This window comes from Haemorhous mexicanus, chromosome 19 (assembly GCF_027477595.1).
Source record: "Haemorhous mexicanus isolate bHaeMex1 chromosome 19, bHaeMex1.pri, whole genome shotgun sequence".
In the NCBI taxonomy this organism is placed as follows: domain Eukaryota; kingdom Metazoa; phylum Chordata; class Aves; order Passeriformes; family Fringillidae; genus Haemorhous; species Haemorhous mexicanus.
This window is the reverse complement of record NC_082359.1, coordinates 12,712,733-12,783,591: the sequence shown is the minus strand read 5'-3', so window position 1 is coordinate 12,783,591 and position 70,859 is coordinate 12,712,733. Positions and strand designations below refer to the sequence as shown.

General features: G+C 48.5%; 1 protein-coding gene across 2 annotated transcripts; it reads right to left on the bottom strand.

Annotated features, from left to right (window-relative positions):
* Window positions 1-22,224: 22,224 nt before the first annotated feature.
* TMEM132B (transmembrane protein 132B) lies at window positions 22,225-54,132 on the bottom strand. Of its 2 annotated transcripts, none has more exons than XM_059863597.1 (5): window positions 53,817-54,132; window positions 35,466-35,671; window positions 27,053-27,326; window positions 25,464-25,655; window positions 22,225-24,223 (listed from the first exon to the last, which is right to left on the bottom strand). In XM_059863597.1, exons 2-5 carry the CDS (start codon window positions 35,627-35,629, stop codon window positions 23,069-23,071), a joined length of 1,785 nt encoding a protein of 594 aa, XP_059719580.1. In that variant the 5' UTR covers window positions 35,630-35,671; window positions 53,817-54,132; the 3' UTR covers window positions 22,225-23,068. The 2 variants fall into 2 exon arrangements, with proteins under 2 accessions (XP_059719580.1, XP_059719579.1); XM_059863596.1 differs by lacking the exon at window positions 53,817-54,132 and adding an exon at window positions 39,452-39,580.
* Between the last annotated feature and the right edge of the window lie 16,727 nt (window positions 54,133-70,859).

Sequence of the window (70,859 nt, the reverse complement as noted above, 5' to 3'; positions counted from 1 at the left end):
TTGGATCCCTAAAAGTTACACCATGTCTGCTTTTTATATATTTATACAGGCAGCTCTTTCTGTCTGGCTCACCCAATATAAAACCTATTTTTTTTCTCTTCTTATTTAAAAATAATGATTTGATTTGGTTTAATTTATTTCCTGTAAAATCCTTCTGTCTTTGACACACTGAATGCACTCCCTGATTTAGACCCCTGTGACCCTGCAGGCATGGCTGGGGTTGGTTCATTTTTTCCAGCTACAGCTATTTCTGTTTTCCTGAAGATTTTGGGGCAGGTTTTTTGCACGTTGCTCACGATGTCTAATTGGAAATAATCTTCAAAGCAGCTCAGCATCTGGCATTCCTTGATGAGGAGCTGGTCCCTCATTGCAGCTCTGGGAAGATGAAGAGCCCTTTGAGGCTCCTGGCCCAGCTGAGGGTGCTGCTCACGTTCCAGGGTCGGGTTTGTTGTTTCCCAGGCTGCAGGCAGTGAGATAATTGGGATAATTACCTGTCCCTGATGCTAACAGGGAGGGAGAGGCTGCGTGGCCACCTGAGTGTCCCCTGGTGAGCTCGGTGTCACCTGGACCTGGCTGGCTTGGAGTGGCCAAGGAGTGCTGTGGCCAAAATGTTCATACCACAGCACAAAGGGGTTAATTGTAGGAATTAGAGCTCATGAATTTGTTAGGGAGAGGGGGAAAGGCAGGGCTTGTACCCAGACAGGCTGATGGACCAGCCAGGAGCTGTCACTGGAGGGCTCTGAAGCTGGATTTACCTTCATCCACCCACAATGATGGATTCCTTTGGATCTGGAATGATTTGGTTTTTGTGGAGGAATCTGCTCTCCCAGCACTGAGTGCAAAGGCAGCTGCCTTTGCTGATTTCTGGAGATCACCAGTCCAGGCTGATGTCCCAAAGGTGGCTCTCAGAGCTCCTCCAGGGTGACATGGAAAGCTGCAGAGGGATCTGCTGCCCATGGCTGTCCCCAGGATGTCACAGGAGGGGGCTGTGGTGACAGGCCGTGTTGGAGCTGTCTGTCTCTATCTAATATTCTGTTTCTATCTAATATTCTGTTTCTATCTAAGACTGATGTCTCCACTTTGGGAGATGCAGGGCAGAGCCCAGGCTGTCAGCAGAAACGTCCCCCTTGTCCATGTGCTGGATGTAAGGAGCTGTGTGCACCTGCCAGGGGAAATCCTCACTGCTGGAGGCCCACACCAACCAGACCTGCTGTGGGAATCCCACCCCTCTTCTGGGTTTGTGTTCTGGGCAAACCCCACCCCAGAGATGCTGTTGGAACCCAGGAGATCCCTCTGGCTGCCAGGACCCTGCCAGGGGGCTCAGAGACCCTGGCACAGAGCCCAAGACACTTTTGGTTTTGATTTTGAGCCATGGAACAAATTACCAACCTTGTATGAGGATCTGCAAGCCACGACAGTTAAAGCAGAGTGACAGTGAATTTATCACAGGGTGAAAAAATAGATTTTTGGGGTTTTTAGGATGGGGGTTCAGGGGGCAAGATGGAGAGATCTGGGCATGTCCAGCCTTTCTCCTTCTTCTTCTTGGCCTCCACCTTCTGCTGGGATGGTGGCACTTTTGGATAGGTTTAGGGTAGAAGCTCACTGTCTAACACAGGTGAAGGGCATTGGGAAGTTATTGTAAATACTGTACAGTAGTTTTAGTATAAAAGATAACCCAGGGCAGGCAGAGTGTCCTGGGCTGTCCTGCTGAGCAGACCTCGGCTGGGCAGCAGAAAGGATTTCATAGATGAGATACAATAACCTTGAGACAGAGAACTGAAGAGCTCTGACTCCTTCCTTGAGAGCTGGGAAAAGAGACTTTACCTCATCTGGGTCTCTCTGAGCAGCAGAGACCCCGAGAAGACCCCACAAAGTTTCTGCAGAGCCATCAGAACCAGCCTCGGTGCTGTGGCAGCGTGTGCTGAGGCCCGGGGGCTGAAGTTGGATTTTTTAAGAGGCAAACCCAACCTTCAGTGCTGCCTCCCTCCAGCTCAGCCCTGCTGAGCGCAGAAATCCCAGGAAAACCTGGGAGAAGAGAGGCAGGCCCTGGGCCAGGGGTGGGGAAGGCTGGGCTGGGAATTCCCAGAGAATTCCTGCCCACTCTGAGCTGCTGCTCCCTGCCTGGCAGCGTTTGCCTGCCCGCATTGCCAGGGCAAGGACTGCTCTGAGAATGTTTGCTGTGCCCCTCAGAACAGTCTGCCTCTCAGGTGGCTGCTGTGAATCGCGAATTGTGGATTGATGGTCACGCTGGGCCAGCTCACAAAGCCGGGCGGTGGGCACGGCAGGGATGGGGCTCGCAGGCTGTGTTTTACAGGGTGTAAATTGCTGTGTTTGTTTCACAGGGTGTAAATTGCTGTGTTTGTTTTACAGGGTGTAAATTGCCCTGCTGGCCTGGCAGGGCAGAGCTGGGGACTCCAGGGCAGGAACAGCACAGGGGAAGGCAGGAAAGGGGCTCTGTGTTTCTGTGGGCAGTTTTTGTGGATTCCAGGGCAGGAACAGCAGAGGGGAAGGCAGGAAAAGGGGGCTCTGTGTTTCTGTGGGCAGTTTTTGTGGATTCCAGGGCAGGAACAGCACAGGGGAAGGCAGGAAAAGAGGGCTCTGTGTTTCTGTGGGCAGTTTTTGTGCTCTGTGGACTCCAGGGCAGGAACAGCACAGGGGAAGGCAGGAAAAGGGGGCTCTGTGTTTCTGTGGGCAGTTTTTGTGGATTCCAGGGCAGGAACAGCACAGGGGAAGGCAGGAAAAGGGGGCTCTGTGTTTCTGTGGGCAGTTTTTGTGCTCTGTGGATTCCAGGGCAGGAACAGCACAGGGGAAGGCAGGAAAGGGGCTCTGTGTTTCTGTGGGCAGTTTTTGTGCTCTGTGGATTCCAGGGCAGGAACAGCACAGGGGAAGGCAGGAAAGGGGGCTCTGTGTTTCTGTGGGCAGTTTTTGTGCTCTGTGGATTCCAGGGCAGGAACAGCACAGGGGAAGGCAGGAAAGGGGCTCTGTGTTTCTGTGGGCAGTTTTTGTGCTCTGTGGCCCGAGGAGGGATGGAAGATGAGTCGATCCAGCATGCCAGGTGATTTTAACAGTGATGGAGGAGTGGGAGAGGGAAGGTGAGCCCTGAGGTGGGACCTGGAGGAGCCGCTGGCACAAACAGGGCAGGGCAGCTCAGGGGGCTCAGAAATTCCTCTGGCACAGTGGGAACCTCTGGGGGGAGAGACAAAATGCAGATTTGTGTCTGGGATACCCAAATAAGAGAAGAGAGAGGAGACACAGCACAGGGGAAAGGAAAGGAGAAACCTGCAGCTGCCTGAGCTCCGTGGGTACCTGCACCGGGATTCTGATTGGGATTTCCCACGGAATGAATGAAAACATCACAAAGAACCCCGCTGACCCCGAGCCCTGCCCCGGCCGGCGCTGGCAGCCAGCGGATGGCACTGTTGCTGCAAGGAAACTTGGGGAAAAAAAGGAAATAAAGGGAGGAAAAAAAAAAAAAAAAGCCATTTAACACTCCAGAACTGTTTGGATGGAAGTTTTCCATTGAAAACGGTTTTGCCGAAGTGGAAACGTTTCACGGCACATGTCTGTTCTCCATGAATTGTTAATGGAGGAAAATGCAAATTAATCGGTTTGACTCGGTGATTGCAGCATACCTTGGTTTTCCTTTTTGTACTGAAGTGCTTTATTAATTTATATGGCTACACAATTCCCATATAATTCTTCATTTTATAGGGTTAGTTTGTTTTTTTTTAATCCTAGGGATTCAAAAATCTCAAAAAAATAAAATGGAATAAAAACGTTTTGAAATTTTTCAAAAATAAGAATACCAACAACTTTAAACTGCTGTCCCAGACAAAAAAAAAAAAATCATATTTGACACTCAATGTGAGACAGAAATATATTTCTGAAGGGCTGAGTTTGGTATGGGCTGGGTGATCTGGGTTTGGATCTGCTCTGAATGGCTCTTCTTGCCAAAACCAAAGGGCTTGAGGAGCTGTTTGGGGGTGCAGGAGGAATCTCATCCTCCTCCTCCTCCCTCCGTGGTGCCAGGCCAGGTGCCACCACCCTTGGTGGCTCTGTCAGCTGCCCAGGGCCCCAAAGGGACAGCAACTGCAGGGAGCTGTTGGTTTTTGACAATAATTGTTGTTTTTTATCAGTAGCTGGTGAGGTGTGAGCAAGAGCAGCTCTGATGCTGTGCTGGAGGAGTGAGGGAGCTCAGCCAGAGGGGCTGGCAGGCAAAGGAAAGAGAACTGGTCAAGTTGGAGAGGGAAACCTTCCCTCAGCTGTCTTCCAGGAGTAAAACACAGCCACAATTTATTCCTGTGTGCCTTGTCTGGTGTGTTCTGCAGCCATGGGGCAGAACAGGCTGAGCCCTTTGCAGGGACCCTCAGCCTCGGAGGGAGCCCAGATCCCCCATCCTGCCTCCTGCCAAGGCTCCCAGAGCCCCTGAGAGCCCTCTGGGGATGGGATAGGGACGGGGATGGGATAGGGACGGGGATGGGACAGGGACAGGGATGGGACAGGGACAGGGATGGGACAGGGACAGGGATGGGGATGGAGATGGGACAGGGATGGGACAGGGACGGGGACAGGGATGGGACAGGGACAGGGATGGGGATGGGACAGGGATGGGGATGGGACAGGGACAGGGACAGGGATGGGACAGGGATGGGGATGGAGATGGGACAGGGACAGGGATGGGACAGGGATGGGGATGGGACAGGGACAGGGATGGGACTGCAGCAGCACCCAGAAATCCTCTCCTTTTCCCTCTCCCTTTCCCTCTGCTCTCCCTCTCCCTCTCTCCTTCTCCCTCTCCTTTTCCCTCTCCCTCTCCCCCTCTCCCTCTCCTTTTCCCTCTCCCTCTCCCTCAGGAGAGGTCTGGGATGGGGCTGGATCTGTCACCCCTGGATGTTTTTAGCACAGATTTCTCAGTTATCCCCTCGATCCTGCCTGGGATGGGGCTGGATCTGTCACCCTGGATGTTTTTAGCACAGATTTCTCAGTTATCCCCTCAGTCCTGCCTGGGATGGGGCTGGATCTGTCACCCTGGATGTTTTTAACACACATTTCTCAGAGTTATCCCATCAGTCCTGCCTGGGATGGGGCTGGATCTGTCACCCTGGATGTTTGTAACACAGATTTCTCAGAGTTATCCCATCAGTCCTGCCTGGGATGGGGCTGGATCTGTCACCCTGGATGTTTTTAACACAGATTTCTCAGTTATCCCCTCAGTCCTGCCTGGGATAGGGCTGGATCTGTCACCCTGGATGTTTTTAACACACATTTCTCAGTTATCCCCTCGATCCTGCCTGGGATGGGGCTGGATCTGTCACCCTGGATGTTTTTAACACACATTTCTCAGAGTTATCCCATCAGTCCTGCCTGGGATGGGGCTGGATCTGTCACCCTGGATGTTTTTAGCACACATTTCTCAGTTATCCCCTCAATCCTGCCTGGGATGGGGCTGGATCTGTCACCCTGGATGTTTGTAACACACATTTCTCAGTTATCCCATCAGTCCTGCCTGGGATGGGGCTGGATCTGTCACCCTGGATGTTTTTAGCACACATTTCTCAGTTATCCCCTCGGTCCTGCCCGGTCCTTGCTGCAGGGCTGCTCTCAGCTGGGCTTTGGCCATTGCTCTGCCCTTTCCCAGCTGCCTGTCAGCAATTAATGAGCCCCTCGGGGGATTTCCTGATTTTCAGATTGTTTTCTTAGCACTTAAAGAGGAGGAGCTGTGAGCTGGGAACGGAGTAGGGACAGCAGTGAAAAACTCCTGGGTTTCCCGAGCCACGAGGGGCTGTAAATGGGATTTTCACCTGGCTGCAGGGGGGAAGTGGAATTCCCTTTCCTTTGCAAGCATGGAATTTTCAGCCAAAAGCTGAAATCAGGTATTTTATCGCTCTTATTTGGATTTCAGTCGTGTTTTCCTGGAGAAATGTCTGTGTTTCATGGCCATCCTGTCTCAGTCTGCTCTGCCTGCCGGGCTTGCTCAGGGTCAGGCTGTGCCTCCCACGAGGATCCCTGCTCAGACCAGAGCCTGGGAAATAAATTGTGTTTGCCAAACGCCCTGGAAAGATTTGGGCTGGGAGAGCAAGAAAAAAGCAAATAAGCCAGAGTTCTCCAAGGCACGATTGCAGTGTTTCAGAATTAACATATCCTTCATTTTGGTGGCTCACTTTTTCAGTGAGAAAAGAGCATTTTCTGCAAAAATGTTGCTTGAAACTGAAATTTCCATTGGAAATCTGGCTCTGATGGAAAAATCTCCGATGGATCTGTGCTTGCTCCTAGCCTGTGTTTCTTACACAAGAACTGGAATTCTCACCAGTTTCAAGAACACAGAGCACTGCTGGCTGGCTCAGTCTGTAAATAGAAATAAGCAGCACAATTGCAATCCCAGTTCTGTTCTGGGGAAATAGAAACCCATTGGAATGGATGAAAATGAACAATCTGGGAAGGGTTAAGCTTTGAGCATGATCTGATGATTCCAAGAGGACATTAAACATCTTTTGCACTTGTACAGAAAGTCAAAAGAAAAGTTTTGAACATTTTTTTGATTGAAAGAATTCCAGCAGGCTCTAGTTAGGAGAAGTGGGTACTCATATTTATAGGAAACATCAGAATAAAAGACAGGATTGCTCCACACATTTTGGTAAAGATAATTTTGGGTTGCTCCAAGCCTGCTCACCCATCTGTGATCTCTTTAAATGCCATTAATTGAAAATGCTCTACCAGTAGTGAGAAAGAAAGAAAAAACAAACCAAAAACAAACAAAAAAAACCCACTAAAATTTTTTTTAAGGGAAAAAGCAGCAGTTGCTTGTCACAGTGATGCAGCAGAAGAAATGTGGCTCTCCAGGAGTGCAGGAGGTGACAGAGCTGAAGTTCAGAGGTCACCAGGCTGTTCCTGAGTGTCACCTGGCACAGCCCCCCTGCTCCTCCCACCTCTGGAGATCATTTCCACGAGGAACCAAATCCTTTGGAATATTCCAGCTGCAGAAATTCCAGCAGAGCCCTGGCTTCTCTCTGTGAGTGTGGGCAGCAAAGCTCAAGCCCCTGCTTTTCTGCCCAGGTTCATTTTTATCTCAGGTTTCAGTTTTCTGTAATGTTCACAGCCCCAGGAAAGGGAAAACCAGGTGAGCTTTTGTTCCATGGATTGGACCAGAAATTCCAGCCACTTTTCCCCTAAAACTCATCAAACCCAGCCTTTTGTTTCTGAAAATGCTTTTTGTAAGAAAACGCTCCACCAGCTTCACTCTGGTACTGGGGCATTAACTGCAAACAGTAATTATGAGGAGAGGATTTAAAAAACCTTCAGGTTCTGATTAGGATAAAGACCCAGATTAAACCTGCCTGAAACACTGGAGCACAGCAGTCCCATCCTCTGATGTGCTTTGTTATGGCTGTTTCCTGGCCATGAAAACCCTGGAAAAGCAGGGGATTAGCAGAAAATGCAAACCAGAGGGGGAAGTTGCTCTTTGGCAGAAATTTGAATTTCTTAGCCCAAATTTACCCTTGGTGAGAGCAGAGCTTTCTTTAACTCTCAGGTCTGGGGCAGGAGATGTTTTGCCTCAGTTTTCATCCCCAGCTTTTCAAAAGCCACAAGAAGGTGCAGGTCAGCAAGATGGAAAGCCAGGAGACTCCTGAGGAAAAACAGCCAGCAGAAAAGTTTAGGAAAATCAAAGAAGAATAATCCATGAACAAGTCCCAGAAAAATGCTTAGGAGGAGGAGGAGGAGAGTTCATTTTTTAAACTGATCTCTTCTCCCTGCAGAATCTTGCTCCCACCTTATCAATATTTTAGGGAAGAAAGAGAAACCTTGTGCAGCTGCAGAAGCAATTTGGAGGGATTAAAAATTTATCCTGTTTTGAGCAAAGCTTTCAGCAGGTGCTGGAATCACTCAATCACAGGTGGGTGACCTGCCCAGCTCCCCCTGCCATGGCTGGAACTGCACTGCAGGTCCTGGGAATTCTCCTCTCAGAATTCCAGCCACTGTGGGTCACACATTTTGCCTGGAAAAGCAAAAAAACCCCAAGTCTAGGATGGCAAAGTGACTTTTTTTTCTGCTGGTTTCTTTCACTTGGGGATGGAATAGAGTCGAGCAGGTTATAGCAGGCTTTGAATTTGGCTCAATGATTAAATTGGCTGATTAACATCAGCTGAAACCCAGAATTTGGGCTCTGCAGGAAATTTGGACAATTCCACATGGATTTTTGCTCTAGAGTAGAAGCCATGTGGATTAGAAATTTCCAAACCATCCCCCTCACCCAGAATTTTATTGAAGTGAAGAAAAAGGAAAATAGGAAACCTCCAGCTGACACACAGAAATCAACCCAAAACTTTAATTCCTAAAAGCCTTTCAAACATATGGGTTTGTTGTTTTTTTTTTTTTCCATTCCTAAAGGAAACCTAATTAAAACATTTCCTTTCCAGTGTTTTTCAGTGGAATTTCACTGTGATGATGATGTTGGATGGAACATTTTGCTGGAACAAACCAGGTGTGGAGACACCACCTGGGAGCTGGGGAGGCTTTTTCCTAAATTTCCCCAATTTCCTTGGTGTGTTTGGCACGGGGACAGCTGGGTGACAGATCCCAGTGCCAAGGATGGGGCTGGGGGATTCTCCCTGCTCTGAGCAGAACGAGCTGGGCTGGGCAGTGACCCCCTCCCTCTGTCTGCAGAGCTGCTCCTCGTTCCCCACCAGAATTAATTGCTTTTACCAACACAAATCACCAGAGCAGAGGACAATCAGATTTTCTGGGTGTGTGTGTGTGACAGAGCTGTGATGGGTTACACCAGGACAGGGAGCACAGACCCTGCTGGGACATGGAAAAGGGCCAAGGGGAATTTCCTGGTGGGAAGCAGCCTGGGAACCATTTGCTGTTCCCCTGGTGGTCCTTGGAGCCTCTGGGAGCTCGGGCTGGGCTTTGCAGGGGCTGGAGGAGCCTTTGGGGAGAGGCTCCCAGTGGAGAGTGGCCCAGCAGGGAGGGCTCAGTGTGGGGCAGAACATCTGGGCTGTCAGGGGAGCAGGGACAGCCCTGGCATGTGCCCATGCACCCAGGGGGTTTCCAAACCAGCTCTGTCCAGCAGCTTCGATTCTGCCCCAGTGCAAACCAGGATTGGTTGGAAACAATTCCAGCTCAGTCTGGGCTCAGGGGGAAGGAAATCCCCCCCTAAAGCCCTGCCTGGGAGGACAGAGGTTCTCCTGTGTGCTCTGGTGCTCCACACATCCAAACTGGGCAGAAATAACCCAGGAAGGGGGAAAATGCAAGAAATGTCTTTTCCAGTCAGAGGATTCCAGCTCTGGAGCTCAGTGCTGGGCAGGCTCCTGCAGCATTTGTCACAGGTAATGCTGGCAGTCTGCTCCTGGCTGAACTGTAAATAATTGCTGCCAGAATGCCATGGTGGTGCTGATGAATATTTCTCCAACAGAAGAGAAACAGCATGTTGATTCTTGAACCACAGAAAGCTATAATTGTCATTTAAAATCTGGCACGTTGGTTAAAATACTGAATTCTTTATCTTTCAGAATCTTTATAATTATACATCCAAACCATCACTCTGAATACATTTGCAAGTGTTGTTCCATTTTTAAGATCTTCCCCAATTTAAATATCAAGGCCTGAGAGAAAAATGAAATTAAAAAATCCTACCTGCACAGAAAGCAAAGCCCATTCTGTTTCAAAGCTATTCATTCCTGTTATAGGTACAGACAAAAAAAAAAGGAGTTATAAAATTATAACACTTATTTGAAATGTCTTTTCTCACACAATAGCAAATGTTCCTGCTCCTCCTCTCACTATAAAACCACCATATCAAATACCTTTTTTCCTGAAATTACAGAAGTGCTGGGGAAAAAAAAAAAAAACCCACAGAATATTAAAACTTCTCAGCTTCAGAGATGCCAAACTGTTATCAAGGACTGTGAGAGGGTATAAATTTTCAGAAATATTGAAAGGAGGGAGGGAAAACCCCCAGCTTTGAGATGAACAAGGTGACCCCAGCCACTGGTTCACAGCCCAGAATTTCAGCAGTGAGAGGATCAGGCTTCAGTGGCTCTGACATGGATCAGAGTCTGATCTCTGGCCTGGCTGCTCTTATGGGGAGTTGTGCACTGGGAGGGTTGGACAAAAATAATCACACCCCCAGGAGCAGGGGCTGTGTGAGACAGGAAAAGCCCAGGTCCCTGAACTGGCTCTGGGCTCCTGTGGGGTCTGGAGGGAAGCAGAGCTGCAGGAAATGCAGGGCTGCAGGAAATGCAGGGCTGCTGGAAATGCAGGGCTCTGAACACCCTGGGGGCTGGGGGGTCTCTGGGGCTGATCCCAACAGGGAATGCCCTGCCAGGAGGGAAGAAAGGAGCCAGACTTGGCTCTGCTCCACAAAGGGCTGGGGCTCCAGGTTTCAATGGGATGGAAGGTGGTGTCAGAACGTGAGGGGGAAATAATTGAAATAATTTCCCTGTGATTTCCACCAGTGGCAGCTGGGAGCCAGAGAGCAGAGGGGAGAAGAGCTGCAGGTGTTCTTTCAGGACTTTTTCCTGAGCTGATTCCTGGCTCCGTGGGTTATCTGTAACCCAGGGGTTCAGTGGTGACAGCCAAAACATGCTGGGTACCTCTTGTGGTTGTAAATAATTGAGATTGCATTTGGGGCTGAGGTTCCTTCAGCAGGGACACTGCAGGCCAGAGACAATCCAGCCATGGGACAGGGAGTGTCCCAGGGAATGTCCCCAAGGAGTATCCCAGGGAGTGTCCCAAGGAATACCCCAAGAAATATCCTAGGGAATACTCCAAGGAGTATCCCAAGGAATACCCCAAGAAATATCCTAGGGAATACTCCAAGGAACGTTCCAAGGAGTGTCCCAAGGAACATTTCCAAGGATTATCCCAAGAAATACCCCAAGGAACACCCCAAGGAATATCCCAAGGATTATCCCAAGGAACATCCCAAGGAATCTCCCAAGGAACACCCCAATGAATATCCCAAGGAGTGTCCCAAGGAATACCCCAAGGAACATCCCAAGGAATATCCCAGGGAATACCCCAAGGAATATTCCAGGGAATATCCCAAGGAGTATCCCAAGGAACATCCCAAGGAGTGTCCCAAGGAATACTCCAAGGAACACCACAAGGAATGTCCCAAGGAATCTCCCAAGGAATATTCCAGGGAATATCCCAAGGAATGTCCCAAGGAACAGCCCAAGGAACACCCCAAGGAATCTCCCAAGGAACAGCCCAAGGAATGTCCCAAGGAATGTCCCAAGGAATGTCCCAAGGAACAGCCCAAGGAACATCCCAAGGAACAGCCCAAGGAATGTCCCAAGGAATGTCCCAAGGAACACACCAAGGAGTGTCCCAAGGAATGTCCCAAGGAACAGCCCAAGGAACAGCCCAAGGAATCTCCCAAGGAACAGCCCAAGGAATGTCCCAAGGAACACCCCAAGGAATGTCCCAAGGAATCTCCCAAGGAACAGCCCAAGGAATGTCCCAAGGAACAGCCCAAGGAACGTCCCAAGGAATGTCCCAAGGAACAGCCCAAGGAACAGCCCAAGGAACAGCCCAAGGAACGTCCCAAGGAACGTCCCAAGGAATGTCCCAAGGAATGTCCCAAGGAACATCCCAAGGAATCTCCAGGTGCTCCTTGTGCCCTCCTGGTACCACCCGTGCCTTTTTGGCCCGCTGGAGGAAGAGAAGCTGGAGCAGCAGCTCCCTTTCTTCCAGAGCAGCTGTTTCCAAGAGCTGGGCACGGGAGCAGTTTGTGGGAAGGGGCTGAGCTGGAGCAGCCCTGCAGTGCCAGGCTGGACGGCCGGGGAGAGGAGATGTAATGATTCTGGACAGCAGCTGTCAGGGCTAAGAAAGTTATTTGTTCCTTTGGTTTATGGCCCAGACTAGTAGCATTTTATTGTCAAACAGAATTAGTTTTGTATCAAGAAGAGTGATTACTTGGGTTCACTGTGTTTGAGATTAAACTTGATGATTTCATGTCCATTATTGATTTAGGCTTTACATTCAGAGGAGTAGCAGTTTATATTTTACTTAAGGGGATTTGATCACAGCAGATGGAATCTTCAATGGTTTCTGCAAATAAATTAGTAAAGTTGCTGTGCCTTTTACAGTAGCTGCAGAAGGAAAGTGAAAGGGGGGTTAGCTCAAGTAAAAAAGTGCAAAAGAAGATGGCAGAACTGCTGCTGAGCTTGTGCAGGGTGCAGGGGACGTGGTGACACCTCAGCAAGGGGCACAGAAAAGCAGGAACCACTCGGGGGATGCTCAGCCAGGGCAGCTCCAGGGCCAGGACTGCCAGAGCCTCAGTGCACTTCACCTCCTCTAATCTACCCTGAAATCACACCCAAGGAGGGAGGGACATCCAAGGGACATTCCAGGGTCAGAGGAGGGCCAGATGTGGGTGGGACCTGCAGGAGGCAAATGTGCAAAGCCAGTAACACCTGTGAGTAACACCTGTGAGTAACACCTGTGAGCAATACCTGTCCCTAGAAATCCCTCCTACGCCCCCTAAGGCAGGCAGGGCTTGGGGCAGGGCCAGCAGCCAGGCTGTGGGTCCTGCCCTGCTGCTCAGGTGTGTGGCCAGGAGCAGAGAGGTGGTTTGGGAGCATCCCTGCAGCAGGGAGGGGTTCAGGGGCAGAGCCAGGCTGGCTCAGCATCCCCAGGGATGGACAGTGAGGGTTCCCCCTGAGCCCCTGGGCAGCACAGAGCTCTCCTGCCAGCCCTGTCAGCTGCACTGCAGCTCCTCTGGCCTCCCAAAGCTGGGCTTTGCTGGGCTCTGCTCAGAGCCACTGGCGGGGTGGATGCTGAAGCTCTCAGCCCGGGGTGGGGTCTGCGAGCCCTGAGCTGTCCTCACTCCTCCCCTGGCACCCCTTGGCTTGTGCACTGCCCTGGGACCTGGGCACTGCTCAAATGCCCCTTTTTAAAGGCATTTGGACTCCCCTGGCAGCCCTGATGGTGCCCTGATTGTCTCCTGCAGGGTCACAGGGCCCTGCCCTTGGCAGCTTCACCGCCCAGCCCGCAGCCAGGTCTGGCCCAAACTGGGCTGGGGCTCAGGGCTGTGCTCAGCCCCAGCTGCCAGGGGCTCTCCTGCCTCCATCCTGGCCCCACCATGGCCTGTTCCTGTCAGAGGGGGATTTAGGAACCAATCCTGTTTGTGTTCTGCTCCCTGCCCAGCAGGAGGGCACCAACAGCCCTGAGCAGAACCCCAGCTGCCAGGATGGATGGCAGAGGTGCTGCCAGGGCTCAGGTAATGATGTTTTCCCTTCTGTAGCTGGGGTCACTCCCAGCTCTGGCTCTCTGCAGTGTTTGGCTCATTAGGGACACAGCAGAGCCCAGTTCTGCCTCGTCTGCAGAGTCCCTGAGGTCAGCTCTTTACTGCCTCGTTTTTTCTCCCTTTCAATTAGTGCCCTTTGCCTCTTGTCCTTTTGCTGGACAACACGGAGGAGAGCCTGGCTCCATTGCCTTCTCTCCTTGCCCTGCAGTAGCCACAGACCCTGGGAAGGTTTCTGCTGGGGGCTCACAGAGCAGCTCCCTGCCCCAGCCAGGGCTGCAGCCCCTCCAGGCCAGGGAGGACCCTGGGGCAGCCAGCACTGGCAGCAGATCTCTGATCTCCAGGTGAGCTCTCTCCAGGGCTAAGCTGCTTTTCCAGCCTTTGGAGAGATGTCTCCAATCCAGGAGAGGAAACACGAGGAGGAAGCAGAGGCATGGCTTTGAAACCCAGCAGACATTCCCTGAGATGGGGGTTAAAAAGCTGCTGCCAAGAGCATTTTTTGGGTTTATTATTTCTGCTAATATGGGAGTTTGTTTGTCCTTTGAGTTTCCCTGTCCAGTGAGCTGGCTCACACTGGATGGCTCACTGAGTTGTGCCTGCAGTGGAAATGACAGAGCTTGTGCTTTCATTCAGGGGATGCACAAGTGCCCTTTTCTGCTGGAAAGAGAACAAAGCTGCTGAGGCACAGTGCCTGAGGTGACTGCTGCTCAGGATGGGGACACAGTGGGTGGCAGGTGTCTGTGCTGTGCTCTGGGCAGCTCCTCTTGCTGCAGTGCTGGACCCAGACCCTGCCAGTGGGACCAAGCTGTGCCACCTGATGGGCAGGACAGGCCACCAGACACTGGGGACGCTGAGGGGGACGTCACCCTGGGGTGTTCAGGGAGGTTTAGCCTGATCCCCACTCTCAGGATTTGTTAAAGGGGTTTGGGAGCTGTAGGAGGTGTCTCAGGATCCATCAAAGGGATTTGGGAGCTGTAGGAGGTGTCTCAGGGAGGTTTAACCTGCTCCCCACTCACAGGATTTGTTGAAGGGGTTTGGGAGCTGTAGATGTCTCAGGGAGGTTTAACCTGCTCCCCACTCTCAGGATCCCTTAAAGGGGTTTGGGAGCTGTAGGAGGTGTCTCAAGGAGGTTTAACCTGCTCCCCACTCACAGGATTTGTTTAAGGGGTTTGGGAGCTGTAGGAGGTGTCTCAGGATCCATTAAAGGGGTTGGGAGCTGTAGGAGGTGTCTCAGGGAGGTTTAACCTGCTCCCCACTCTCAGGATTTGTTGAAGGGGTTTGGGAGCTGTAGATGTCTCAGGGAGGTTTAACCTGCTCCCCACTCACAGGATTTGTTTAAGGGGTTTGGGAGCTGTAGGAGATATCTCAGGGAGGTTTAACCTGCTCCCCAATCTCAGGATCCCTTAAAAGGGTTTGGGAGCTGTAGGAGGTGTCTCAGGATCCATCAAAGGGGTTTGGGAGCTGTAGGAGGTGTCTCAGGGAGGTTTAACCTGCTCCCCACTCACAGGATTTGTTAAAGGGGTTTGGGAGCTGTAGGACCCTCCTGATTAAATAAAAATCCCTACAGATAATGCCATGGTATAAACTGTGTATTCTGCTCTGCCTAGCACAGGTTTGAATTGGAGGATTAAAAATATCCATTCTTCATTTCCACTAAATCCTAAGCTGCTTATTTGGGTTTTGTATCATCAGATCCCATTGTTTTTTAAATGGACTAACCCAGGATTGTCAGGAGGAGGGAGACAAGCCTTCATCTGCAGTGGGTCAGAAATCCTGATGCTGGTACATGTGTTTTAGGAGCATGATGCCCTCTGAGAGCTTCAGAACAGGTCTCAAACATCAGCAGTCCACTTCAATTTCTGAAGCCAGCTGCCTCTCAGTGAGCCACTCCATTCTGTTCCCCCAGAGACCAGCCCTGCAGAACCTGCCCAGGTGGGTCCTGGGGCAGGAACAGGAATGCAGGCTTGTGCTGCAAGGACAGCACGGGGAGGGGCAGGATTGCTGGTTTGCCCAGGGTTTTCCAGAGCCCAGGATTGCTGGTTTGCCCAGGATTTTCCAGAGCCCAGGATTGCTGGTTTGCCCAGGGTTTTCCAGAGCCCAGGATTGCTGGTTTGCCCAGGGTTTTCCAGAGCCCAGGATTGCTGGTTTGCCCAGGGTTTTCCAGAGCCCAGGATTGCTGGTTTGCCCAGGGTTTTCCAGAGCCCAGGATTGCTGGTTTGCCCAGGGTTTTCCAGAGCCCAGGATTGCTGGTTTGCCCAGGGTTTTCCAGAGCCCAGGATTGCTAGTTTGCCCAGGATTTTCCAGAGCCCAGGATTGCTGGTTTGCCCAGGGTTTTCCAGAGCCCAGGATTGCTGGTTTGCCCAGGGTTTTCCAGAGCCCAGGATTGCTGGTTTGCCCAGGATTTTCCAAAGCCCAGGATTGCTGGTTTGCCCAGGGTTTTCCAGAGCCCAGGATTGCTGATTTTCCCAGGGTTTTCCAGAGCCCAGGATTGCTCAGCCCCAGAGCCCTGCAGGGTGCAGGCACAGCAGCAGGGCTGGGGCTGTGTCACACAGGGCTTCTCCATCCTCCCAGAGCCACAGCCAGGGCTGGCTGCCTCTGCCCCTGTCCCAGCCCAGCTCCCAACAAGGCCAGTGGCAGCTTCAGCTGAGAGAGCCTTCAGGATCTGGCAGACCTGCAGAGAGGAGTTTGTCACAAATGAAACAGGCCAGATCCTCAGGGCTCCCTTTTTGGGAAGAAAAACCCAGTTGTGTTCCTTGGGCTGTTTCTTTCCCAGGTGAATTATTTCCAGTTCCACAGGTACTGCTGGTTAAAATCTACCCCTGGCCAGGTGTTTGGGGAAGTGTGTGTGTGCATGTGGATAAAACAGAACAAAAGACTGATTTTCTGTGGCAGGTTTTTGATCTCTGGGTGTGAGTAAAGGCACTCCAGCCCTCAGGTGCTGCTAAGGGATGGGTGTCCCAGTGATGGCCAAACTGGCAGGACACAAAAAGGGTCATTTATAAAAACCACTTCTTATTTCAGGGTTTAGAACACCAAGGGGAACCAAGTGGAATCTGTGCCCGAAGCACAGCACAGAGCTGGTTCTCTGAGGCACTTCCCAAATCACACTTCTCAATCCAATTGACTTCACACAAACCCAATTTCAATGCAGTAGAAATTCCAGCAGTGCTCATTAAATCATTGGGGTGCTGTTGAATTGCTGCCATTAGTGGGACAGCCAGGTCTCAGGTGTGAGCAGCTGGAGGCAGCTGCTGGGGCTGATTCCCAGTGCCTGGAGGAGCCCCAGTTCCTGAGCTAGCAGGGGGCTCTGGGTCTCTGCCTCTGCCAGAGTTTCCCACACCTGGAGCAAAAACCTGAGGCTCAAATTCCCTTTTTTAGCAAGATGCTTTCCTGCAGCTCTCATGAGGAGCTCAGGGGTCACTTAAGAATTTTGAGGCTCTTGGATTCTAATGGGAGCTTCAGAGAATTCCCAGGACTGAATCCCATTCCTGCCCCGTGCTGGTTCCCACTGGAGAGCTCCAGGACAGCTTTGGTTTGTGCCTTTTTCCTTTGAATCTGAAGGCTCTGCTGGTGTGGGATGTTGGCTCTTGGGGCAGGGGAGGAGGACAGGGCTGGAGCAGGGGAGCAAAGCCCTGGGCTGGGTGATGCAGGGCTTTGTGCTGCTCTGGGGAAGGGGACACAGGGGAAATCCTCACTGCTGCCTCCTGCTCACCTGGCAGGGCCACATCACCCTCAGCAGCTCACCCTGACCAGCACCAACACCAAATGGCTTTTTAAAAAAAAAAAAACAACCACATGAACATTATTTTTATTTCTCCAGCAAAATCTGTTTCTTTCAGTCTTTCATTTGCTTCTCTTCTGAAGACTCAAGTCTTTATTTCAGACATCTGCCTATAGAAAATAAGTATTTTTTTAAAGGGCACATTAAAAGATGAAAACTGAAGCTTGAATAACTTAATCAGCATACAAATTACACAGATATAAAAGTTCTGTTTCATTGTCTTAACTTACAGTTTATTTTGTACAGAATTCATTATGTTATACATCTAAGACTTATTATATTGTATAAATATCTGGGGTGTGATGTATATACATTGCCAGTGTTGTGACTCAGCAGGTAATGTATGCATTTCACAATACACTCCCGTGTATTTCAATGTAGTGCACATGATTTAAACCCAGAGAGAGCCCATCTGCCAGGAGAAATCTGCATTTCCTGGGCGGGGTTTCCACCCCCCTCACAGGACAAGGGTCTCTCCCTCTCTGAGGGACTCCTTGCACTTCTATGGCTGTAAGGTCTTCTTGTACATTCCCCAAAAGAGTTAAGGGCCAGCAGCTCCAAACGTGAACACGGGGGGCTTGGGCAGTGGGAGGGGAGAGGGGAAGGGTCCCTCAGGGTGGGGAAGGGGCACAGGCAGCTCCAAGAGCAGGACAAGGTCCCTAAGGGTGGGGAAGGGGCTCAGGGAGCCCTAAGAGCAGGACAGGGTCCATAAGGGGTCCCTAAGGTTAGGGAAGGGGCTCAGGGAGCCCCAAGAGCAGTACAAGGTCCCTAAGGGTGGGGAAGGGGCACAGGGACCCCAAGAGTGGGACAGGGTCTCTAAGGGGTCCCTAAGGGTGGGGAAAGGGCACAGGGAGCCCCAAGAGCAGGGCAGGGTCCCTAAGGGTGGGGAAGGGGCACAGGGACCCCAAGAGCTGTACAAGGTCCCTAAGGGGTCCCTGTGGGTGGGGAAGGGGCAGAGGGAGCCCCAAGAGCAGGACAGGGTCCCTAAGGGGTCCCTAAGGGTGGGGAAGGGGCACAGGGAGCCCCAAGAGTGGGACAGGGTCCCTGTGGGGTCCCTGTGGGTGGGGAAGGGGCAGAGGCAGCCCTGGCTGGGCACTGTGGGCTGAATGGAACTAAAGGTTCTGCCCATGGGAACCTGCAGCTCTCCCTTCCCTGCCCCCCCTGCCCCAGCTGCCCTGGCAGGGCTGGGGGCTGCCACCAGCCTTGTGGCTCAAGCTGGCAGCTCCCCGTGTGCCACGAGCCCCTCTCTGCCCCCAGCAGTCAGAGCTGGTGCTTGTTTGGTATTGATCACAGCTATTGCTGCCCGAGGCACCTCCTGGAGCAGCATCCCAGTACTCTGCTGCTGCTCTCAGACAGTTCTTCCCTCCTGCACACACACTTACATACACACACTTTGTGCCTTTGGATCACTTGGCTACCATTGCTTCGTTCTCTCAAAAGCAGAGAGTCTTTTAGCCACGTGTAAATGCTGCTCACTTAACAGCAAAGTGGAACATTATAAATTCCATGAGTAAAATATTGTATTTAACAGCAACACTGAAAAATAGTTAGGTGAATGGGAAAACTGGGGGGGAGGGGGTGTTTAAAATAATTTAAAATTGAATTTGCTTGTATTTATAGAGTATGCCATAATTTTGAAATTAAAATTTGAGCTACCTAATTTAAAAGGAACTGATTGACTCAGAGCGATTTTGTATCAGATATATTCATGTTGAATATATTTTCCTTTCATCTTAGGAGAAGTAGCAAAAAGGCTCAAACCAGGATAAAATAACTCCACTTTATTGGTGTTATCCCAGTTTGACTGAAAACAGAGAGTTCTCTCTTCCCACTTCTTTTCTCTTTTTTTGTATTGCTTTTTTCCCATGGTTGTATTGCCATTTTCCATGTAAGAGCTTCCACGTGGTGACATGTGATGGAAAAGAAAAAGAAAATTTATGAGCCTGCAGATCTTTCTTTTTTTCCCCCACTGCAAGATTTGAGGATTGGGTCTTTTTGTGGACAGCTGTCCCCAGTTCCACTGTTTAACTGGTTCCCAGTTCCCCTGTTTAACTGGTTCCCAGTTCCACTGTTTTAACTGGTTCCCAGTTCCACTGTTTAACTGGCTCCCAGTTCCACTGTTTAACTGGTTCCCAGTTCCACTGTTTAACTGGTTCCCAATTCCACTGTTAACTGGTTCCCAGTTCCCCTGTTTAACTGGTTCCCAGTTCCACTGTTTAACTGGTTCCCAGTTCCACTGTTTAACTGGTTCCCAGTTCCCCTGTTTAACTGGCTCCCAGTTCCCCTGTTTAACTGGTTTCCAGTTCCCCTGTTTAACTGGTTCCCAATTCCACTGTTTAACTGGTTCCCAGTTCCACTGTTTAACTGGTTCCCAGTTCCCCTGTTTAACTGGTTCCCAGTTCCACTGTTTAACTGGTTCCCAGTTCCCCTGTTTAACTGGTTCCCAGTTCCACTGTTTAACTGGTTCCCAGTTCCACTGTTTAACTGGTTCCCAGTTCCACTGTTTAACTGGTTCCCAGTTCCACTGTTTAACTGGTTCCCAGTTCCCCTGTTTAACTGGTTCCCAGTTCCACTGTTTAACTGGTTCCCAATTCCACTGTTTAACTGGTTCCCAGTTCCCCTGTTTAACTGGTTCCCAATTCCACTGTTTAACTGGTTCCCAGTTCCCCTGTTTAACTGGCTCCCAGTTCCCCTGTTTAACTGGTTCCCAGTTCCCCTGTTTAACTGGCTCCCAGGAGCAGCTGAGCTCCTTCCTGACGGGCAGGAATTGTCATTTACCTTGGGCACAGGAGGACACCTGTGTGGCTCTAAAACCAGCCCAGATTCAGCCACTGAGCCCCCAGACCCTCCCTGAGGACCTTCCCTGGCCACGCTGGGACCTGACCCTCAGTGTGGAACACAGCCCCAGGCACTGGGACCCCCTGCCCCAGTGGGTTTGGGATCAGCCAGACCCAGGAGCAGCAGGGAAGGGCTGGAAAGGCCAGAGGTGTCCCCTGGTGGCTCTGGCCCCTCCCTGAGTGCCCAGGCACTGGGCAGCAGGACAAGGGACACCCCAGTGTGGCAGCAGGGAGCCCCTGAACTTTGGGATCCTCCAAGGGACGCTCTCCAGCTGAGTGAAGTCACTGACCTCTGTTCTAGGGGAGCAGCCCAGGACACCTGCACGTCCCTGGGAGCTGTGGGGACACGAGCAGGGACACGAGCAGGGACACGAGCAGGGACACGAGCAGGGAGCCTGCAGCACGGCTGGAGCCTCAGCAGGGCTGGAAGGAAAGGTTCCCATGAGGAGATGGAACCCAAAGCAGGAGTGGAAGGAAAGGTTTCTGTGAGGAAATGGAACCTCAGCAGGGCTGGAAGGAAAGGTTTCTGTGAGGAGCCTCACAGAAGTGGAAGGAAACGTTCCCATGAGGAGATGGAACCTCAGTGGGAATGGAAGGAAAGGTTTCTGTGAGGAAATGGAACCCAAAACAGGGCTGGAAGGAAAGGTTTCCATAAGAAAATGGAACCTAAAGCAGGAGTGGAAGGAAAGGTTTCCACGAGGAGCCTCACAGAAGTGGAAGGAAAGGTTTCCATGAAAATATAAAGCTTCAGTGGGAATGGAAGGGAAGGTTTCCATGAGATGGAACCCACAGCAGGAGTGGAAGGAAATATTTCCATAAGAAAATGGAACCCAAAGCAGGGCTGGAAGGAGAGGTTTCCATGAGGAGATGGAACCCACAGCAGGAGTGGAAGGAGAGGTTTCCATGAGGAAATGGAACCCAAAACAGGGCTGGAAGGAAAGGTTTCCATGAGGAAATGGAACCCACAGCAGGGTGGAAGGAAAGGTTTCCATGAGGAGCCTCATTGGGAATGGAAGGAGAGGTTTCCATGAGGAACTGGAACCCACAGCAGGAGTGGAAGGAGAGGTTCCCATGAGGAAATGGAACCCAAAGCAGGAATGGAAGGAGAGGTTCCCATGAAGAAGCAGCTCTCTGTGAGGCCAGGGCCTCGCTGGCTCACTGTGGGTTTGCTCTCTGGGCTCTCTGCCCTCTGCCAGCAGAGCTTGGTTCCTCTGATTTCAACACTAAATGCATTTGTGGTCACTTTGGGTCAGTTTATTGTGCAAACAATCATAAATAGGGTTTTTTTTTCTTCTGCTCTCTGGTTGGGCCAAATACAAAACAACGCATTGGAAAGAGAATTAAATTCCATAAAGGATTTTTTATGTTGTTAGTGATAAGGATCATTGTAGGAATTCATCTTTCCTTATTTCCTGGATCATTGAAAGGGGAGAGAACATTTGCTAAACAACCCAAGACTTCATCTGACGCACAAGTGCTGCATCCCTTATGAAACAGAAGCATATCTGTGCTCTATTATTTTCTCTCCTCAAAATTAGATTTTAACAGATGCCATCTCCTCCCTGTGCAGCTCAGTGCCAGCAAAAGCAAGTCTCTAATCACTTATATAAGCCTGGTGCCCTCACTTCTAGTCTCAATGTTAAAATTCCTGTATTTTGCAGCAGTTACATTAAATGTGTTCCCAGTTGGGGATGAGGACCCACATGCAGGATTTCCCACATTTTCTGGTTTAAATTCAAATTTTGCTTTGATCTACCCAAAGGATGGGAACTCCAGTATGTAAGGCAGCTGTAATTTGGCTCTGGTGGTTATTGCACAGGATCCATCACAAGAACATGTGCTTTACTGGGGGGGGTTAAGGATTCTGTAGATTCAGGTTTTTCCCAACTGTAATTTTCAACTTATCTCAGCCATCCTTCAGTAAAAAAATAGATGTGATGCATATGAAATGGGAGCTCTGTTTTCCTTGATAAAATTGGATAGTCCCTTGTGTGGCTGCAGTCCCAATGTGTCTTTTCTTCCCTTTTTAATGAAAATGGGGTAAAGTTTTTCTCTGTAATGGCTTTAGACAAGGCTGTTGAGCATGAACTTCTCTGGCCTGCTGAACTCTACCACCAATGGATTCATTAGCACAGAGTAGCAGTGACTCCAAGCTTTGCTTATTTCCTAGGAAATTTCCCTTCCTACTTTTTTATGCATTCCAAAGCCACGTTTGGCTTTCCCACTCTGATAATACCATGTGTTGTCAGCCAAGCTACTGTTTCAGCAAAGCATTTCCCTTTGAAGAATGTGCTGGGCTTTTTTTACAGGTTATTTTTTCATATTAGCAATGACAAAAGTGAACCCAGGGCTACTCCTTGATTTTTATTTTCCAGGGTTTATTATTATATTTACAGTTCCCTGTAAGAAGACACAACCCTTTCCCAGTAAGAGTTCTAATTCCTTTCTATGGTTCAAATACTAACGACCCATATGGAAAGGAGGAAGATAGTCAGGGATGAAGGAGGTATCTCTGGGGGCTGAAGCAGATGAATAAAAAACTCAAATCATTATAAATATTACTGTACTACACTTTGGTACAACCAAAAAAAAACCAAACCCCTTCAAAGAAAATATTTAATGTTCCCTAAGTCAAATAAAATTCACAAACAATATAAGAAGAAATTAACCACATGGGGTTTTTTATATCTGTAAAAAATAATAAGACTACTTGGCTGCATTGCACATAGGCAATAAAATGAGATTCATTCCAATCCCTTTTTCCATGAGCCTCCTCTCAGGCTGTGAGCAAGAAATGTCCACTGTGCTTTACAAAGGACGACGACTAGAAAAAAATCAATGCAAACAAACATCCCTTTCCTTTCTGAGTGACCATTTCTCATGAGAGATGACCAACAAACGGAGTCTCCTCTGAGTCTGAGCGCAGCTGGATCAGCATTTGGCTAGAACCAGGCAGTACACAGCCACAGCCATCGTGTGGGACACCTCCAACACCTACAGGGAGCTGCTTTAGGGGCACATCCTGGTTTGTGGTGAAACAGGATTAACTCAGCCAGCCTCTTGGACCTGCTCTCTGCCATCAGGTTATCATCTCAGGACCTCCAGGGTTGGGCTGTCTTGTTCCTATTGCTGACTGGACTGACTGCTCCACCATCCATAAACAGAAGGCATAAAGGTGATTACAAACATAAGAAAGTAGTTTTACATATTGTCTTGCAGTCTTTCCATATAGTCCCTAAGTTCCTTGGAATCACCAAGATTCATATCTTGGCATACCCATTTAATATTATCATCACTGTCAAATAGAATTGAGTTGGTGTAGGGGCCTCCATCCTCTGGCAGTATTGTTGTATATGAAGTGAACTTTACTCGCTTCTGCTTTGGCCCAGAAGGATTTATAGGTTCACTTTTAACTTCTTTTTCACAAAGGTACTCAGAAGATCTGAGGATATGATTATGAAGAGTCTTCTGAGAACTCCCATTAAGGAGAAAGTTGCTTTCTTCAAACTGCATCCCTCTGTCAATCATGGTAGTGCACTCCTCTGATGGGAGCGAAATGTCCACTGGGTTTTCCAGGAGCTCCACCTCATTTCCAAGCCAGACCCAGTCATGGGAATGGGGGATGTTGCCTTGCTCACTCACAGCAAACCTTTTGTGCCTGTACTTCCAAGCAAACGCCACGCAGTTAATCAGAAACACCAAGATTGCCAAGCAGAAAACGCAGAGCAGCGCGTACATGCCGATCTCCAGGTCTGTCAATCCTCTGGAAGTCAATGAGAGATCACTGGGATTGCTTTCTCCCGGTACTTCTACTTGGGCAGGGAAACCTGTGAAGGCAGTTGGGTTGTTCTGAAGCTGGCCATCCTCCAGGGACTCCTGATCAAGGGGAGAGATGAAAGTTGTGCTTTTGTTCGCATTGTCCTCAGGACCGGACACATCCTCGTGGGTTTTGGACCAGTCTTGTGCTGTCCTCTCTTGTTCTGCAGCTTTCTCTATGGCGTTGCTGGCATGGCTTTTAAAATCTTTCTCCACATCGTCGATGTCGTTGGTGCTCCCCTTCTGGTCCGAATCCTTGTGGCCAAACTTCACTTTGACGTTTCCTTTCCCCACGGCCAGAACGCTCTTGCGCTTGGTCTTCTGGCAGGGCTCGCTGATCACCATCTCAATTTTGATCAGGGGCCCCTGCCCGTCCCCTTCTGCCACCACCACGGGCCAGAGGGACTGAAGGCTCTGGTGTGAGGACACCACCATCTCGTCCAGGGAGGTGATGGCCATGGAGAAGTCCTTGGAGTCGTAGATGTCCAAGGGCGTCACCGCCCCGTCGCTGAACAGAACCCAAGCACTCACCACAGCCTCCTGGTGGGGAGAGGATGAGGGGGAAAACAGGCGTGAGAGAGGGAGCACAAATCAGACACTTGGTTGTTAAAGTCTGAAAAGAATACAGAGTTGAACTTTGGGGATTCTTTTTGGTTTGTTTTTTTAAAGAAAATGGAAATGTCTACTCTGCTTCTCATTTTCTTGCAGGCTTGTGTTCTCTAGACCACTGAGGCATTTACCTCACCTTCAGGAACTATCAAAGAAACACTCATGTAAATTTAATAAAAGTGCTGGAAAAAACAATTGACGATTCTTTTTTCTCAGGCTGAAGTGAGAAGCCTCTTTTGAATGCCAGAGCCTTATGATGAAAATAACCATATTTCCAGCATCACGGTCAATTAGGTTTGTACAGGACCCATCATGGGGAGTTTCTCTGATGCTGCAGTTCCAGGGCCTCGTGGAAGGCAATGAGCAGGGCTGGAAGGTGTCGGGCCAGCGAGCCCATCCAGCCCATGGAACAAACTGGGAGGAGAACACATCTCAGCACAGTGCTTGATATTTGCTGTCATGCTTTCAAATATGCAGGACTTGCAATATGCAAAAGGGATTGCGGCCTTTCCTGGGAACTATAGAAACTCATAAAAAACACCATTTTATGTTTTGACCAAACCAATTTGTCTTCTTGCTGCAAATTGCTAGTGCAAAAAATATAGTTACACTTTCTGCACTGATGTAGAACCTCAGCTCTGTGTAATCTATTAAAAAACCACATACAGAATTTGTTCTGTGGTCTCATTAAAAGCTATTTAATTCCTCAGATGATATGGTTCAAAGTAAGCACAAACTCATCAGTTTTCAGCAATACAGGTCATGAAAACTTCTGCACCTGCAGCCAGAGGTGGTTTTGGCTGAGCTGACTCTGTGAGACAATTAAGGACTGCCATTCCCAGCCCTGCTTGCACAGCTGGGCTGCATCCCCCACAGAAAAGGAGATTTCTGTGGCACATCCCTGTTTGTTTGACACTGTGCACCCCCAGACTTGTCCATCCCTTTCCCTGTGCTCTGGAAATTCCCCTTCCCCTCTCAGGTCCCCAGAGCAGCTCTGGAGAGTGCAGGGGTGGCTGTGCAGGGCTCAGGAGGATGAACAGCCTTTACTGTGAGAAGTGACTGCTTTTCACAGCCATAGATTCATTACATCTGCTGCCTAAAATTTACAGCAAATTCCTGTGCCAGAGCAGAGGGAAGAGGAAATGGATTTGCTGCATTCCTTGGGGCATACCTGTTTGGGAGTGCGCAGGATGTCGTGGGCAGAGGTGGTGGCAAGGATGGCTCTCTTGTTTCCTTTGCTGCTCTGAAAGGACACAGACAGGCCTGACACCAGCTGCACGCCCAGGTCAGCAATGGTCACCCTGTCATCCAGAACTATCACTGTCTTCTCTGCCAGGATGGAATCCGAGAGAGGGGACAGCACCTGGCAGGAGGAAGGAAACACCCTGCATGAAACAGCAGTGAAGGGTTTTAAAGCAAGGCTGGCCTCTAACCAGCACACCAGAATAATCCTGGGTTTGTCACGTCCATGTCTAAGCCACAGCTGATGTTTCCCCCAAGATATTACACTCATTTGCTGCTAAATTACTTTATCTAAAAAATAATTTAATAAAACAACAAATCACTTCAAAACTGCAGCTTGATCTTGACGAAACATATATAATACAGAACAAATTAAATGGATCTGTTGGGTTTTTTTGAAAGTCATTTTTGTGGGGTCTATAAAACTCCCTGTTAATGCAGGGCAGTACAGGACAGAGTGTAAGGCACTGATTAACACTCAAACTCAGTGAGGGGATAAATAAGTGCTCAAAGCCTGGCTGATAGGAACTTGGCCTGTTGCCTTTCTAGGGACACAGGACTTGAATGAAATGAAAGTGAGACTTGCAAAAGAACTTTGGAAATCCCACTGGGTGCCTGCCTGCATTTTTCAATGCCAAAACACTCCTGCCAGTTGCTCCAAGACCTTGTTTCCAGAGACTCATCTTTATCCTGGTGGCAGAAACAGCTGCTTTGAGCCCAAAATAGTTGAGGTGTGATTTGTCTAAACCAACAGGAGAAACCTGCAGCACAGCTCCCTGCACAGGAGCTTCCTGCTCTTTTAGGGTCACTGAAGGGAAAGAGACATTTTAAGGGCAGAAATCCCTTGACCTCTCTATCCCATTTATTTCAGGTTGAAGGGAGCTGAGCCCTAAAATCCCTGTGTTGACTCCAGAGTGTGAAACATTGCAGGTGTTTGCAGCCCCTGGGAAGAGCCCCAGTGCTTCTATTCCTTTATTTGGATTAAGAAAGGTGCATGAATTTGGACAGAGGTTAGGGGGGAACATGAACACTCCAAAATGCATCTGAAGATTATTTTTGTGTCTATGTGATTGGTTTTGTGAACATAAAAGAACTAATTTTTCAAATATGTTCAAGCATGTAAAGGTGCATGGAGGTATTTGGTACCATCTCCCAGATGAGTTATGAGTTAACTCCACTATGAGTTATGCTCATATGGCCCCACTGAAGTGAAAAGGAGCTGGCTGTGTGCCTCATGTCACCTCTTTCACCAGCCAGGGAAATCCCCCTGTGTTCCAGTCACACTAAGATGGACTGGAATCCCTACAGAAGCTTCACCTAAGGGCATTCTGTGGAAGTGACAAATAGCCACAAAGAAATCCCGCTCAAACTTCCTTTTCTGTTTAGCACGCCCATTTTTTCAGCTTTTTTGTTGTTTTTTTTTTCCCCTGTGATCAGTGACTTTCCCACACCAACCCTGAGCCCTGCTAGCCAGGGTGTGAGTGAGCCTGAGCCCCCGTGGGGCTGCAGGGGCTGTACCTGCACCGTGGTGATGCCTTGCTCCCGCCCGGCCAGCACCCGGCCCTCCTGCAGCTTGGCCACCTTGGGCTCCTCCACCTTCATGAAATCAGCCACCAGGTCAGTGATGTCAAACTGCCACTCCGAGCCCAGCAGGTAGGTCAGGTGGCCTCCGAGCTCCGAGGACTCGGCCACGAACTGCGTCAGGACCCTCACCAGGGCGTGCTGGTACTGCAGGGTGCAGCCTTTGCCCTTCTTCTCGTCATCCTCCTCATCCTCGCTGTCCCGCGTGGGCCTGTGAACACAGCCAGCTTGGTTAGATCCCCCCAGCCCTGCAGAGCTCCAGCTGCACCTCCTCTGGGGGAAATGGGAAAGCTAAGGTGATTTCCACAAAGCTGGGAAAGCTTAGAAACAGAAAAAGCAGAGAAACGCAGAACTAGCTGCAGCTGCAAGGTCCGAGGGTGGAAAAAGTTACAATGGTACAACAAGCAAGGACATAAAACAACAGCTTGAATTTTAGGCTAAGACAGACCTTAAGACTGCAGAAAAATATGCTTAACAGGATAGTAGAAGGTTTTAGGCTTAATAATGAAGTATTGTGTATTGTTACCAGAAAGCAGACAAGCCAGCATTGTGTGCAGCAGGTGGAGGTGTGCTTTTACTGACTGGCTAGAACAGCTGTCTGTAAGCTTTAGCAATATGCTGTTAGCTAAAATGTTTTCCAAATGCTCTGTAACAAAAAAATCTTTAGCTGCTGTTAATAAAATGTGAGCTGCCACCATCTTCCCATTGTCTCAACCATATAATGGTTGCTCTGCAATAAAAGAACCTCTCCCAACACTCCCATCCTGTTCATGGAAAGAAAAAACCCACGGCAACACACTCACTGTCATCAGTGTTGGTGTCATCACCTGCTGCTGGGTGAGCCAGGAGATGGGGTTTGGATGGGCAGGTTAGTAAATCCTGGGGGGAGGTTTGTGCAGCTTTCTGCTGCTGGGCATTTTAAAAGTACAGTCACTTCTTCCAGTAAATCTTGGTTTGTGTGGGACCTCCCAGCAACCTGAAAATGTGTCTGGCATTGCTGGGATCCCAGTGGAGCCACTGCCCATTCTGCAGGCAGCAGAGGGCTCAGGAAAGCAGAGGGAAATGTTGAGGAGAGGGCAGCTGTAGCAGCTCATCAGGTGGGAGAAGGTGTTTTACCATCTTTTACATTTGTATTTCTGAGCTCTTCCCTTCTCCTGTAGCACCTCTGGCCCTTCCTGCTGAGGCAGAGGCACCCAGCTGATCCTAACCCTGCTGTGCTCCATCCATCCCTCCCTCCCTCCCTCCATCCATCCATCCATCCATCCATCCATCCATCCATCCATCCATCCATCCATCTATCCATCATCCATCCATCCATCCATCCATCCATCCATCCATCATCCATCCATCCATCCATCCATCCATCCATCCATCCATCCACCATCCATCCATCCATCCATCCATCCACCATCCATCCATCATCCATCCCTCCATCCCTCCATCCATCCATTATCCATCCATCCATTTATCCATCCATCCATCCACCCACCCACCCATCCATCCATCCATCCATCCATCCATTTATCCATCCATCCATCCATCCATCATCCATCCATCCATCATCCATCCCTCCATCCATCATCCATCCATCCATCCCTCCATCCATCATCCATCCATCCATCCCTCCATCCATCCATCATCCATCCATCCATCCATCCATCCATCATCCATCCATCCACCCACCCATCCCTCCATCCATCCATCCATCCATCATCCATCCATCCATCCATCATCCATCCATCCATCCATCCATCCATCCACCCACCCACCCATCCCTCCATCCCTCCATCCAAACCCCAAATCAGGCATTTGGGCTCCCCCTCAGGGCAGGGTTACTCAGATTTCACCGTGCAGAACACCTGCAGCATTAGACACACTTCCTGCAGCATTTTCTATCAGTCCCCCTTTGAAAACAGAACCTGTGCAATAAACCAGCTTTCCCTGGAGCTCAGAGAAGGCATCACAGTGATTTGTACATGATAGCACTGCTGTCACACCTCACAGACTTTTTTGTCTGCCTAAAGACCCAGTTTACCACCAATATTTAATATTTTATATTTTTTTCTCGTGTTCATTGCCTGGCACAAACACATGGATCCTCTTATCTCTTCCGAGTCAGGTACTAAGCAGTGGGTGGTCACACTTTTACTCACTGTGCCCCCATGCTGTGGATTCATTGCTCAGGAATAATTTCCCTCCCTGCTGTATTTATTGAGCCTGAAGCCACCTCTCTATCAAGGGTGGGAAATACAGGATAAGTCTCTCATTTTTCAAAGTATTGCAGGAGGTAGTTTTGTGGTTACTGTGTCCCTTTATCTCCTCCTTTGAAATAGCAGCTATGAAAAACTATTATAAACCAGAATTGCTTTTGTTAGAAATTGTTTTATGACAAAGCTGGCAGCCAGTAAGCTGAAAACATATCTAAGAAAAACCCTTGTGCTCTTCAAAATGACTGAAAGTCCCAGTGTTACAGAACCTAATCCACTGGAAATACATTTTCAATGCATCACTTGTTAGCTGAATATTTATATTCAGCCTCAAGTCAATGGTCTGCGGTGCCTCTTGGTTTTGTGTGTGTAAGACAAGTGTCCATCATGACTTGCTGAGTGAAACATCATTGAATAACAGGAATTGTTAGGGGGAAGGCTACTAAAACAGGATTTATATTTCCCAAAGAAATTAGTTCTTACAGAGTTTGACTAGCTGGGTATTTCAGGGGAAACTTTCAGTTGTTCTCTCCTTCCCAGCACTGGTGTCAGTCTGAAGTCAGCTCACAGTTGGCAAAACAGCCACAAAGAAAGTTCTAGAAGGAGAATGTTCATTGAGCTTCTGTGGTCCATATCCATCCATGCTGTAAATGAATTCATGAACTCCTTAATGCTCTACTTTCAATTTATTCCTGTGTTCTGACCCTCTCCAGCTCAGCTCAGCCACAACCCAGCTCTGAACAATCTCAGACTTTGGCAGGACCAAGCTCAGCTCTGAGATTTTGGGCTTTGACCCTCTCTAAATAATACAGAGAGTAACCTTAGTGCCTGTGCAGAACTGCAGGAAAATGTGCAAAAGCTCTTCAGGTAAGGAGCACTTGTGGGATCTGGGGCAAAAGAGCACAGAACTGATGGGAACCAGCCTTGTTATGGGAAAGGAGACCCAGAGCCAGCCTGGTGAGGTTGGCAGGAGATGTTCACATATTCAACACCCACCCCATCATTCACACAACTCCCTGCTCCTGTTTGTCCCTGCCAGGGCAGGGGCTGGAACAAGATAATCTGAAAGGTCTCTTTCAGCCCAAACCACTCTGTGAGTCGATGTTTTATTCAGATCCAATGGGTTGCTGTTATCTTTATTTATGTGCTTGTTTATTTCTACTTTCACTCTTTAAAACTTTGCACTGCTGGATTGTCCAAGAGGAAATCTATTCAAAACAACAGGAGGGAATTCTTTTTCAGCCCCAGCTGATAAATATGAGCTGTGGAATGACCAGAGGGGAGGACTGTTGCTCAGGGGCACAGAGGGAGCACTCCTGTCCTCATTTCCAGGACTGGCACCATGTGGGCAGCCAGTATTTACCACAACAAAACGATGATTCAAGTCCAGCCCATTCCTTGGGGTATCTGAAATGCAGAGGCTCCATTTCAGCACAAAAACATTTAGAGATGTTGATATACTTCTCCTCAGAAACATGTTTTCTGTGGCAGACAGATGTGGAGCAGCAGAAAAGCCTCTCCAGAGCCCAGGATGAGCAAGGCACGTTCTCTGTCAGTGCAGAGGAGAGGGAGGTGTCTGAATTTTCAGTACAAGCTTTGCAAGTCTGCTTTGCCAGCTCTCAACTTAAGTTCTTTCTGGTTTTATTTTATTTTTTTTTACAAAGGCTATAATTTTTCCACTTTAAAACCACAAAATCAAGATTTAGGCAGTAAGTCAGTGTTTGAGATCCAGTGAATTGCAGAGTTCCCTTTAAAATCCTCATTAAAGTGTTTTCAGTAAGCTTAAAATCCTTCATTAAGCAGGGAGCTCATTTTCTGCTCAAGACAAGTCCTGGTGAATATAAGCTATTGCTGCATATTGTGCTTTCTTCCCCTTGGTCATCTCTGAAAACCTCTCAGAGTCCTCCTCACCCTATTTCTTGCTGCTTGGCAAACTCATTTGGAAGGTTTTTTGCTTTTCTGGAGCGAGCCAAGGTTGCCAGAATTACATTTCATTTACATTTCACAGAGAGAAAGGCTGTGCCAGGGAGCTGAGTTAAAGCAGCAGCCTGTTCCAAGGGTGCCTGCAAGCACTGATCTAATCAGTGATCTGTCAGCTCCACATTACAGACCTTGTCTCTGAGCACTTGAAGTGTGTCTCTTTCAATCTGCACCCCTCTCCAACCAGGCATCACATTCTTGGGCCTGATGCTAATTTTCTGTTTAAGAAAACCCAACCCTAAAGAAATCAGTTTTGCTGGGTTTGGATTTGAAACACTCATTACAAAGAGTCGTATATTTAAAAAACACTTGCAACACCCCTAATTGAAAAAGAAATCTCTCTCAGATACAAATTACAAACCACTAGAAGCTGATTTAGTGGAAGCCACAGAAATAAGCTGCACATAACTCCACTCACAGCTCACAGTTCAAGAAGAAATGTAATTTGGTACTTTCACAGATCTTGAAAATACAGCCTACCTATTAACAAAAATCTCCAAGGCCTTATCTCCAAAGGACATTAAAGTCAATTAACCAAAGGAGCAAATTTACAGTGTGTTCCAGCTTGGTGCAGATGCTGTTACCCACCAATGCAATGGTTTCCAGTGTCACTTCATTTCCCAGCTTTACTTCTGAGGGTTTAACTGAAGCAGTTTCTTCTCTCCTGCTTTTAACCCAGGCCAGCTTCCCTGCTTTTGTCTCCAGAACTGGACAGGACCAAAGCAGAGCTCAATGAACTCTGCCTGAAGTGAAGCCCGAGCTGGTGGTGTTGGGAGCCTCCTGAAAACAATGTCCTATCCCAGCTGCAAATATTTACTGAAATTAAACTTCCAGCTTGTTCTGTGGGACTTTAGCCATGCAATTCCTATTAATGCAAGCTGAAGCCACTCGTGCCATGTAAATATGTGTGCACAGAGCTGCTGCAGGAGCCTCGAGAAGAAGGTAATTATTTTGTAGATGCATGAGGAATAGAAATAAATGTTCTTGTTAGACTAGCAGAGTCTGGCTGGACCTCTTCTACACTCTAATATTTGACTTTAATTTAAATATACACCTACTGTTTGCTGAGGCTGGGGGGTTGTGCAGCCTGTGCTGGCTCTGGCACCACTTTCCCTGCACTGCTCAGGAGCTGATGGTGGAGCTGAATTTCACCTGCCCAGGGAGGCTCCTCCTGTCTGCAGCAGCACTCCCCAGAGATCCAGCTCTCCTCCTGATAATATTAAAGATTTGCCATATATTTGCAGGCTGATCTGGTAAATTTTATTGCTGCTCTTACACAGGGGAGAGGAACAGGGGTTTTTTCCAGTTTCTGGCATAAAAGCAGCCTGTCCTTTCCTTTCTGTTCTCTGACAAGTTCCTGCTCCTGCAGCAGTTCAGACCAGCTAAAAACCAACAGTTCAAACTGTGCAGGGGGCATTTTAAAAGTTTTGTAAAGACCCTGCCTTCTTCATGGCTTTGTGGAAATGATTCCAGAAGTCAGAGAGGCAAACATGTCTGTAATCACATGTATTTTACAATTTCACAAACATGACAGGGTTATAGGGAGCAGCAAGGCATTTTATTGGCTCGAGAGCCACCACTGGGAAGAACAGATGTGATCTGGGGCACATAAACCCTCTCAGGTCTGAAGGAGAGCAGCTATAGCAGAAGAAGAACAGCTATGCTGATGCACAAACGTTTCTTTTGCTAACAGCACCAATAAACACGTTGAAAAGATTATTGTAAACCCAGCTCTCTTTTGCCATCTGGCTCAGCCAGCCACGCTGTGGGAGTGGGAATGAGGCCCTGGGGCAGCCAGAGAGATGAAAGAAACTCTGGAGGTTGCTGAGGTGTCCCTGCACAATCCCTAAAAAATATTCCATCATTTTACCTGCTGTAGGTTGATGAATAACTTTAGAGTAATGCTCAGTTCCTGCTGAGAACACAAGCAGTGGTGTGAGGACACCAACCCTGCAGGACAGGAGCAAAGTGGAAAATTGTTTTGTTTGTGGTGAGGTGAGCTATGAAGAAGCCATGCTGCAATCCTGCCATGACCAGAACAGTGACACAGTTTTAGTTGATTTTTGGACTAAGTTTATGGCTGCCTAAGCCTGTTGTCAGGGACTTTGGAAAGAATCCTTGAGTTTCCTTCAAGGACAGATATCAAAAACCTCGTGCAAATTGCCAATATTGGCTCTCACATGAAGGGGAAGTTGGAACAACACAATGCTGTGGCTTCACCTGCTGGGAAATGCTTGGATTTGGGGTTTTTGCAAAGATAAAAGCACTCTGCTCACTCTCAAACCTACAGCTCCTGACTGTAGTCCAAATGTCTTGAGTGCTTCAGCTTATCACCTAAAAACTCATAAAAACTCCCCCATGCTTAGGATTTTGGGAAACACATAGGAGGTGGAGGTATAAGCAGATTAAAAAGTAAAGAGAAAAGTCATAATAATAAAAAAGAGCCAAAATGAAAAGCCACTAAATCTCAGGTAAAAACCATCCAAATCTAAAAATAAAGGAAATGTAAAAACCTTATGTGCAAAGTAAATGTCAGCGTGAGCACAACTAATGCTGGCTCTGAACTACTGATTCAGAATAGCCCTGCAAAGTTAAAACATCCCCATGAATGGTCAATAAAAGGAGAGATCATTTGTTTCCTCTTGAAACCTTTGCTGCTCACGTGGGCATGGACCTTCCAGGGGGATGGCACAGTGTCCACACTTTGGAAAATGCCTGCAGGACGTGGGCCAGCAGCTCCAGTGCAATCCAAGCAGCAGCAAATGCTTTGCACCAAAACTCTGCAAAGCCTGCCAGCTTGCAAGCAGAGCAGACTCTCAGACCATTCTCTTTATTTCAGCTGGCCAAATAAATCAGGAGGAGACACCAGGGGGGAAATTTCCAGCGCTGCCTGTAATGGGTTTAACTGGAGAATGCCCACGACTGCTAAGCAGGGCTGAATGTCTGCTCCTGCAATAAACACAGCCTAATCCTGCAGCTGTGTGCTCAGCAAAATCCCACTGCTTTCAGCAGGGTCTGTGCCTCAGGGCTGGGACAGCACAGGCAGGAGAGGGAAGTTCAGTGAGGATTTAAGCAGTCAGCTTAAATCCACTCATCCCTCAGCCAGCACAGCTCTTCCTGCCTTTGTCACTGAAGCAAACACTGCAACTTCTCTTGTGCCAGATTCTCATCACCTCTTCTGTCATAGCCAGAAAAATACCCACACGATCAAGAGGTCAGTCACTGCCCTTCTCTGGAGCTCATGATCTGACTACCCTGCAAATTGTGTGCTATTCCCTTGGTTTTGTGCCCTATGAACTGTTGGGTAGTTCTCCACTGCTGTCTGGGCTCTTCAGGCTCTTCAGTAGCTGAGATGTTCTCCTGGGCACTGCAGAGCTCTAGCTGGAGCTGCCACAGTGTTTAGCACTCCCCTTGCTGCTGCCAGCAGGGCTTTTTCACTGGGTTATAAATCTGAGCTGGTGTCATGCCTTTTCCCCACTAATATTTTTCAATTTCACCTGAAATCCACCAACACAGGAGCGATCCTGGAAGTTCTTCCTCCTGCAAATGATGGTTGTTACAGAATGGGCACTTCCAGCAGGGAATGATCCAGCAGGGATCAGAGCTCAAAATCCCCACTGCCTCTGCCCTCCTTTTTCCCTGCCCACTTTTTCCTGGGTGAACATGGTCTGCAGTAGGAATTGTTCCTTACTTAATTCAGAGCTGCTGAGTAGTGCAGCAGCCAGGTCTGCACGGACTGAACAACCACCCAAAGTCATGGAATCACACAGGGTTTGGGTTGGAAGGCACCTGGGTCACCTGCTCCAAGGCAGTGACACCTGACCCCTTCCTTGGCCCTGCTATTTGTCCCAGCAGAAGGAACTGAGGTCTGGCAGTGCTGAACGTCTCACACACACACACAGGGTTGTGTTACACCCACAGCAGAGGTCCAGGTGCTTTTCCTCAGGAAGGTGTGATCCACTGTCCTGAGATTGTGTGGGATTGATTCATGCTGCAGGCAAAGCTCTGCCTTTTAAACTGCTCAGACCAGGATAAAGGCAGCGATGAGGGCTGGGGCAGACTGCAGAGCTGATGGCAAGTTTTAAAAGTTCATTTTCAAATGGCTGTGCTGCGAAAGCAGAGCCCTGGGCACGTGTGAGGAGCGGGCAGTGCTGAGGACATACCTCTTGTTGGAGGTGACAGGGATCCTCCAGCCCTTGATCTGGCTGAGCTCGGTGTCAGAGATCTCGATCTGCAGCGGCAGCCGCGGCACCCAGACCGTCACCTCCAGCTGCGTGGTGAAATGTTGGTAGGTGAAATTCACAATCGTGTCCACTTTGCTCTTCATCTCCTTGCCGTTAACAAAGATGGAGTCACAGCTCTCAGAAACCTTAAAGAAAAAAAGATAAAAAATTAGGAAATGAATAAAAGTTCCTGGGGAAGAACGAGGATGATACATGAGTGCTAAGACAACACTGCAAATGTAAGTCATGCATATTGCATTTCCAGTTCTCTAATTAGAAGCAAACAGTGATAAATGGACCCCAGGGAAAGAGTTGTGCTTTCCTCAAAGGATACTACTCAAACAAAAATAATTTAATGATGTTATATAACCTGTGTGAATCTTTTATATTAGGCAAATTAAACCCTTCGTGAATCAAACTCCATGTGCATCAACGTTTATGTTTACAACTTGCTTAAAGAACCAGGAAAAAATGGGGCCATATGTTAGTAAGAAAAAGACTGACTCAGAACCATAAACCAGAATCTTTTCCCTTTTCCTTCAGCACTGTAATGCTGAAAGACAAAGATCCCCTTATGGCTCATGAGCAGAAGTGCAGCAGAAGCATTATTTTTTAGAACTTCTCAGTAATTGTTTTAACAAAATGTATTCCTAGTTGTTTCATGGCATTCCATGAAATCACTGCTAAAACGAGCGTGTGGGCTGTGTACTACAACTCATCTGCCCTCTTGGCTCCAGGGATCTTCTGGCACAAAATCAAGGTCCTGAGCACAGACCTCATTTATCTGAAACCATGATGTAGCAGCTAATTCAATCTGCATCCTGGAAGACAGGAGTCCTTTGTCAGGAAGGGGTTTCTAATACATTTATAAATATGTGTGTGTGTGGTTTTAGCTATACAAACAGTATAGTTTTAGATACACAAACACCCAGCCATGTATAACACTCATGTATATTATTCAGGTACAATATTCATGTTTATTTACATCTATAACCTGAGTTATATACCTGCACACCTGCACGTGTACATGTATTTTATCTCTATCTGGTTTGCATTCTGCCTTGAAGAGAGAGAGGAGATGGTTTCCCACAGAGTCCATGGTTTCAGTGTGGTTTTAATCTTTTAAGCCCACAGCTGATGAGATGTGGCTGTGTCCCTGGAATGCACTTTGTTCTCCTGTCAGGGCTGCTCTGTGTCACCTGTCCACGGCTCTGGCACAGAGGGAGCCTGGCTGAGCCCGTGTTTCAATTCTGCTTTCCTGGAATTACTGAGATAACTCATGTAGGCTTCAGGGGGGAATGGGCTGAGACACAGGCTGGGCTCTCTCTGCAAACTTACCTCAAACCTTTTCAGATATTAACAGCGATTAGGGGTTACTGAGCCAAGAAAAATTAGAGAAAATCTCTGGCAGATGTTTTGTTTTGCTCAAAAAAGACACAGTTTTCAGATATGAAGTAAAAGATCTGTCCTTCCACATTTGCCACATTCAAGTCAGCTTCTCAGATCCTTCTCAATGTACTGAAACTACAATTGTTCATTTACAGAGGGGCTAAGCCAGGTGATGAGGGATGGGGCAAAGGAAACGAAGTCACTCTTATGGAGAGAATACTCCTCCACATAAATGCTTAATGAACACAAGAATATAAAAATAATAAATCTAGATAATCTGATAAAGAGCTTGAAATGGACTTCAGGCTCAGGAGTACCACAAATGAGATGGAGCATACTTGGAATCTTTTTTTCCCTCCCTCATAATGTGTCACGAGTGTCTCTGGAAAGTTTAAGCACATTAAGCAAGCCCATTAATTGAATGAGCAGTTGAGATTCTAAACCATAAAGCTTACATCTAGGGAGTTATGTGAGAATTAATACAAGACAGAAATAATTAAGAAAACTCAAAGAGGGAGGGATAAACATCAAGGCCAGAGCAGGGGAATAACTAGTATCTGACAAGACGGCAGCTAATTTTTCAGATTCTCGTCTTGCTGCATCAAATGTTCTTGTCAGCAGGCAAGAAAGGTGCTAAATTAGGGAACTGAAAATGGACATTAATTGTAGCTATAAAAATATCAATCTAGGTGTTGGAATGCTGGATGCTGAGAATTTGAAACTTTCTGTGCTGAAAGGCACAGACCCACAAGAAAACACCACACTTGACCTGAGGCCATGGAGAAGGCTTCAAAAATTGGTTAATTGAACTGGGATTGTGGGTGTGCAGTTTGATTAGAAGTGTGTGATATCACAGGGTGAAAACTTAGAGTTTAAGGTTTTAGAATATAGCAATATTCTAAGATATTAGCAATATTCTAATATTCTACAGAATAGAGCAAGATGGAGGTTTTGGGGCAGAGGCTGGGCCTTCTTCTTCACCTTCTTCTTCCTCCTTCTCCATGGGTTTGGGTGGTGGTGTGTAATTGGACAGAAAAGTCCGCAGTGCGGGACACAAGGGATTAGTTATTGGGTTAAAAGTAAAAATAATTTAGGTGTCATCTCTTAATTGGATAGTTTAGCCTTAAAAGACCTTGTAGAGAAAGATAGTTGGCCATTTTGCAGCTTGTTAGTAGAATGCAGTGGAACTCAGGACTTGTAATCTAGATAAGCAATAATAAACATCTGAGTCTGAGCACGGAACACCGTCTGGAGAGCCTCAACCCCGACCTTGGCAGGGCCGAGGAGAAGCCAAGAGCCAGCAGTGAGTGGTGCCCCGGGCTGGGGACACTGCTGAGGCTGGGACCCCTCTGAAGACACAGAGGGAACTGCAGCTGTGAGCTGGAAAGGGAAAATCCCCAGGGAAAAGAAAGAAGAGAAGGAAGAAAGAAGAACTTGGGCGTCCCTGGACGCTGGTGGAACGGTTTGGAGCAGAACGTGGATCTGAGACCCACGGACGGCGAGAAGGCAGGTACGATTTATGTTCTTCAGGGTTAATCACAGAGAGAGAATGGGAAATGTAATGTCCAGATCACAAAGAGACACCTTAGCTCTCCTGCACTCACTGGGCAGTGAACATCCCACGGCTGTCCCAGCTCAAAGGTGTTTTACACTGGGTGCAGGAGCAGTTTCCAAACGCAGATCCAGGGGCGCTTTTTGATCCCTTTCTCTGGGATTCTGTGAATCTAACACCACACAACATTGCTAGCCTTAACAACACAGCAGCAGCAAAACTTCCAGCACGCAGGGTGGTCTGTGAGGCTCCAGCCTGCAGAAGCCATGCACAGAAGCTGCACAGGAGCCTAATGAGATAATTAGTGCCCCACAGAGAGCCCAGTGCGGCCCAGAGCGGCGGGACGGGGCAGCCCCCCTTCTCCCGCTCCAGCAGCGCCGCCAGAGCCTGGGAGATCACTCCCCGCGGCTCCCCCAGGGGCAGGGGACATCCCAGCCCTGCGGATGCGCTCCCCACAGCCGGGGGACCGCCGAAATACCGGGAGCAGCCCGGGAGCGGGCGGGCCCGGCCCCGGTGCGCGGCCACCTGGAACGGCGGAAAGCGCGCAGGGTACGCAACCTGCGCAGCCAGCGACCGCACGGACTGCCCCGGGTACGCAAAGCGCGCAGGCACCGCAAACAGCGCAAAAGCGGCTCCCTTCGGCCCGGGGGAGCGGAGCGGGGCCCGCGGCTGTTTTTAAAAGTAACAAACACGGCTTTGGCTGCAGGCAGGGACGGGCCAGGGGCACACGGAGGTGGCGGGAGGACAGGGGTCCCTCGGGACGGACGAAGGGGAAGGCGGATGGAGTCTCTGACCGGGAGTGGCAACACAGACCTAGAGATCACAAGCAGCGCTTCTTTACTGCCCATAACTGCGGCGCTGGGTGTCCCTTCCCCGCCCGCTTTCTCCCAAACCCAAGCTCGGCACCAATTCTCCCGAGCCCGCGCCTCCCGCAGCCATTTCGGCACCGCCCGTGGCCCCGCCTCCCGGTCTGTCAATCACTCACCATAGCCGTTCCGCGGGAGTCCCCAGACACTCATTAGTGCAGCTCAGAGGCTGCGCACCAAATATGCCCTTCCCACAAAATGGCGGCGCCCTGCACGCCTATTCCGTACAGAAAAATGGCGGCGCCCTGTGAACTTCCGTAATTTATGCTACGTACTTCCGCTGACGCCATTTTGTGAACAACAAGACGTTAAACCTCCTGCTGCAGCGCCACCTCTGGCCAAGTCTGCTATTGCACCCACCAATTCTAATAAAATACAATAAATGCCCCCAGCAATTCCTCATACAGAGGGGTGTTATGGATACATGTTATAATAGTGCCTTTTCGCAAATATTAGATGGATTTTATATGTGTGGTGTTGAAATCACACATATAAAATCCATTTTAGTATGGATTTTAACTTTGTTATAAAGATATAGTTTGCATTTCTACTGTTAATTAAGCTTAGACATAGTAGTGAAATAGTATATATACTATATACTATAGCATATATACTATAATATAATATGTACTATATATAATATATAGTATATATTATATATAATATATACTATATTATATAATAATATTATACATATAATAATATATAATAGTATATATAATAGATAATATTATATTATATATAAAATAGTGTATATAATAGATAATATATATAAATATATACTATTACTATTATAGTATACTATATATAACACATAAGTATGTGTTATAAATACATATTGTGATATTGGTTTTTCACAAATATTAAAATGGATTTTATATGTGTGATGTTCAAGTAACTTTGTCATAAATATATGGGGTTTATTTCTATTGTTAATTAAGCTTAGACATAGAAAGAGCTGTTTGTGTTTAATGCCTGCTTGGATGGGAAAACATGCAATGCACACAGGATGAGGACACCTGTACAGATCTGCCAACTGAATAAAGTGTGGACCGAGGTCCAAACTGGAGGTGATAAGGAGAAGGAGCCAAAACCACAGCCAAGAAACACACACGCTCTAAAAATGCAGATCTGAGGAGGGGCCACGTCAAATAGTACCTGGAAAATGTAAACTAGGTTATGTATATGTATAAGGGTCTATGAATATACAACAGGCTGATGTAAGGAAAAGGTATTTAAGGGGTACCCCCAAAGAAAACTGGGTTCTCTTGGCTGAGTGCTGGCCATAATAACTTCTGCTCCATGGTCTCTTATTGTCCTTTAATTAACTTTTTTAATTTTCACAGGAGAGTGAACGCATTTTTCACAAGGGGAAGGACTGAATACAGCCTTGAAACTTGAAGGCAGAACATCTTTGCAGCACACCAACCCGCAAAATACAAACAGGGAGTTTGTCTCATTTCCTTGGATTCCAGAAGCCATCTCAAATAATAATACAAAAGATCCTTCAAGAGACATGGCAAATTCTACCAAGTGGGCAGAGATTAGAAGAAAAGCATTAAAGGAAGGAGACTTTGACATGGCATCAATACATTTGATGACAACAAAACAAGGCAGAAAAAATGTATCTGCCAAGTGGAGACCACTGACATACGACGTAATTAAAGACTTGAAACAGGCAGTAAAAGAGGATGGTTTAGGCTCTGTCTACTTCCAGAAATTATTAAAAATCACCTTTTATTTTTACGACCTGCTACCTCATGACTGCAGATGTCTTGTCTCGGTAATTGTTCCAGAGTTACAGTTCCAGGAGTGGGATATGGAATGGCGGAGGGCTCTCGCTCACCTGAGGAAAAGGTATGCAGGAGGGCCACACGCAGCTCTCACACTGGCTCAGCTGGCAGGAGATGAACCCCATGACAGACCTGAAGATCAGGCAGCACAGTTGCCTCAAGATGTGATTGCAGACATCAAGGAGGCAGCACGGAAGGCAATTCTGCAAATTGAACCAGCTGGAATTCCAGAAGGCTTTTTTGCAGAAGTAAAGCAAGGTCCTTCTGAGCCCTTCACTTCATTCGTCCATCGTCTCACGCAAGCAGTGAACAGACAAGTGAGTAATGAAGACTTGAAGCCACATCTGGTTCAAGCTTTCGCTTTTGGAAACGCCAATGCAGAGTGCAAACGCGTCATTAACATCGAGCATGGCCTACCAACCGTGGCTGAAATGATGGAGGCATGCAGCAAGGTGGGCACTCCTCAGCACATCGCAGAAATCCTGGCAGGCGTTTGTGTAGAACAGGTCAGCAAACTCCTTCAAGAGCAGAACAAAGAATTTTCAAGAATGCTCGCAGAGCTTCACCCAACTTTTCAACAAGGCAACTCCACAGACACGATCTCAACAGAATTCACCGGGGAACCGAGCTTCCAACACGGAAAACATGGACACAGAAAAAAGAACTGTCCGGAACCTACAAAGAACACGGAAGCGCCAGGCCTCTGTCAAAGATGCGGGAAAGGAAAACACCCCGCGAATGAATGTTACTCCAAAAGGCATGTGGATGGAAGAGCTCTGCCTCTTCCAAGAAAATCCAAGAAGAGCGCGAGACGCCATCGCGCCACGACACAAGGGATGGCGATGGCTCAGCCCGGGACCCCGCAGGGAACACAACCATCAGGGAACGTCAGTGAGACTCCCTCAGCAGGACCAGCTGCCGGCTCCCCAGAGCCAGAATTGCTGCCCCGGGTGCACAGTGGGAATTGGTAGCTTCCAAGTTGGTACTTGGAATGAATGAAAGTCATGCAGTGATACCCAGGGGGGTCACTGGAACACCACGGGAGAGACAAGACTTTTTAATCATAGGTTGTTGGGGAAGATGAAAGAGGAAAGCCTTACAAATATGATTGCCTTGCAAAAGATTTTGAGAATATAGAAACTATAAGCGAGATTGAAATGAAAGCAAGCTTTGACATCCCTTAGTTACTGAACAATGGGAAAACAATGGTGTGGCTGGCTGAAGGTAATCCCCTTTTGATGAAACAATACCCTCTGCAAGCAGGCAGGTCCAAGGGTCAGAGCAGACCCTGCCAGCTTGGCAGAAGGGGTCTGAAGAGTAGTTTTTAGAGTTTAAAATGTAGCACAATATGGTAATGTAGTGATTCTTATAGGCTGTATGTAAATGCTATAGGATTTGTATGCTGTACTAGATTGGTTAGTGAGAATCAGAATATTCAACACAGAAGATGATTTATTGTATTGTAACGGGAACTTCACTCTCTTGCTTTTGCTCTTGTTCTCTTGCTCTTGCTTTTACTCTTGAGCTCTTACTCTCACTTTTCTATGCTCTTAGCTCTTGCCTTTTACGTTCTTACCCTCTCATCCTTTCTCTTCTCTCGGGCCTGCTCCGAGCTGCAGCTGGCAGCTCCCAGCAGGGCCCTGCACCCACGCCCTTTGCAATAAACCACAAGTTCCACGACCTGGCTTCAGAGATCTCTCGTCTCCGTCCGTCCCGACCGTGCTACCCCCAGTCTGGCCTACAGTAGGTAAGGACAGATGCAGCATTTCAAGGCTCATTGTTTATCCACCAATTGTTTCAGCAGATCACAATGAAGAGGTGACAGTTTTGGCTCGACCTATTTGCCCTCCATTGATCATTCCAGAGAAGACTCCAATAGCCAAGGCCACTGCTTTGCCATCTCATGCAAGCGAGCAGTTCATGCCAGTGAGAGATCAGCAGATTTCACCTGGCAATGAAGACATGGACATTCATGCCTCGTGGGTGAAGCAAACAGGCCGTTCTCAACCTGTGATCGTCTGCAACTTGACAGGCAGCAAAAAAACAATTTCAATCAGGGGCATGTTGGACACTGATGTGGATGTCACAGTCATTTCCTGCCTCTTTTGGCCCAGAGATTGGAACTTGAAGGCACCTCTGAACTCCCTCTCAGCTATCAGAGGAAGTACGTTGTGCCTGCAGAGTGAGAACTCAGTTATTGTTTCAGGGCAAGGAGGAAAGACAGCAATCATTGATCCCCTCGTTGTGCAGAAGCCCATCACAGTGTGGGGAAGAGACATGTCATCACAATGGGGAACAAAAACAAAAGTGGATCTTTAACAGGGGTCACTGCAGCACTCACCACCCTGAATCTGACTTGGAAGACAGACAACCCTGTCTGGCTGGACCAGTGGCCCCTGGAACAAAGAAACTAAGTGCCCTCAAGAAATTAGTTGGAGAGCACTTGCAGAAAGGCCACATCAAGCCAACAAATAGTTCCTGGAACTCTCCAGTGTTCATGATCCACAAGAAAACCTCTGATTCTCCATGACCTCAGGAAAATTAATGAGGTCATTGAGGAGATGGGACCACTTCAGCTTGGGCTTCCATCTCTCCCAGTGATTCTGAGAGATTGGCCACTTGTGATCATCGATCTCAAAGATTGTTTCTTCAGCATCACACTTCACCTGAGAGATCTCCTTCTTGTTCTTCATCTACTCAATTTTCTGCAGTTTTGGTAGCACAGAGTGATTGGTTAGAAAGAGCCACAATGAGATGTTCATCAGAAAAATAATTACTTGTTGGTAGAAAGGTAGAAATAAAATACGTTCTAAGAGTTACTTGGACAAAATAGTTTTAAAAGACCTTGAACCTGTGTGGCTTGTCACTTTTTTGGTGCCTTTCTCTTTGTAGGCTAAGTTTGGTATGTAGACAGCGTGCTGAACTGTTGATGAGAGAAAAATAAACAGCCTGAAGACCAAAAAAACCAAAAGTCCTGTTCATCTCTCATTTCTGTCACAGCCTTTTTTGGGGTCTCCCCATCAGGGGAACCTTGGGGTGGGATTTCACATCTAGGCTTACAAATGTCACAGATTTTATGTCTAGACAGACATTCAGTCATTTATAAGCTGACCAAAAAGTAAGTACAAAGCAGGAAATGTAACTATGCTATAGTTCACCCAGTGCAGCATTCAGAGCTCAGGATTCACTCAAGTGTGTCTCCCAGAAAACAACCCAGCCCAGATATGAAAGCTTGAAGAGAGCCACTGTTGTTTCAGCTCTCTATCTGGAGTTTGAGTTTACCCTATTAAGTATAAGCACACCAGATAATTCAAAGGAAAATCCAGCTGAATCCCAGGGCAAAGCAGGATAGACTGAAACTCGTGAGGAAGCCTCTGCTTCACTCACACATATTTCATTACTGCCAAGTTTCTTTCACTCACCTCACTACAGCTGGTGCTAGAAAGTAGGCTTGGCTCATCTGAGGACCTTGAGCATGGATAGAAAATATCCAGCACTCCTTTTTCCCTTGTGACCCACTGCAGAGCCAGGACAAAGAGCTGATTCCATCTTGGAGCTGTGATTCCACGGCAGCAGCACCGTGCCACTGCTCTGAGAGGGAGTGGAGCACCCCTTGAGCCCTGGGGACTGCACCTCTGGCCAGGGCCCTGCAGCAATGTCCCCCTGCTCTTTCTCTCCTTTCCAGTCCCCCCCAAACCCTCCAGGCACCCTCTGGCTGTCGGAGGTGGTGGGGATGCTGCTGGGAACTGGTCCCAGTGCTGCCTGCTCCCATCAGAGCTGCCGGGCTTTGCCAAGGGGCAGGGCTGCCTGAGCAGGTGACTGCCACACAGAATTCCTTTCAGCTGCTGCTTCTGAGGGAACAAAGAGGGAAAAGGCTCTTAAATCTCTCCTGCAAACACTAACACAGTGAGAAGAATCAGCAGCAGTTTAGAATGCCATCCTCTCATGTAAAATACACGAGCAAGGCTGTTTAAAGCAGTCTGTCACCATCCACTGTCAGCTGCCTGGCAGCCCCAGAAAGTGCTGCTTGAGACAGTTTGCAGGGGAGCAGGCCAGCCACCGTGTGTTCCACGTGCAGGTCAGGAGAAAGAGAGCTGCAATTAACCTCTCAGGGCTTTGAAGCAGGTGGTTGGCTCCAATCCCCCCAAGTAATTGTAAAAAAGCTCAATTTGCCCTGAACAGTCTGTGACAGCCTCCTCACTTTAGGCTAATCCAGACCAGAGGAAGATAGCAGTTCAGGAGGAGTAATTGGGAAACCATTTGATGTTCAGGTCACAAAGGTTTCTGCACCCTTTGGGGGAGCAGGTAAAACAGAGGGAACGTGAACTGACAGGAAAACAACAGATGCCTGCTCGTGGCTCATCTCTGCATGCAAGCTCTGCTCCCAAGCTCCTTCCTCACCCTCAGCTTGCAGGGCATCCTGCAAGGAGCCCTCACAGGAGACAAGACAGCCACAGTCCTCGTGGCTGTTTGTTATTCAGGAGGTTTTTGAAACCCTGCTGGGCACAACCATTTTCCTCCACACTCTAGCGTGGGAGGGCAGAGCAAAATCTGCCTCAGCAGAGACCCGGCCACAGGGACATCCATCTCCTGTCTGCAGCACCTCAGGGGGCCCAGCCCACTCCTCATCCCCAAGGTCATCCTTTTCCACCTTCAGGCAAACACTTCTCACTGATATTTACACACAGCTGTGTATGGACACGGATAATGAATTATAAAGGAGAAACTCCTACCCAAAGGAATGAATTCTAGTTAATGCAAAGTAACACTGCCTAAGAGAAAGCAAGTGTGAAACCAAGCACGGTGCAAAGCTGTCCTGTGGCACTTCTCCACCTGCAAGTTTTTGACCCAAACCCCAAAGGGATGGTGCTGATTTTACAACACATTTAAAGAAAACTGAGGTGGACACCATGTGGATCAGAATTTGGACTAACACAGAGTCTTTGCAGCTGAAAAACTCAGCCATTTGGTTATCCAGTCAGGTCCCCAGATAATTTAAACTTGAAGTTCAAATTCACCCTTGAGAAGAGGTGCTTGCTGCCAAAAGAGCCTTCACCAGTGCTTCAGAAATGCTGGATTTACAAGAGGAGGTTTTTGCTTGGAGTCAAGATCTGCTTGTCTTAAAAAATACCCGAGTTCAATGGGATGGGCGTGCAGACTGCAGGGCTGTAACCCTGATTTTTCTCATTCATTTCCCATTCCCTGCCTGTCTGCCCTAAACAGCAAGGGGCAGAAAGATGTGCCTCATGTCTTGAGACAAAACAAAATATATTCCCAAACCCTTCTCAGATAAGAAATGCTAGGTTTATTTAAATTCAGAATTATGCCTGACAGTAGTCAGTCTAATAAATGTCAGGCTTCTTGTTTTGGCTGCAGCTGTGTGTTATGTCATGGCATGACAATTATCCAAGTGCACAGGACTCGCCCACATCCGTGTGTCGAGTGATAAAATCAAAACTTTTCATTAGATTTTGTTACCCTTTTAAAATTAAAACTAATTGACCACGATTGAATGACAGCTCTGCCCAAAGGTGACAAATACACTGTCCTGTTTGAATTCCAGTTCTGCCCAAAGGTGACAAACACCCTGTCCTGTTTGGGTGACAAACACCCTGTCCTGTTTGGATAACAAACACCCTGTCCTGGTTTTGAGTGACAAACATCCTGTCCTGTTTGGGTGACAAACACCCTGTCCTGGTTTTGGGTGACAAACACCCTGTCCTGGTTTTGGGTGACAAACACCCTGTTCTGTTTTTGGGTGACAAACACCCTGTTCTGTTTTTGGATGACAAACACCCTGTCCTGTCTGGGTGACAAACACCCTGTTCTGTTTTTGGATGACAAACACCCAGTCCTGTTTGGATAACAAACATCCTGTCCTGTTTTTTGGTGACAAACATCCTGTTCTGTTTTTGGGTGACAAACACCCTGTCCTGTTTGGTTGACAAACACCCTGTCCTGTTTTTGGATGACAAACACCCTGTCCTGTTTGGGTGACAAACACCCTGTCCTGGTTTTGGATGACAAACATCCTGTCCTGTTTGGGTGACAAACACCCTGTCCTGTCTGGGTGACAAACACCCTGTCCTGTTGGGGTGACAAACACCCTGTCCTGTTTTTGGGTGACAAACACCCTGTCCTGTCTGGGTGACAAACACCCTGTCCTGTTTTTGGATAACAAACACCCTGTCCTGTTTGGGTGACAAACACCCAGTCCTGTTTGGGTGACAAACACCCTGTCCTGTTTGGGTGACAAACACCCAGTCCTGTTTTTGGATAACAAACACCCTGTCCTGTTTTTGGATAACAAACACCCTGTCTTGTCTGGGTGACAAACACCCTGTCCTGTTGGGGTGACAAACACCCTGTCCTGTTTTTGGGTGAAAAACACCCTGTCCTGTCTGGGTGACAAACACCCTGTCCTGTTTTTGGATGACAAACACCCAGTCCTGTTTTTGGGTGACAAACACCCTGTCCTGTTTGGATGACAAACACCCTGTCCTGTTTTTGGGTGACAAACATCCTGTCCTGTTTGGGTGACAAACACCCTGTCCTGTTTTTGGGTGACAAACATCCTGTCCTGTTTTTGGGTGACAAACACCCTGTCATGCTCCAGGTGTGTGTGCCAGTGCCAGTGCCCTGTGCCACCCCGTGCTGTTGTCACCTGCTGGGGCTCCTTGGGCTGATCCTGAGGTTCCAGTTCCACCTGTACAGGTGGCACTGAGCACGTGGGGCTCCCAGAGCCCACCAGGACCCAGCCAGGTGAGGGGCACCGTGTGCTGAGGGTGCCCTTGCCCTGGCACCTCTGTGCCCCTCCCAGACCATGCTGGGTCCGAGCCCTGTCAAAGGTGCCAGGCCTCACAAAGATCTCCTTCTCTCCCACCAGCAGGGATTTTTCCATGCAGATAATTCTCACAATAGCTCTGCCTCCCCCTGCCCCAGCTCATCTTGTGCACTGGGGTCTGCAGATATTGCCTGCAAGCAATTTGAGGCAAATGGTAGATTAAGAATATACAGAGTAAAGGATGGCAAATGACATGATGCTGGAATTTAAACTAATAAAACAAGAGGTTTTATTCCCTTTTAATCTTCCACATGTGCAGAATCATCTTGGAAGTGTCATTTTTGAAACATTCTTTTCCTGTTAATTTGTTTTTATTGGCAAATCAGGTCTCCAAGTACTGTTCTCTGAAATAGCTGCTGTAGTTTCAGATACAAGTGTTGTTTTTAGGAATCCCCTGAGATATATTCTGAGCTTTCTCTCCTACTTAGAAACGATAGCCAGAGTTTAAGTCGAGCATTCCCCATCCCATGTGCTCCATACGTGTTTGTTTTTCATCAATAATAATGTTTCAATAATAATGTTTCAATAATAATGTTTCAATAATAATGACCAGGACACAACCTGCCCGACTCACAGCAGTCCAACAGCTACACTTAAAATCAGGATTAGAAGGGTTCCCCCTCCCTACCACCAGCTTTCACTGGAGAAAAGGTAAAAAATGAGACATGTCAAGGTGAGCCTGAAGCAGTTCCAATGCTCTTCATCCTAAGGAGTCTTTAACTGCAGCATCCACCCAGAATTAAACCCCACACTTCACCCTGAGACAAGAGGTGTCCCTGCCCTTGCTGTTTGGGGGAGCTGGGATGGAGGCAGGGAGGTTTGTCCAGCCCCCTCAGCACCGTGGTGTCCTGTACAGACAGGATGGTCACTCCCCCTGCCAGCAGGAGCAGGGCTGTGTTTGGGTTGGTGATGTGCAGATACATCTGCTCTGGTTTTAATTACCCAAAGGATTGATCTTAAAACTGCTGAAGTCAACCCAAAGGAATCGTGGAGGAGGATGATGCAGCACCAGAGTTTCACTGGTTAGCAGCCATTTCCAAAACTACACAACCAAACCCATTGGGAAGTCCAGGCTATTTTGAAATTACCGTTTGGTAAGAGTCTTTCTTCCCAGTCTATTATTCTAAAGGAGCAAGCAGGAGATCCAGAACTCATATCTGGACTTGGAGTGTCTCTAATGAGAGACAGAAGCACAGCCTGGCAACTGCTTGGAGTTGGAGGAGCACACAGCCTGCCACAGACCCAGTTTAAAGCCCCCAGAATAATCCCCATGGCTGCAGTGAGCTGCAAGAACATCAGAGACACAGACAGAGCACCATCCCTGTGTGTGCCAGGCAGGGCTGTCCTAAGAGCACTTCTGGCAGGGTAAAAGTGCAACCTGTGATTTACACCCAGGCCTGACTGTAACAACCAGGAGGTCAGAGCAAGGATGAGAGGAAGATCCTTCATCCAGGAAAGCACAGGCCTGGAAAAGCAGATAATTGACTGGAGTGCTGTGTGTTCAAGAGACCAGAAAACCTGGCTGGTGTGAGGAAGGGGTTTGTGGAGGGGGAGCAGCAGTTCCACAGAGCTGGTGGGGACACCAAGGCAGCAGCAGTGGGAGCACAGAGCTGCTGCACTGAAGGAGCCTCTGCTGCTTTTCTCTGAGGATCAGTGTTTAACACTGCTGAGGAAGAGAAGCAGGAAATTGAGGGAGGGGGGAGATGAGCCCAGGTATGGCCCGTGATGATGAGAATGGGCGTTTGAAGTTTTAAGAGTGGTTTTAGCATTTAACCCCCATTGAAACGCACTGAACTAGAGGGAAGGACAGCATGGCAGACATTAACATTTGGGTTTAACAATGCAGACAATTGCTGAGGCTTAGAGAAGGTGCACTGATCCATGAATGCACGATGAGAGTTTAAAAACCTGCTGAACGGAACGGAGTGTGCACTATTCAAAAACTGTTGATCTGTGCAAAATTATTAAACAACACTTGAGATGTGCCAGGATTGCAGTCCCAGGTGCAGAGCAGCTGCTCCCCTTCTCTCCCCAGCACGGTGCAGGGGCGTTCCTGCTGGAGAGGAGCAGTTGGGCAGGGGCACAGCTCCAGAGGGGAAGGTGGGTGTGCACTCACACTGCAGCCTGCTGCTGAATTCCAGCTCAGCAGCAACCCCTGAGCACCCACAGCACGCAGCAGGGGCAGCTGCTCCACTCTCCTCCTTACTGGTTATGGAGAGGGAATGCTGAAAGCAAATGGGGAGCAGCTAAAGCAGGACATGGGGGCTGCCAAAATGTTCTCTGCTTCACCAGATGAGATCCTCCACCCATCAGCTGAGATTTTAACTGACAAAAATCAAGTTGAGGAATTGTGTTGGAATGAAAAGTTCCTGTTTCTGCTCTCTCATCACCATGTGCAGACTGAGGAGGAGAGAACACCTGCATCAGGTGAAGTCCATGGCCATGTTAAGGTGCTGGTGCCTTTGGAAGAGAAGTTAATGCCTTTGCTCATGGTCCCTGGCACAGGCAGTGCTTGGTCCCCCTGGAATGTCACCTGCCCTGCAGGAGAAGAAATGCTGCTCAACACCAAGAGCCAGAGGTGGCTGAGCTGGGGCTGCTCTGAGCACAGCACGGCTGCAGGGCAGGGGAGCCAGAGGGACTTGGGACAGCAGGGCAGGGACACAGCCTGCCTCTGAAATTTGGTCCAGCCCTTGTTGGAGCACATGAGAGACTTTCTCCTGCTTCACTGGCCCCAGACCAGGACTTCACTGTCTATTGTGGCACAGCGACAGCCAACTGTGACACAAGCTTGGAACAAAGACTTGTAGGCTCTGCAGGCTCAAGCTCTCTGGTATGTCACACTTCAAGTTGTTTGGGCTGGCTGCAATGATCCCTTGATGGAGCAGCAGTTCCACTGCCAGGATGCAGCAGAGCAGGTGCACGTGAAGGAAGTTCAAGCTGATTCCAATCTCAGCACAGTTTGTGTTTAGGGAAAGCTTCAGGAATACTTTTTTCTCCCCATTCAATCACTGCTTTTGTTGGTAATGAGAACACACGGAGCAGAGCTTAGAGCAGGATCTCCTTCCTTCCTTATCCCCTTGGGATCAAAATCCTGTCGGTCCCATTCTTGCTCCACGAGTTTCTGTTTCTTTGGAGCAGTCTCTCATGCAAGCCAGCCTGCTCCTGCTGGCCTTGCCACCAGGATGCAGTGCCTCTGCTGGGGCAGCATCCCTGCAGCCAGGCTGCTCCTCTGCAGACAGACATCTCCACTCTGAGATAAAGGATCTCTCACCAGCACCAATTCCAAGCACGTGCTCTCCTCTGAGGTGCATTTGCTTAAATATTTGATCCTTCCACTTGTGCATTACCAGCACTCGTTAGTTTATGTAAACATCCACATTTTCCACATTCATCAGCTGCTATCCCAGAAGGGCTCAAGAGCTGTTTCTGTGGTGAAACCCCAGCAGATGGTACCAGCTCCTTCTTGCACCCAGCTAATTGCAAACACGGAACCTGCTCTGTTAAAGCTGTTAATTAGGTGAAAATAACACATATGTTTGAGCTAGAAGCTAAGGTGGGTTTTCCCCCCTCTCTGTTTTCCCCCAACTGAGTTGCTCACTCAAATGGGGTTATAAACTGACAGAATAATTTGCAGATGGGCGAGAAAAGTAAGAGGGGAAACTACTCAGGCAGCATCAGATGTAACGTCCTTTGCAGAATAATGGGCTTTAAAAGTAATTTTCTGAGCACTAAATAAACTAAATGTTCATGATTCATGGCTCTAATCCCTGTGACTGAAATTTAAGATCTAAGGCTCCATGAAATTAAAGAAAAAGAAACAATTACATGCATATTCATTCAATTTCATGTATTGCCTATCCTTCAAGTTTTCAAAAAAAATTTAGTGGGGTAAAACAGAGGTTTCTAAGGACTGTGTTTGAGAAAACCCAGCAGATCAGCTCTAACTGCTGGAGCCAACTTCTGTGCCTGCTGGCTTCTCAGCATTCCTGGGGAATGCAAATATTCCAGAGGTGTGACAACACGGAGTGCACAAAGCTCAGGGCACCGAGCGAGCAGAGCCCTCGTGCAGGACAGCTCAGCCTGCCCCAGCTGCAGAGGGGCACAGAGCAGCAGAGCAGGTGCCCATCCATCCCTGAGCTGCTCCTGCAGGAACCCTCAGCAGGCCTGAAGTCTGAGCTTTCATCTTTTCCAGATTTGTATTGAATTGGTAAATAACTCTGAACTCCAGATAAAGTGTGAGCAGCTCTCCTCACAGCTCAGTCCCACAGAACAATCCTTTTCCAGCCCCAGTCCCACAGAACAATCCTTTCCCTCTCCCCAGTCCCACAGAACAATCCTTTCCCTCTCCCCAGTCCCACAGAACAATCCTTTCCCTCTCCCCAGTCCCACAGAACAATCCTTTCCCTCTCCCCAGTCCCACAGAACAATCCTTTCCCTCTCCCCAGTCCCACAGAACAATCCTGTCCCTCTCCCCAGTCCCACAGAACAATCCTGTCCCTCTCCCCAGTCCCACAGAACAATCCTTTTCCTCTCCTCAGTCCCACAGAACAATCCTGTCCCTCTCCCCAGTCCCACAGAACAATCCTTTCCCTCTCCTCAGTCCCACAGAACAATCCTTTCCCTCTCCCCAGTCCCACAGAACAATCCTGTCCCTCTCCCCAGTCCCACAGAACAATCCTTTCCCTCTCCTCAGGCACACAGAACAATCCTTTCCCTCTCCTCAGTCCCACAGAACAATCCTTTACCTCTCCCCAGTCCCACAGAACAATCCTTTACCTCTCCCCAGTCCCACAGAACAATCCTTTCCCTCACAGCTCAGTCCCACAGAACAATCCTGTCCCTCTCCCCAGTCCCACAGAACAATCCTGTCCCTCTCCCCAGTCCCACAGAACAATCCTTTCCCTCTCCTCAGGCACACAGAACAATCCTTTCCCTCTCCTCAGTCCCACAGAACAATCCTTTTCCTCTCCCCAGTCCCACAGAACAATCCTTTCCCTCTCCTCAGTCCCACAGAACAATCCTTTCCCAGCCCCAGAACCAAGTGCAAACATCACTGCATCAGCCCAGAAAGTGCAAACAGGGAATGGAGGAGAGCAGCCTGGGAGGGTGGGACTGCAGAGCCTGAGCTGGAATTGGACACTGAACCCAGTATGGAAATGGACCAAAAGTTATCAAAATGTGAGAACTCATGACCATTGTCCATGTTGGGTGGAGCCCTGGCTGGGCTCTTGCACTGCCCAAGGTGCCTCCTTTGAAGGCCTTTTCATAAATCCCTGCTTTAATCATTTAATACTGTCTGGCCTCAGTTCTAGGGAGCCTCTCAAGGATCCCTCAAGGAGAAGGAGCCCCATGTGCTCCTCCTGCCATGGGACAGAGCATCCCCTCCCCAGGGCTGCCATGTGCCCACCACAGCACTGCAAAGCCCCCAGCAGCAGACAGACAGACAGGCTGTAAAGCTTGGGAGCTTAACAGCATTAAGAGGAATGTCTTAAGTCATGAATATTTGCCACACTAATCTAGCCTTTAATCTTCTCCCAGTAACACAAGGATACACCACCATTATCCCAAAGGATCAACAGAAAACCAGAAACAATCCCCAGAAAGCTCTTAGATACACAACAGCACGCTTTTGTTTTTAAAGATAACTCTGGCCCTGTGCTTGGACTGCTGCATCGACATTCACAAGTCTTCCCAGCCAGTTTTTAGTCTCTGAGCCACAAATAATTCATTAATTAGTAAAAAAAAAGACTTTAGGACAGACAACACAGGCAAGAAAACAGCCCTTAAACTGCATTCATTCAGCCAAGTGCTTCAACAGAATTATTTGGAGAGGTCAAGGGTCTTTACCTAAAAATGACTTTTCTCCTCTGGTCTTCTGAGACTGGACTGTGCTGGACTGCCTTGTTCATCTAATCCAGGCTGGCACAGAGGGTCAGCATCAGGAGAGGCTCCTGGCCAGGAAGGGACTCTGGAATTTCCCTCTGGACTGTGCCTGCCCTGAGCTGTGCTCCAGGGACAGCACTCCCAGGGAATTCTCCTCAGGAAAGCACAGGGAGCTCCTCTGGATCAGAGACTGGAAAGGAAAAGTCCCTGGGTGTCAAAACCATGGAAAATCTGCTGCTCACACCAGCAGCTGCCTTTGTGCTCTGCACCTGGGGCAGGAGAGGAGTGAGCTGTGCCTCTGTGCAGGGAGGAGCAGAGGATGGGCCAGAACCAACCCTGCAGGAACTGTGTGAGGAGAGAGCTCAGGGTGAGCCCTGCTCTGCCCTCTCTGCTCTTCCACTTTCCCTGGGCCAGCAAATCCAACTCCAGCGAGGTGAGAGAAGCACATCCCAACCTCTGCAGAGCTGAATGTCTTAATAATTACAAGCTATCATTGATAATTACGTACATTTATAATTACAAACGTAATTATACAGAGGTAATTACAAATGCCTGGTGCAACTGCAGTGGGGATGTTTGGTGCTGCAGTGCCAGCAGTGAATGAGCTGCACTGAATGTTCTGGCTCTGATGTTGTGTCCCCACCCCAAGGCCAGCAGGAGAGAGGGGCTCTGACATCTCCAACACCTCCCACCTCCATTTCCTCCTGCAGGGACAGGCTGGAGCTGCTGTGCTGCCCTTGAGGTGTCCTGCAGAGTGCTGGGGACATGGCCTTGCCAAGGGTGACAGCTTTCCCTGCACCTTGCTGTCCAAACCCATCCATCCAGCCCCACCCCAGCCTTTGAGGGGGGTTTTGTCCCTCTGGGGGTTCTCTGTGAGCCATCCCAGTGGAGCTTACTAAAGAATTAACTGGCACAATCCCTCTTTTCCCAAGAAGGGAACACAGCCTGCCAAAGCCCTGAGGACACGTCATGGGTGGCTCCAAGGGACACGTGTGGCCCTGGCTCAAAACTCCCAGAATCACAGCAAAAAAGATTCTGCAGACCTGGTGGCAGAAAACAAAACAAACCACAGAATTTTCCTCTTTGAGGAGAACTTTTAAAAAACCTAATCTCAGTGAGAACAAATGTCCAAATGCCACATTCTGCAGGACACAAAATTTGCCTTTTTTCACAGAGCTCTTCAGAAACCACGACTTATTGAAATCAATACTTCACTATCAACTTCCACCCCCAGGCAGAGGTTGAATTATCAGGAAAACCAGTGCAGAGCTGCCTGAGTGCTCCACTGTGCTCTTCACTGGAGAATTTTGATCCAAAGCCTGTCTGACACACGTGGACTGGGCTTCTCTCTCATCCAACAACACCCTGTTAAAATCCATTTACAAATCAGTTGGCCTTCCTGTCTGTCAGTCTTTCTACCATGGACTGGTATGAACCCTGTCTAAATGCCAAGACAGATCTGTAAATTCTTCAGTTTCCCCCTGGAATCTGGGCACCAACAACTGCTCCAGCTCATGCATGAAAGGTGAGTGACAAACTGCAGAGTGCTGCCAGAAGTTTGCTCTTGTACTTTAGGATTTTTCCTCCTTTCTTTTGTTTTTCAACATCTTCCCTGAGGGCTGTGTAGATACAGAAAAACGTGCCCCAGTGAAAGGAGAGAAAAACATGGGAAGAGTGGGAAAAGGTTTCTACCTTCTCTTCATTTCAGCACAAGAGAGGTTTATGTAAAAGCTGTGTGAGACATAAAAGTACATCCCCAGAATCACAGAAAACCTATAAATCTGACTCTTTTACTAGAAATTATGAGTTCTCCTTCATAACCAGAAAATTTACAGGTGCCACACAAACAGAAAATGTTTCCAGACTGTGTCTGGAAAGGAAATGAAGTCATTGAAAATGGTGCTTTGTTAAAAATCCCTGGAAAAATGGATGGGAAAAGCCTTGTTAAAAATGCCTGGAAGAAGAGGCAGGGAAAGCAAAATGAAAACCAAGAATTCAGGTTACCATGCAGGCAGAGAGCACCAGGGAGTGCAGCTGGATGAGCTGGGCACTGGCCAGGCTGGATTTGGGTAAAAATGGATTGCAGTTCTCCAGGTGCTGCAGGCTCAGGTCCACTCTTTGCTGTGGTTGCCACCCAGACTGGCTCAGGTGGCAGAGATTTATTTGAATTTTAGTCCCATTGCCAGGCCAAGGGGGTTTGCTGAGAGGGACATGACCAGGGAGCCAGCACAGAGGTGCAATCCAGATGTGAACATCCCATGCACAGACACAGAAATCCCTTTCCCATGAAACCCCAGGTCCCTCTCTTACTTCCATCTCCTCCTTGCTAGAGCTACAAAAGAACAAGTTAATGTGAAGGACAGATTTAATTTCTTAATTAATGCACAATTTTTCTTTGTGCTGCTGCTCCCTGGAGACCCTTCCTCCCCATCCACACGAACCAAACTGCAAACCAGAGCTGTGACTGCCACATTTCTGCCCAGGCAGAGCACAAGTCCTGTGCAGCATTTGCATCCCAGGCACCCCTGCTGCAGGTGCTGCACTGTGCTTTTATTCTCTCTGCAATCAGCACTGAAGGCTGAAGAGATTTTGCCTTTATTTTCTGTGAGAGGCTCATGCTCCCTGTCTTCTTGGAAGTTTTTCTCAATAGTGGCTTCTCAGCTGACATCACATGGATTTTTTCCCAGTGTTTGTGCTGCAGGTGCACTTTGGAGGCTGTGCTAGGACAGCTGTCATCTCCTCCTCTGCAGCTTCACTTCCTATTTCATCCCAAATCCTCAAATAGTTTTGTGCCTTATCTCCCACTTCTGTGGCAAAGGAGGGTTTGCTGAAGTTCTCTTTGGGATTTTAACCACGCTTGCTGCCAAAACCCAGACTTTTTTTTTTTCTGTCCATTTGGCTTATCCTGAGATAATTTCATATTCTTGCCAGGATCTCAAGGAGGGCTCCTGAGTTTTAAGGAAATCCTCTCTGCTGCCAGTGGTCTCATCCTCATGGCACACCACCCCTGCAGCAGGGGCCCTGAAGTCAGTTTGTGGTGACCAAAGCCATCAGCTCTCAGAAATAACCCTGTTAAAGGTTATTAACAGAAATGTGGCAGTCACAGCTCTGTTTGTCTCATGTTTCGTGCAGGTCAGAGATGCAGCCCTGTTGATTTCACTCGAGAGAGGACCCTCCTTGGTGGCAGTGAGAAGTTTGTTTGTCACCCCTTTGCTGCCTTCACTGCTGCCCAGCACTGCAGCCCCTGCAGCTGCTGAAGGTCTCCAGTCCTCAGAGAGCTGGTGCTCAGTGCAGGGCACCTGCACTTCTTGATTCAGCATTTCAGTCTCATCAGGTGGGCTCTGCCTTCCAGTGCCCCCCGTGCTGCCCTTCAGCTCTGGCTGCACGCTGCACTTCCAGGGGATCATGCAGGAAATATTCTCTTCAGACCAGAATCACCCAGGCTCACTTCTGTGCTCCCAGGCTGGAAAACACACTGGCACCTGGAGGGTGCACCTCACACACCTGGCAGCACCTGAGAGGAGCTTCCAAGAGCCTTGGAAAGGATTTGGTGCAAAGGATCCATTTTTTGTGAGGTGAAAAGCCACCCCAGTTGTGACAGGTTGTACCCATGGGCATCTCCTGCTCCTTGGAGAGCAGCACAGGCACAGTGCCTGCAGCTACAGCCCCAGGCTTAGGAAAGGCTGCACCAACATTCTGGGAAGGGATGAGGTGCTCCAGTAAAATCCCTGCTTTTCAGGATACCTTCTGTTTCTTTTTCTTAATTCTCCTCTTGCCTGTCAGTCTCACCCCAGCCTTCTTTATTTAGAATCACCTTCATTTTCAGGTACCACAGGCTTTTCCCTGGGCTTGCTGCTGCTCTTCCTGAACTCCCAGGGACAGACAGGAAAAGAATTATTTGAGAGACAGGCAGCAGCAGCGCCCTTCAGGATCTCTTCAGTCCTCAGAAGAGGATCCCTGACTCACACAAGGTCAGCAGCCTTCTCTGAGGAGCCACACTCCTGTACAAAACCATCTGTGCAGTCCTCAAATGGCCCAGAGCTGGGAGGCATCTTCTCACAAGAATTAAGGGGATCAAAGCTGGCAATAATAGATTTTTCCTCGGCAGAACTGGTTACACAAGATGAAAATATCAATAATAGCATAAGGCAGTGAAACAAGCCCCACTGTCACGTTTGTGAGGAACAGAAGGTCTTGGCAAATGGCTGGCTGTGAGATTTCAATCCCCCCAACAGCCCTGCAGACAGCACACGAGCTGGGACTGAAACAATTCTGGGGCTGGGCAGCATCCACCCCCCGTGGGCTTGCAGTTTGTGCAGGGCCAGCAGCAGGGAGAAGCTCTCAGGGTCTGAGCTCTGCACGGCAGCACTGCTGGTGGATCCTGCCCTGGGAATGCACTCAGGCTCCAGCTGCAGCCCTGGCTGGGGGTTTCTCCCTGTGTCACCTTGCTTGAGGAGACCAGAGCCAGCCCTGCAGGAGCAGGGAGACCCTGGGGTGCTGCAGGATGGGCTGCAAGGAGGAGACACAGCCCTGCCCTAAGGATACTGCAGGAGCTGCAGCTGCTCTTCCCCTTCTGCCCTTCCTTTCCTTCAGCGTCACTTTGCCTCTGATTTTTGTCCTCAGATCTGATCTTCACTTAGCAATTTGGAAAACACTTGCTTGGCATTTATAGTACACAAAATGTGCTTAAAAACACAGCAGTGAAGCATTTACTCCAAGGAAGGATTTTCTCATTCCACTCTTGTAATCTCTCATGCTAAACTCACTGCAGGCTGGGGACATCTGGAAGTCTCCAGCTTCTGTGTGGCAGCAACTATTTAAGTCTGCAGATTTCCAGTCTGGGTGTTTTGAAACCTTTCATTTGTGGGGTGGCAATAAAAGATGTGGAGAGAAAATCTCCCCTGGCAACATGCACTCTTGAAAGGCCCTTTCAAAGCAAACATCCCAGCAGTAAGAAATACTTCAGCACGCCACGTTCCCATCTTCCCCTTCCTTCCCTCCCCGCCTCCCCAGCCTCCTATTTGCATTGCAATAATAAAAATTCTTTGTGCCCCATCTTGCAAAAGTGTTTCACATCACCTCCATGCACTTGGCTGGGGAAGACCTTGCAATCACAGGTTCTGTTCTCTCACACAGCACTGCAAGTGTTTCATGTTTCTTTGAAGCCCAGTGTTATCAGCTGGACATGTAATGTTCAGTTTTGGGGGAAAAAAAAAAAAAAAGATGATTGTATTCTGAAATACTGATTGCATCAAATGGCAACTAGATTGTGAGACAGTAATCATGCTGAGCTCAGGCGATTAAAAACTCACTTGGAAAATTGGTGCTTGCTGAGCCTTTATGGAAAGAAATGAATTAAGAAGGGAAACAATGAGGAAGGGCATACATTAATTTGGCTCTGCAGTGCATAATGCTGATTGTAAGAGATCTAAGGAAGAACTGCATGTCTTAAGGATTTCCTCTTATGCTTCCAGAAGGAAACCTGAGAGCCACCAGAGGGGGACTGCAAATTAAATCCTAACAGTGATCCCAGAAGCAGCAATTGGAAAAGAGCAAATAAATAAGCAATCTAAAGAGGAGCTAGCATTTCCTGCTAGGAACTCCTCCTTTGTGACAATGCCTCTCACACAAAGGAGTGCCCTGGCTGGCAGTCCTGCAGTCCCGTCCATCCCCCTGCCCTGCTGAGCTGGGCTGGGTGTGTGCACAGGAGCTCAGCACAGGACGAGCTCCCTGCTGTCTGTGCTGCAGCTGCTGTCCTGCTGCAGCTCATGTCTGTGTTGCAGCCAGCCCCGTGGGGCTCCCGTGCAGCTGCAGGGAGAGCTGCAGGGAGAGCTGCAGGGCAGAGCTGCAGGACAGAGCTGCAGGACAGAGCTGCAGGACAGAGCTGCAGGACAGCTGCAGGGAGAGCTGCAGGGCAGAGCTGCAGGAGCTGCAGGGCAGAGCTGCAGGACAGAGCTGCAGGGAGAGCTGCAGGACAGAGCTGCAGGGAGAGCTGCAGGACAGAGCTGCAGGGAGAGCTGCAGGCAGAGCTGCAGGAGCTGCAGGGCAGAGCTGCAGGACAGAGCTGCAGGGAGAGCTGCAGGACAGAGCTGCAGGGAGAGCTGCAGACACAGCTGCAGGGAGAGCTGCAGGACAGAGCTGCAGGGAGAGCTGCAGGGAGAGCTGCAGGGAGAGCTGCAGGGCAGAGCTGCAGGACAGAACTGCAGGACAGAGCTGCAGGACAGAGCTGCAGGGAGAGCTGCAGGACAGAGCTGCAGGACAGAGCTGCAGGACAGCTGCAGGGAGAGCTGCAGGGCAGAGCTGCAGGGCAGAGCTGCAGGAGCTGCAGGGAGAGCTGCAGGGAGAGCTGCAGGACAGAGCTTCAGGGAGAGCTGCAGGACAGAGCTGCAGGGAGAGCTACAGGACAGAGCTGCAGGACAGAGCTGCAGGGAGAGCTGCAGGGAGAGCAGCAGGAGCTGCAGGGAGAGCTGCAGGGAGAGCTGCAGGAGCTGTAGGGAGAGCAGCAGGAGATGCAGGGAGAGCTGCAGGGCAAGCTGCAGGAGCTGTAGGGAGAGCTGCAGGGAGAGCTGCAGGAGCTGCAGGGAGAGCTGCAGACAGAGCTGCAGGGAGAGCTGCAGGGAGAGCAGCGGGAGCTGCAGGGAGAGCTGCAGGGCAGAGCTGCAGGAGCTGCAGGGAGAGCTGCAGGACAGAGCTGCAGGGAGAGCTGCAGGCAGAGCTGCAGGGAGAGCTGCAGGGGAGAGCTGCAGGCAGAGCTGCAGGGCAGAGCTGCAGGGAGAGCTGCAGGGCAGAGCTGCAGGGCAGAGCTGCAGGAGCTGCAGGGAGAGCTGCAGGGAGAGCTGCAGGACAGAGCTGCAGGGAGAGCTGCAGGAGCTGCAGGGAGAGCAGCGGGAGCTGCAGGGAGAGCTGCAGGGAGAGCAGCAGGAGCTGCAGGAGCTGCAGGCAGAGCTGCAGGCAGAGCTGCAGGGAGAGCTGCAGGAGCTGCAGGAGCTGCAGGGAGAGCAGCACTGTGGGCACAGCACTGGCACTCAGGGCTGAGCACCCTGCAGGCGCTCTGTGAATAATCCATCACACAAACGCCCAGGCCCGTGCCAGGAAGGGAAATGTTCATCTCCCAGCCCTTGCTGACACCTCCAGCAGTTCAGGGCTCTGCTCAAGGTCCCCTCTGGCTCACTGGGGATTTGGGCCAGGCTGACACTGGAGGGAGATTGCACCCTCAGCCCAGCAGGCTCCGTGTCCATTCCTATGGCCCTGGGGGCACCAGCTCTTTTTGCCTCCCCCTTTGCTGCCAGACTCTGCTTTTGTTCCACGTTTGGGTTTCACTCTAAACTTCCATATGCTTAAATGAAACCAAGTGTTTGCCATTCCGTTGTGCAGGGAGCTGGAGCAGATGTGAAACCACAGTGCTGGTCACTGTCTGGAGCACCGAGGTGACTGAGGCTGCTGGTCCAGCCTGGCCCTGCCTAGCCAGGGCTGGGAGCTGCCTGCCCTCACTGAACACAATGCCTGTTTGTTCTGGAACCGTGGAGCACTTCCAGTGCTTTTCCTCTGGAGAAATTCATCAAAGGAGTAAAACTCAACAACTTAAAATTAACAAAAAGTCATTCATTTTCACAGTGAATTTGATGGAAAGCTGCTTAATTCCCCAGCCAAGCATCACAGAGTTCCAAATCTGCCCCTCAACTTCTTCTTGAACAGATGCAAACTTTAAAGTTTAATTGCCACTTAACACTTCTGATATTTTAAAATATTTACCTGGACCACGCTCCAATAGCCTGGCTCGACTCACAAAAACAACTCTAGCAACTCAAGAAGTCTTAGATGTGGGAGTAAATGTCTTGGTACAGTGCCATGAGTACAAATCAGACCTTAATAATTGACAACACAAAACAAAATGCAAAATCCTGGCATTTAGTTAACCACTGAAGCCACTGCTCAAACTGAAGCTGAGGAACCCTCTCCCCAGAGTGTGCAATTAATTGGAAGAAGAGAAAAACCACACCCCAGTGCAACTCTGCCATACTTCAGGCAAATGGAAAAAGAAATCCATTTATAACTTCCCTTTGTTCTTTCATCCTCATCTGATGAGTTGGCTGACTCAATAACCCAGCATTAAGTATGATTCTTTAATGGGGTTTTCCCCACTCCCCTCAGAATCCCAATCCAGCCTAGGTGTTAATTCTCCTCCTGTTCCTGATCCTGTGAAGAACACCAAACTAGCTTTCACTCTGAATTCCAGTTCCATATAATGAGAATGCAAACCCATAAATAACTAAAAACCTAGCAAGAGAAAGCTGCCTTTGCCCACAGAGGAGGAAGGGAGCTGGTTACTGTCAACAGTAGCTGCTTCTTCTGTCAAATAAACTAACTGTACTTCAGACTGATGGTGCCATGTCAGCCTCCTCATCTCCATCTCCAGCTCCCATTCCAGTCTCACAGGAGAGCATCTCTGAACACGTTACTGAAACTCAGGAGAGGGTGAGCTACACCACAAAATAAACCCCCAGGCTGCCTTCACAACCCAGCTGTGACCCACAGAGCAGGGGCAGTGCAGAGCTTTGGCTGCACATCACTGCTGAGCTGCCTCGGTGCTGCAGACAGGTAGAGACAGCATAAAAGAAAGGATTTATAAAACAGGGTTCAGGGCTTGCTGCTCTGGCTAAGCTAGCAGGCAGCTTCTAAGTTCCCATGTGAAAAAAATCAGAGGAATGGCAATCGGTTTGCATAACAATCTGTTCTTGTAGAGAAAAATGGGTTGCACCTGTAATAACAAAAGATCTGTCCCATGAGAATCCATAAAGAAAATATGTAAACTAACCAAAAATAGAGAGATTTGATGGATATACACACGGGCCCAAGTAAACTGAGTTTCAGTGGGTTGTTAGCCAATTAGAGCTAACTCTAAAATGCCTTCTGATATTTCCTATAAATATGATCTTTGTGAATAAAGGATTGGCTTTATTGGAATTGGAAACTGAGTCCTGTCTGTTTCTGCTGTGACACCTCAGCCCCAAGTTCTCTGGAAATGAAGGCCCTGGGGATGGCTGCATTTTCACACAGGTGGGTGCTGCCCCAAGCCCTGCTCCGGGTCAGGAGGGGATGCTCTGCCCCCCTGTGCTGCCCAGCCCCACCTCAGGGAGGTGAAGAGAAAGGCTTTGCTCCGTCCAGAGCTGACAGCTAATGGCTGCTTGAACTCTCCCACCAGCAAATCCTGCCCTCTGTCCCTCCCCTGCCCATCACACACTGGCATGACTTCAGCTGAGAGCACAGCTTGGCCCCAGGGTTTTGATGACAATGGGAATCTGAATTAATTTGCCCAGCCAGAATGATAGTTCAAGAGGTGTAAAAGCCTCGGAATCATGAGGTTCTCAGAGCTGCAATTAGAATATTTAAACGGCCAGCTAGGATAAAGTTTACAAAGCACAGCTGATGTCCTACAGAATGTGGAGAAAAAGCCTGTAAGAGTTTGTCATTTTCTCCCAACAACAGCCACTTATTGCTGCCTCTGTTGAGCGTGGACAGAGTTGTTTATTTACTCGTGCATTTCTTACTATAAAATATTCAGAGTTTATCCTGAGCAATGGCATGGTTTGGGCAATGATTGTTTCCCAGGACTGGGATCCGTGCCCTTTGCATTTCTGCTCTCAGAGCAGCCAAATGCTAAGCCATGGAATTGTTTTCTTCCTCTGAAGGAGCAGCTGGTGCCTTGGAAGACACCATAAGCATCTCTGCCGAAATCTGTGTAATTGCACATGTCGGTGTGGTCTGCTCTCAACGAATCCTTCTCCCAGACAAAACACTGTTTTCTCAAGCTGGCTTTGAAGGCTGTGTGTGTTCAAATATAGCTTCAGGAAGGCACACACATATATTTTGCTATAAACTGTGTACAACGTGTGCTGTATACAGAATATTAATGCCTCAATATGTGATTTTGTGCGACTGCCTCGCTGCCATCCTTATTGCTCTACACGGAGCTGGTTTGTGTGCAAATACAACTCCAAACACAAAGTTTGAGCTTGGCACAGTCCTAAAACAATGCAGATTTCCACCTGTTGTAACGAGAGTGCTTTCAGCTAAATCTTTAATATGCAGGAAGTGGCTGTGGTCCTCTGTTCTGATCATACCTTGTCAAGCTAGAAAACTAATTAGCAGAATCTGGTGACCTGGGTGTCAGAACCTCTGATATTTCAACAAAGAGCAAAATCCTTAATTCAACAGCAGACATATTGCAGAGAGATCTGATGTGCTCTCCTGCCCACCCCTAATGACTCATAGAGATGAACTTTGTATGGGGACAAAGGGAATGGACTTTTTGTCCAAAATAACCAGAAATTGCAAGAAGCTCTAATTTATAAGTGTGATGAATTGCAAACAGCTCGATGATAATTCATTATTGCCCTAACTTAGGCATGTCTGCCTGCAGATACAAAAGGCAAGATGTTTAACAAGACAACTCCTTCTGGCCAATAAATCCTCCCGGGGCAGGAGTGTCCCTGTCATCACCATGGCACTGCTGAGACAGAGAGCAGCTAAACCAGAGCTCCTCAGCCCCAAAAACACTGCTCAGCTCCCAGCCATCCTCCTGCTCAGCTGAGGAATGTTCCTGCCATCAAGCTCCTGGCCCTGCCAGGCAGCAGGGGTGTTGCTATTTCGGGAGCTGTGCCATGCACTGCAGAGCCCATCCCTGCCAACTCCTGGGGACAGCTGGGCACGGAGCTGGCACTGGCTGCTCCCAGCTGAGGGCAGGGAGCTGAGGGCACTGGCACCACTCAGGTGGGATTGAAAGGACAGGATGGACACGGGGAAGGACTCACCACATCAAACACCCTCACTCCAAAAGCTTTTCCAGCACACAGCCCCAGCCTGGCCCCTGCTCTGGGGCAGTCCCACCTGCAGGGCTGCCAATCCTGAACTGGAGAAAAAGGTCACTTAGAAAAGAAGATCTAGTTCTAAATTCATAGTGCGACAAGCCAAGTGGCACCAAAGTAAATCCATCAGACAAACAAGCAGAGAGGATTTTCACTGCTTCCAGGAAGAGTGTGGCCTCCTGGAGGAAGGTGATTTCTGCACGAGTGACCACAAAATAAAGCTGTTAGGGAATACAGGGATAGGCACTCAAAAATATGATAGATGGAGGAACAAGATTAGCTCTGCTTTATGTACAAGTCCATCACACTCTTGATCACATACTTTAATGGCAAAGCAGCTGCAGAACTTGCAAATTACAAGCTCTGGCTTTGTTTTCAGAGCTGCTGCATAAATAGCTGTATTTAACAACTCCAGGCAGGCTCTTCTTTCTGTAAATTGTCCCAAGAATGTGCTGTGAGTCTGCAGCAAGGGACTGTTCCCAAAAACCCAGTGTCATCTGAATTGGAGAAGCTCAGTATCCCTCCATTTCCCTGTTTGGTTTTGCCCATGGATCCTTGCAGCAGTTTTTGTGCTGGGGTTGGAGATCCCTGTGCCCAGGGCTGTTGGCTGAGGTCCTCAGTCACTCATCTGCTTTGTCTGGAAGAGGGAAGAACTCTCCTCAGATTTAATCTATTTCAGCTATTACCTCTCTGCCTTTGTTACACTGGTTTTTTCTGCACATTAGATAAAGCCTGGCTGGCTGCTGCCAGGAAAATTAGGTCTTCTATTGTTTTACCATTAATTATAGAGAGTTCAAGATAAGGTTTGTGTTCCAAAAGCAGAGGGCAGGAACGGTTTGAATTTTACTTTCATTATAATTAGACAGGAAATTATGAAAAGGTGAAAAATAATTCATTGAAGAGCTTTCCTCTAGCAAGATAACAAGGAAGGCACATTCTGGCACAGATGGAGTTCACAGGGTGTTATTGAACACCACTGCTCTCAGAGTGCCTGGGCTGGGCACGGGGAGCCTGCTCCCACTGATTCCTGTGTGGGCACAAATGGGCAGGGGGAGGCCCCTGACTCCCTGCTCCTCTACTGAGGGCCTTTTCTCCTAGGGAAAATAAAAAATCAGGCTAAATGAGTCCTTGGTGTAAGGTACTGAGTGACTGCAGAGATTAATTGGAACAATCAGTCACTTTGTGTGCAACTTGCAGAGGACACAGAGTTATGACTAATGGCAGGATGAGTTAATTGGGCAGCTGTCTCTCTCTCAGCTGAACACTACTGAGATAAACATTTGCACTAAGAAGCTGTCCTCATTAGAATTTCTCCATTTGATGCTGATGGTGATGTTTACAGCTACCATGAGACCCCAGAGCCTTCAGAATTTCCCTTCATGTGGAATTTCTGCAGCTCAGGCTTTTAAAGGCACTTCTACAGAGGAGGGCATGAACCTTGCCTGCAGCTCCTCGCTGAAGGCTGGCCATGCCACAGCCCCTCAGGGTGCATTTCCTGCTGCAATAAACCCTCTGTAACCAACCTCTGCCAGCTTCCAGCAGCTCTTCCTTTTCAGCTTCACAACCTGATCACTTATTTAGGGTTTGCAGGAAAAGCAGGGACAGAGGTCCTGGAAGAGAGGAGTCCATGGCAGGAGACCACTGAGGCTAGGATGAGGATTTTGGCCATTCAGAGTCAACAGAAGCTGTAGAAACCATAAAATGCAGGTGGGGGAGGGGAGAAGGATGAATTTCTCTCCTTGTTAGCAGATAAGGAAGCGAGATTCCAAGGGGAATGAGTGATTTACCCACAGTCACACAGGAAATCAGCAAGAGATATGGAAATTAATGCTGAGAAGCATTTCAGTGCCTTAATCATAAAGCCAATCTTTTCCCTCAAATGCCAACAGCATTAAACGTTCCTCTTAAATAATGGAATGAGCACAAGACTTTCATTGACTTACAGGAATGTTTCCATCCAAATGTTTTAGAGGGCAGCCAGCTCCAGTGGAAGGCTTGGTCAGTATTAGGGCTTTTGTCCAAATCTAGGAAGCAGGGATTGGGATGAAGTTCAGCTGTCAGATTCCTTTGAGGATCATATGCTAAAAATGCAAGGTCAAAAACCCCTGGGTGTGTTTTATTATATTTACCACTAACTGGGTAGGCTTTGGGAAAAGGAAATATTCCCTCCTTGGGAAGCTGTTAAATGGCTGAGGACAGGGAAGATTCCCAGCTCTGGCACACAAAGAAATCCCTTGCTCATCTCTCATCTCCTTGCCCATCTCTGAGCAGCATCAGGTCACTGCCCAGAGAAACACATTTTGTATAAATACATAAGAGCCTGGGTGGAAGCCTGTTTTTATTTAATCCAGCTTCAATTCACTGTCTTCACTGAAAATAATGATGTTAGAGCAGTGATCAAAGAATTGTCTCGTTAATTGGCTATTAAATCATTAGCTATTAAAGAGAAATAAAAGGTTAAGAATGCAACGCTCTATTCTGCCCAAAAGAATAGGAATGTGTCTCCAGCATCAAAGAAACAATAAAGGCAGAATTAGGAGTGAAAAGAAGCTTAAGATAAGGCAATTAGATCCAAAATGCCTGACAACTCTCATTAGAGGGTTTAGCACTCCAACCTATACAGAAAAGGCAGCACAAATTCAGAAGCAAAGTCAATATTGACTTTACCAAAGGGGCTTGTAAATGAAATATGCATTTTTCTGAAAAAATACAGGCACATAAACGCTGCACTAAATTTTAACTCAGCTAATTAATTGTTATGGATTCAATCTTGCAACCAATACATATATTTGCAGTTAAAAAATTATGCCTGAATAGCATTCAGTCTCAGTAATTTGTGACTGAAATCATGCAAGAAGGCTGCAATTCTCACAAAAATAGCATTACTCCCCGTTTCTATCACCAGGATGAGGAAATATCAACTCAACAAAGACCACACTGAGACCTCTTGGGTTTGTTCACTATGTCCAAATATTTGAGAGACAGGCACAAGGCGTGGGAGAGGGTCACAGGAGCATTGCCTGCTGTCAGTGATTTGAGACCCAAATAATTTCCTAAAGCAGGCAAATGAAGACCTGATTTATACCAAGTCACTACCAAAAAACCCCAGAAAACCTTGTAAATCCTGTCTGGTTCAGCCCAGTGTTCTCAAAGTACAGCAAGTCCTAGAAACTCAGTTAATAAAAATAAAAGTCCCCACACAGCATCTTTTGGATCTGGTTTTCTGAAGTGCAAAAAGAAGACAGTCCCAGCAATATATTGATGATATATACAACTTAATGCTTGAATTTATAATAAACAATTCATTGTTCATGTTTATCCACTGATAAATAATAGTCACTAATCAGATTATAGCTGTATGCTACACAGAAAAAAAATGTAAAGAATAGCAACATTTATCAAGGCAGTCTTTTCTTTTGACAATTAATCTAGTTATAAACAAAGATATTCATCCATGTTCCTCTGGTGAGGACCTTCAGAGAAATCTGGTTTCCAGAAAAAGAAAATGGGATTTTTTTTCTTTCCCTATCTGATACCTAAGGGAAAATATGAAGCCCATAAATACTACCAAAACCCCCCATCCCATACAGAATTCTCTGTAGTCAATTTTTAGGTTCATTTGAAACAAGAACACCCCCAACTCACATAATAAAACAAGTTAATATATTCAAGATATTCAAAAGCACCTCTTTTATGTGTTAAAGTAATAATAATAACAGTAATGAGCTAAAAGCTGAAGGCCATGCAATGGTGTCTTGGTGAAGTCACATCAACACAATTTTCCTTGCAATGTCAGGGAGACAGAACCACTTGAACACAATATTTAAAAGAAAAACCACTAAACCACAGCACAGCATTGTTTAAAAGCTCGCAGCTCTCATTCTGAGACTTTCTGCAATAGGATTGTTATTCTCTATCCCTGTCACTCTCTACAGATGTTGGTACAGGAAGGAAACTTCCTGCCCCCTGTGCCAGCACTGTGCATTATTGCTGTGAAACCACGGGCAGGGCACGGCCCCGAGGAGCAGAGACCCCTCTGGGAGGAGCTGATCCCCCTGCAGGGCTGCAGCAGAGGAGCCCCTGGGCAGCAGAGGAGCCCCAGGGCAGCAGAGGAGCCCCAGGGCAGCAGAGGAGCCCCTGGGCAGCAGAGGAGCCCCAGGGCAGCAGAGGAGCCCCTGGGCAGCAGAGGAGCCCCAGGGCAGCAGAGGAGCCCCTGGGCAGCAGAGGAGCCCCAGGGCAGCAGAGGAGCCCCAGGGCAGCAGAGGAGCCCCTGGGCAGCAGAGGAGCCCCAGGGCAGCAGAGGAGCCCCAGGGCAGCAGAGGAGCCCCTGGGCAGCTCCGGGGCCCTGCAGCACCTTGGGAAGCTCCCTCCTCAGCCCAGGGCAGCAGCCAGCACTGGGATGACTGGCTGGGGGAAAATCCCAGCCTGGGGGGGGCTGGAGGAGGAATGAAAGATACAAACTCAGAATTCCAGAATGATGAGGTTGGAAGAGACCTCTGAGATCATCGAGTCCAACCTGTGCCCCAACACCTCACCCAGACCATAGCACCAAGTGCCATGGCCAGTCTGCTTTCAAACACATCCAGAGATGGTGATTCCACCACCTCCCTGGGAAGAGCATTCCAGTGCTTTGTTACTCTTTAGGTGATAAATTTCTTTCTAATATCCAGCCTGTCCCTTCCCTGATATCCAACCTGGATACCAAACCTGATATCCTTCCTGATATCCAACCTGTGCCTTCCTGATATCCAACCTGGATACCAACCCTGATATCCTTCCTGATATCCAACCTGGATATCAACCCTGATATCCTTCCTGATATCCAACCTGTCCCTTCCTGATATCCCACCTGGATACCAACCCTGATATCCTTCCTAATATCCAACCTGTGCCTTCCCTGATATCCAACCCGGATACCAAACCTGATATCCAACCTGGATATCAACCCTGATATCCTTCCTGATATCCAACCTGGATATCAACCCTGATATCCTTCCTGATATCCAACCTGTCCCTTCCTAATATCCCACCTGGATACCAACCCTGATATCCTTCCTGATATCCAACCTGTGCCTTCCCTGCCATAGCTGGAGACTGTGTCCTCTGGTTCTGTCAGAGACCAACCCCACCTGTCTGCAGCCACCCTGCAGGAAGGTGTAGAGAGCAATAAGGTCACCTCTGAGAGAGCAATAAAGTCACCTCTGAGAGAGCAATAAAGTCACCTCAAAGAGAGCAATAAGGTCACCTCAAAGAGAGCAATAAGGTCACCTCTGAGAGAGCAATAAGGTCACCTCTGAGAGAGCAATAAGTCACCTCTGAGAGAGCAATAAGGTCACCTCTGAGAGAGCAATAAGGTCACCTCAAAGAGAGCAATAAGGTCACCTCTGAGAGAGCAATAAGGTCACCTCTGAGAGAGCAATAAGTAACCTCTGAGAGAGCAATAAGGTCACCTCAAAGAGAGCAATAAAGTCACCTCTGAGAGAGCAATAAAGTCACCTCTGAGAGAGCAATAAGGTCACCTCTAAGAGAGCAATAAGGTCACCTCAAAGAGAGCAATAAGGTCACCTCTAAGAAAGCAATAGTCACCTCAAAGAGAGCAATAAGGTCACCTCTGAGAGAGCAATAAGGTCACCTCTGAGAGAGCAATAAGGTCACCTCTGAGAGAGCAATAAGGTCACCTCTGAGAGAGCAATAAGGTCACCTCTGAGAGCAATAAGGTCACCTCTGAGAGAGCAATAAGGTCACCTCTGAGAGAGCAATAAGGTCACCTCTGAGAGAGCAATAAGGTCACCTCTGAGCCTCCTCTTCTCCAGGCCAAACAGCCCCAGCTCCTTCAAACGTTCCTCTCAGCGTTTGTGTTCCCAGTCCCTCACCAGCCTCGTTGCCTCCTCTGGACACACTCAAGCACCTCAACGTCCTTCCCAAAGTGAGGGCCCAGCCCTGGGCCCAGTAAACTCCTGTGGGTGCCTCACCTTCACCACGTCCTCGTCGGCGGATTGGCACTCGGTGGAGTCGGAGACGTCGACCACGGAGCCGTCCTCCTGCACAGCCACCACCTTGACTGGCACAGCCACCATCCTGCCCGTCAGGATGGCTGTGTTGAGGATCTCTGTGTCCTGGGGGCACACACAAACACAGGGTG

Bases quoted from the DNA above. Each gene is read 5' to 3' on its own strand.
- TMEM132B (XM_059863596.1), bottom strand. The intron at 25,656-27,052 runs GTACAGCCCCTG...TCCTCCTGCCAG, and splicing joins AAGGCATCACCACGGTGCAG to GTGCTGTCCCCTCTCTCGGA. The intron at 24,224-25,463 runs GTATGCCCCAAG...TCTCCCCACCAG, and splicing joins TCCTGCGCACTCCCAAACAG to GAGGCTGTGGTGAGTGCTTG.